Source organism: Coturnix japonica, chromosome 1 (genome assembly GCF_054131305.1).
Source record: "Coturnix japonica strain WE chromosome 1, WE-NBRP24, whole genome shotgun sequence".
In the NCBI taxonomy this organism is placed as follows: Eukaryota; Metazoa; Chordata; class Aves; order Galliformes; family Phasianidae; genus Coturnix; species Coturnix japonica.
In genome coordinates, this window is record NC_140663.1 from 128984327 (window position 1) to 129054068 (window position 69742).

The window sequence follows — 69742 nt, forward strand, 5'->3', positions numbered from 1 at the left end:
CCCGTGACAGATTTTTGGTGGAGGATGCGGGCAAATGAGCTTTTTAGCTTTTAGAACAACTCTCTCTTTACTCTTAAAGAGCTTCGTTAGGGGAGTGTTATCTTTTCGTAGCTGCTCACTGAGAACGTGACCTTGAAATACCAGACAAATTGTCAACATTAAGGGCTGCTGTACATTCTCAGCACTGCTATCTAACTTTTGTGTAGAAAACAAAGGGATTTCTTTCTCCCTTAGAGCAAAGCTAGCTAGCTCTGACTTTTACAGAGCCTGCCAGCTATGAATCCACTCTTCATCCCAGTTGCTCTGTTTAAGGGATTGAAAGCAATTATGATCTTCTTAAAGTATTGGTCAACTATTAACACCATAATTTGGTGTTGTGGAATTGTGCAGGTATATAGCCTAATAAGGTGGATACTGATGGAGACACCTGCCTGGTACTTTTATGAGATGTGGTATGGTCAGAATTTTGGCACCTACATCCCAGATGGAATTGTGAATCTTACAAACACTTGCATCCCAGATGGAATTGCGAATCTTACAAGTACTTGCATCCCAGATGGAACAGGCAATTTTACAAACACCACCATGTTTAATTCATTGTACAGGCTAAAAAAACCCTTTTTATTTAGGTTGTACTCTCAGATTTCCACACGCCTTTCAATAACTGAGATAGGGTTCATACTTGCATCCATGTTATCACTATTAATGAATGCATATATGTTCCTATGCATTCGTTCTATGCGGAAGTCTCCTCCAGAACCAGAGAATGATGACTGGCAGGGAATATGGAAAGGTTTAGGAAAAGTCTTAGAAGCATGGGGACCCGCAGTGTCATGGGATTTCACTCTTGAACACCTAAGGGACCCTAAGAAATTAAGTGAGTATTTGGGTCAGAGATCTAAGGAGGTAAACCTTATGTGGGGTTTGGCTTATGCATACCGTGCTTTGTATCATACTATTCTGGAGAGAGAGAGTTTCCGATCTGAGATTCAAGCCCAAGTTAATTCTGATCAGTCACAGGAGGCATCAGTAGCAATATCAGTTGCCCCTGTGGAAGGCAAGAAATGGAAACGGGTGTCCACGCGTCTAGAACGAAAAGAAGGAGAAGCACAGGGGGGGGCTGCAGAAGACCCAGGTGCCGGGCATGGAGCAGTACCGAAAAAAGCAAAGGCAAAAACCAAGAGGCATGAAGAAGAGACTGATGATGAGGAGGAAATCACCTATTGTCGACCTCTGAAGCTGACTGAAATCCAAGGCTCAAGAAAGGAGTTCACACGGCGTCAAGATGAAGGTATCCTTGCTTGGTTGCTTCGCTGCTGGGACAACGGGGCCAACAGCTTGTCTCTAGATGGTAATGAAGCTCGCCAACTAGGAAGCATTGCCCAAGATGCAGGTATCGACAGAGGGATTAGCAGATGTTCGGATGGAGCTGCCACTCTCTGGTTGCGGCTGTTAGAAGCCGTGAGAGAAAGGTACCCCTATAAGGATGCTTTGAAGCCTAAATTTGATAGTTGGAATACCGTCCAAAAAGGTATTCAGCGCCTGAGGGAATTGGCCATGGCGAAAATGTTGTACAGCCCTGATCCAAGCAAACTTGACCCTGAGAGAGTGAGGGCCGATCCTGACATGTGGCAGAAAATCACAAGTACAGCACCAGAGAGAATGGCACAGTCATTGGTAACAGGTTCTAAAGGGTTCGTGGACAGATGGCCCCGAGTTGTTGAGCTGATTATAATGCTTCAAACCACCGATCAGCAGCTCCCTCAACTGCATGCCGCAGTTTCTGCCATCTCACGGCTAGAAAACCGAGTAGATGAAATGTGCAAGAAATTGTTTCCATCAACTAATCGTAATGATGATCCCGTAATAGTATCAGAAACAACTGATGAAGGTCAATCCTCGTACGGGCCACCAGGTCTAATGAAGGATCTGATCAAAGTATTCCAGTCCTACTCCTCACCTGCATCATCAAAAGTCTCAGCTGTTAAACGCACACGCTTCCCAGCTCGAGCAAAGAACAACAGTACGATTGCACCGCGTGTTTCCATGTGGCGCTACCTACGTGACCGTGGAGAAGACATGAGGAAGTGGCATGATCAGCCCACTTCTGCACTACGAGCACGGGTGAAAGAACTACTAGACATACCAACCACCAGTGGAGTTGCTCCAGTCATCACAGGTAACCAATAGAGGGGCCCTGCCCTCAGTCAGGGGAGGGAAAGGGATAATAGAGTTTATTGGACTGTGTGGATTCGATGGCCTGGCACATCAGAACCACAGGAATATAAGGCGCTGGTGGATACCGGTGCACAGTGCACCCTAATGCCCTCCAGTCATGAAGGGACAGAATCAATCCATATTTCTGGAGTGACTGGGGGCTCTCAAGAATTGACTGTGCTGGAGGCTGAAATAAGCCTCACTGGCAAAGACTGGCAAAAACATCCTATTGTGACTGGCCCAGGGGCTCCATGTATACTGGGTATTGATTACCTCAGAAGGGGGCATTTCAAGGATCCTTAATGGGTATCGATGGGCCTTTGGGATAGCTGCTGTAGATATGGACAACATTAAGCAGCTGTCTGTTTTGCCTGGCCTGTCAGAGGACCCGTCTGTTGTGGGGCTGCTACGAGTAAAAGAGCAGCAGGTACCGATTGCTACAAAGACAGTGCACAGACGGCAGTATCGCACCAACAGGGATTCCTTGCTCCCCATTCATGATTTGATTCGCCAGTTGGAGAATCGGGGAGTGATCAGTAAAACTCACTCACCTTTTAACAGTCCCATATGGCCAGTGCGTAAAGCCAGTGGAGAATGGAGGCTGACAGTAGACTACCGTGGCCTGAATGAGGTCACACCCCCATTGAGCGCTGCTGTGCCGGACATGTTGGAACTCCAGTACGAGCTGGAGTCAAAAGCAGCCAAATGGTATGCCACCATTGACATTGCCAATGCCTTCTTCTCTATTCCTTTGGCTGCAGAATGTAAGCCACAGTTTGCCTTCACCTGGAGGGGCATTCAGTATACTTGGAACCGTTTGCCCCAGGGGTGGAAACACAGCCCAACCATTTGCCATGGGTTGGTCCAAACTGTACTGGAACAAGGTGGTGCTCCTGAACACCTGCAGTACATTGATGACATTGTTGTGTGGGGTGATACAGCAGAAGAGGTTTTCACAAAAGGAGAGCAGATCATCCAAATTCTTCTACAAGCCGGCTTTGCTATTAAGCGAAGCAAAGTAAAAGGACCTGCCCAGGAAATTCAGTTCTTAGGTATAAAGTGGCAGGATGGACGTCGTCACATCCCAACAGATGTGATCGACAAAATCACTGCCATGTCTCCACCAACTAGCAAGAAAGAGACACAATCTTTCCTGGGTGCAGTAGGCTTTTGGAGGATGCACATTCCAAACTACAGCCTCATTGTAAGCCCCCTTTATCAGGTGACGCGGAAGAAGAACGATTTTGCATGGGGCCCTGAGCAGCAGCAGGCTTTTGAACAGATTAAACAAGAGATAGCCCGAGCTGTAGCTCTGGGGCCAGTACGGACTGGACAGGATGTAAAGAACATCCTCTATACTGCTGCTGGAGAGAAAGGCCCCACTTGGAGTTTGTGGCAAAGAGCCTTAGGAGAGACCTGAGGCCGACCCCTGGGATTCTGGAGTCGATCATATAAGGGGTCTGAAGAGTGCTACACTCCAACTGAGAAGGAGATCTTAGCCGCGTATGAGGGGGTTCGGGCTGCTTCCGAAGTAGTCGGGACTGAAACACAGCTCCTTTTGGCACCTCGACTGCCAGTGCTGAACTGGATGTTCAAAGGACAGGTTCCCTCCACTCATCATGCTACCGATGTCACCTGGAGCAAGTGGATTACGCTGATTACACAGCGAGCGCGAATGGGAAACCTCAATCGTCCAGGAATCCTAGAGGTAATCATGGACTGGCCTGAAGATAAAAGGTTTGGAACATCACCAGCAGAAGAGGTATCACGTGCTAAAGAGGCCCCACCATACAACGAATTACCAGAAAATGAAAAGAAATATGCCTTATTCACAGACAGATCATGTCGCATTGTAGGGAAGCATCGCAAATGGAAAGCTGCTGTGTGGAGCCCCACACGACAGGTTGCAGAGGCCACCGAAGGTAAGGGAGAATCAAGTCAGTTTGCAGAGGTAAAAGCTGTCCAGCTGGCCTTAGATGTTGCTGAACGGGAGAGGTGGCCAATGCTGTATCTTTATACTGACTCATGGATGGTGGCAAATGCCTTATGGGGGTGGTTACAGAGGTGGGAACAAAACAACTGGCAATGGAAGGGTAAATCTGTTTGGGCCGCTGAATTATGGAAGGACATTGCTGCCCGAACAAAGAATATGGTTGTAAAGGTGCGTCATGTGGATGCACATGTGCCCAAAAGTCGGGCTACTGAAGAACAACAAAACAACCATCAGGTAGATAAAGCTGCCAAAATTGAGGTGGCTCAAATTGACTTGGACTGGCAGAATAAGGGTGAATTATTTCTAGCTCGATGGGCTCATGAGACCTCAGGTCATCAAGGAAGAGACGCGACATATAAGTGGGCCAGAGACTGAGGGGTGGACTTAACCATGGACGCTATTGCGCAGATTATTCATGATTGTGAAACATGTGCCATAATTAAACAAGCCAAAAGGATGAAACCTCTCTGGGAGGAAGGGCGGTGGCAAAAGTATAAATATGGGGAGGCGTGGCAGGTTGATTATATCACCTTGCCACGATCTCGCAGTGGTAAGTGTTATGTACTCACCATGGTAGAGGCAACCACTGGGTGGCTTGAAACATACGCAGTACCCCATGCTACTGCTCGAAACACCATATTAGGTCTTGAGAAACAAGTCCTGTGGCGACATGGCACCCCAGAAAGAATTGAATCTGATAATGGGACACATTTTAAAAATTCCCTTATAAATACTTGGGCCAAAGATCATGGCATTGAGTGGATTTATCATATTCCCTACCATGCACCAGCTTCTGGTAAAATTGAACGATATAATGGGTTGTTGAAAACTATGTTGAAAGCAATGGGTGGCGGAACATTTAAGCACTGGGAGAAGAATCTGGCAGAAGCCACTTGGTTGGTGAATACTAGAGGATCTGTCAATCGTGATGGTCCTAGTCAATCTAGCCCCCTACACACTGTAGAAGGAGATAAGGTCCCTGTTGTACATGTAAAGAACATGTTGGGAAAAGCTGTTTGGGTCCTTCCAGCTTCTGGAAAGGGCAAACCTATCCGTGGAACTGTCTTTGCCCAGGGACCTGGGTGCACTTGGTGGGTAATGCAGAAGGATGGGGATGTTCAATGTGTGCCACAAGGGAATTTGATGCTGGGGGAGTGCAGTCAATAATTTTATGTATTTACATGTATATATGTTTGTATGTGTAGTGTATTTTAGTTATTATAGTTGTACATTTAGTTATGTTACATGTAATTCTACTGTTTAGCTATCATAATTTTACATACGTGTATATATATGTATATATATATTTACCATGATGTAATAATGTAGAATAAGGGGTGGAATGTCATGGTTTTGTAATTTTGCTATCAGTATCAGTATTCCAAATCATAACATCATGTAAAGTATGGATACTTCTATTGAATGTGCAGTCCACAGAAGAAGACTACATATCCCAGAGAACAACAGGGTTAATGATAAGTCACGGGACCAGGACGCTGTATAATCTCGTTCCCAGGCTGGAGTGCCCTCCTTCTTCTCTCGAACTTCTTGGAGAGTGGGAAGTGTTCCAGCCGTGTCGCCTAGAGTTCACAGTAGGCCTCTCGGTTTTCGGGGACTCTCTCTCTCTCTGTTTCGTTCAATTTGTTAGCCTCAATTGTATTATATTGTGTTATCTTGTATTTCGGTATCATATTTAGTAAAATAAGTTTTTCCTCCTTAGATTGTCGCTGTTTTATCCCACTCCCTTTTTCTCCCTCCTTTCCGGGCCCCGGGAGGGGGGCCCTCGGGGTGGCTTCCCCTGTCACGGGCATAGGTAAATCTAAGTAACCCGTGACACAGGGTCTGTTTGATAAACTATGAAACCAAATTTGCACTGTTGGATTTCAAAATTGTTGCAGCAAATAGACCATTAGTTTTGTGCAGGGTCTCATTGTGAATTCTCACATCTTGCCATACTGGAGATTTCCTTTGTATTTTATACAACTCAACAGCAACAAATTACGACAAAGTCTGCCCTGGTATTTCTGTATCTGAGGTCATGCAGTGATAGAAAAATATTTTCTGTCTTTCAGCTGAATAAAAACGAACTATGAGGCCTAAAGAACCTAGAGCAAGTGTTCAAAACATCACGAGGATTAATTTCCTCAGTTAAGTAATACAAGACCAAAAAGTCAAATTGATAATCCTCTTGTTCTAGCTAAGGCTCTTTAACACAACAGTGCAGACACAAACAGAATGAGAAAGCTAAATTTCAGTGACTCGGTTCATTATTTTAAATGTTGATCTGCAAGCAGTCTTGACTGGAGGTTAGAGCAAAATGCTGAGGCAGAGACAAAGCAAACGCAGGGACAGTGACTAGCAACAAACTTCCCAGTCATGCTAGCTGATGGGCTACCTGGGCTTTGCAGCACGTGATACTGTGAACCAGCTGGCTGGTGTCATCTCCTGGAGTCAGGCGCAGGGGAGCAAGGCTCTGGTGCCAGCTACTGGAGTGTGTAGGGCATGACTGCCCAAGCTTTTGGTGTGCCTGGGCTGCACTGAGTGAAGAGGAATTGTCTTGGGACACGTATATGTAGGTTGATCCAAAATTAATGCCTCCTACTTATTTCCATGGAAACTACAACTGCTACAAAGAGCACAATAGTGCTGTGTAAGGATGCACATCCACCTCTGATGTTTTGGGCTAACATATACAGTAGGGGGCATTACTTCGGGAGTAGCCCTCATAAGATATACGATATAGGTAATGCATAAAAGTGACAAAGCTCATTTTATTTTTTAACATCATTTATTAAAGCATAACAAAGTGCCAGTCGTTGGTGGGTGAAGCCGAAGCCACCTTGTTAGTCAGCACTCTGGGATCTGCCAGTCATGAGGGCCCTGCTCAGTCCAGCCTCTTATGTACTGAACAAAAGGATGGAGTCCATCTAGTACATAAGAAGAATTTATGATTAGACGGCTTCGCTCACCCCTGCCTCGGTCAAATGCCAGCCCACCTGTGGGACTGATTTTGCTCAGGGACATGGTGGAAAATACAAAAACCAAACTGGGATGTTGAGTTTGTACCAGAAGGAGACTTGATGATGGGAGAGAACAGTCAGAAGTTTTAGGTATACGTGCACATAAGTACATATATCTGTATATGATGGTAATTATAGTTTATTGACTGTTTAGATATACATATATGTGTTGTACAACTTGGGCATGATGTCACTGCTCTTCCACAGCAGCATGTATTTTTCTCCTCTTCTCGTGACTTTCGTGCCTTTTTGCTTCCTTCAGCGATTCCTGACTGCTTTGAGGATCGCTGTGGGGACTGACTGAATACGTCAGTGATTTGTGAGATAGTAGAGTGGAGACCCTTCAGATTTGACATTGAATCCCCAGAAAGATCTTCAATTTCTACCATAAATCTCACGATGGTTTGCCCGTCATTTGATGGATCTGGGTCTTCATTTTTCATGACAGCTTCAAATGGCATTGCATCTCTGCAACAAAAAGAAAGGGGTTTTAGACAAGAGTCCAGATTTGTAGGACTTAAGAGGCAAAGTGATCGCTCAACAGAAATCCCAGCAGATGTCTGCCCACTGCTCACTGTGCTCTGGGAGGCTCTCATTGCAAGAGCTTCCCTGCACAAAGCAGCCACCTAGGAAACACTACTGGAGAAACAACTCACTCTTGTCTCTTCATCAGCAGACGTTTTGCCAGGTAAGCCAAAGCAGCCAGAATGACCAGACAGGACAGGATGGCAAGCACTGCAAATGCAGAGTTATATTCTCCCCGTTTCGGTTCCACACGCACCGTAGTTCTCACACCAGTGGCAACTGGAGAACATGAGACAGGGCAACACACTCATGAGTTCTGCAATACTGATGGCATCACAGTGTCTTGAAGAAGTGCAAGGCATTGTAGTATTCACAGCATTATCATCCCTGATACTTGTATCTTGGTAGCAGAGGGTGAGGACGATGTCTTACAGTCCTCCTGAGCACAAGCCTACTTGCAATGGTGCTACTAATCCTACTTGGCCAGCTATGCTACTACCGTCATAACAGCTCCAGTTGCATGTTTGAATGCACCTCTTCAGCTTTGAATGGCAGTAAACAAACCTCGTGCAGAAGCTCTGCACTACAATTGATAGTATCTTACTCTCAGGAAGGAACTTTTTATTCAATCGGGTAAATTGGCACTGACAACATACCTCTGGAATACTCTTCAGGCCCAGAACCATGATCCATCTTAGAACGTGGATAAGGAATCTGAGGTGCAACAGCCAGAAGGAAACACAGAGGAGAAACATTTTTATTTCAGATGGTGATAACTCTTTTCCTAATCAAAAACTGCAGGAGGGTCAGACTGGTATTCTGGATGCGCTTGGCATCTCTCAAAAGAAACCTACACACAGCTCTTAGCCGTGCGATTTCTCCAAGTTTCAAAATAAGGAAACCTTTGAGAAGCTGCAGAGCCAACACCCAAGGCCATTTCTGCAACCAGAGGCAGATAATAACAGCTCCTGACATACATTGCAATTAATCTGTTCAGCCTTGAATGGCAACAAACACTCCTACTGACAGACACTTCTTTCCCTCTTCCACTCACAAGTATGTGTCAGATGGGTACCAGGTGCCAAAAGAGGCACCATATTGGCACAAAATAAACCATGTACAGATTGTTTGTGGAACAGGATCCTCAGGAAGTTCTATACTCTGCCCCAAATGCTTCTGCCTTTGCTGGCATCACTTGTAGAGACAGTAGGCTGGGGCTGCTGGCAAACAGTGCTGTGCAGGGCAAAGAATCCCAGGCCATATGCCTGTGCTCTCCTGACTGCTACTCTGCTCCTCTTCACATCCCAGCAGCAGCAAAGACCATTGTAAGGTATGTTCCACAGGAAGACAAGGCTGAAAGTACCTGCTGACGCTGTGAAATGAACAAAGACAGACCACTCACCCTTTGGGTAGCCTTGAGGCCGATGAAAACGGTGCATCCCATATATATGGTGCGCAGGCAGATCTATAAAGAAACAGAAGAAAGGCTTCCTTTCCATATTGTGCCAGGCTTCTAGATAAGGAGCCTACAGAGCCTGTCAGGGATCACGTAGTGTTTTGAGAGCCACATGCAGGTCCAGATTCTGACAGGCCTAGAGTCCTGGGTGAGCCATGGCCAGGGATCATGTGCATCCCCAAGGAAAAACATACCCCTGGAATCCTTGAGACGTTCCAGATCACCTTCCATGGGATATGCTTCATGTGTCACCAACACGATCAGCATCTGGAATAGAGAAAACTGGAAAAGCTGTCAAGAGCTGTCGCAATATGCTGCTTCTTAAGGGATCCGCAGTGACCAGAGATGGATTGTGTGAGCCACAGGCAGAATCTACACACGTATGAAGATTCTTTCAGTGCGTACATGAACCTGCTTCAGCTGTGGGCTTTGACACGGCAGCTCCCCAGATGCTGACTCGTGGAAACCGCCTGCAGTTCTAAGCCTGGCTGTAGCACAGACAGTGAGCCCCTGTTCACTGGGGACTTGGGTGCACCCATGGCAACCAGCAGGCTCAATACAAATACAAAGAAAAGCCCTGAGGGGGTGCGAATGATCAGCTCTGCCCTGCTGCCGCCTCGGCTCTCACCCCGTTACTGGCTTTGTTAACAGGAGCCCCGGCACTTACCACTCAACACCTTGCTGTGGAGTTCCGTCACAGCGGTTCTCACCCTCTTACACCTCCTCTTCGTCTCTGCCCTCTTGTAGGCTTTTTACAGGCAGGGGGCCGCCCTGTTGCCGCGGGAATCCCTTGATGAGGGAAGCAATCGCACCCGCTTTTACCTCGCTCAAAGCCGCATCGGGTCTCTCTGACACAGCTCGGAGCCGCCATCCTCGGCAATCAAGGCAACTCCTTAATTAGCTGCCAATCCAAAGTCTCCTAAGTGGGCCGGCCCTGAGGATCCCGTACCACGGGGCGTACAAACAGCCCTTCCCCCTCTGATGGTTGAAAGATCTCCTTGAAGTGCGCAGTTCTTAACGGTCACATGCCAACAGTCCACCGGATCTTTAAGGGGCGTTGCTGACCTGCGCTGCCGCTGTTGTTGCGCAGCCTGAGTTTGAACTGCGTGAGCTAACGGTCTGGAGTTAACTGAAAGCTGCCGCAGTTCCTCCAACAGCCTCTGTGGTAAATCATCTCCACCACCCTACCTCTCCGCGAGCCTCTGTGAAGGCAACAGCCGCCAATGGCATAGTAATGTATAAGGAGACGCCTGAACTGCACGTTGGGTGGGTGTGGTGCAGAAGGAGCAGAAGGAGTTGGTGTCGGTGGTGGGTCGGCCACAGTGCCAAGGACAAACAACCTCTCCTTTGCAAACAAGGAATCCAAGGCTTTTCCCTCGGTGACTGGAAAAGCCAGTGCTGACTCTGGAGAAAATTACTGGCCCCGACCACTCTCTTCACTGGTGCACCAGACTCTACAAAAGAATAAATACAGCCACTCTCCATAATCACTACACAGACTCCACAATCGCAAATCACATTCACACTATCACATTCATCACGTCTATCACATTTATCAAGTCGGGGTCTCCACTTGACGTAGCTGTCAAATTATAGAATCATAGAATCACCAAGTGTTGGAAAAGACCTACGAGATCATCGAAGATCATCTTTCTCCGCAGGGCTGCCCTCAAGGAGTTCTTTCCCCAGTCTGTATAAATACCTGGGATTGCCCCAGCCCAAGTGCAACACACTGTACTTGGCCTTGCTGAACCTCACTAAATTCTCATGGGCCCACTTCTCCACCCTGTCCAAGTCCCTCTAGACGTCTTCCCTTCCAATCTAATGCATTGACTGCACTGTTCAGCTTGGTGTCATCTGTAAACTTGCTGAGGTGCACTCATGTCCATCTTCTTGTGCTGACAGAAGGGTATTGCTTAAGTCCAGCTTAACTAACTCTTCCAAGGGGGCTACAATGGGAGCTAGCACTGACAAAGTTGTGATATATAGGATCTGCTCCGGGGAGGCAGATGAAGGGAGACTGTTATTCACTTTGCCCACCAGGTCGAGAACAAGCATTTGTAAATCCTTATTGGTTTAGCCATTCATAGAATCAAAGAATCGCTCAAGTTGGAAAAGAACTTAAGGATCAAGTCCAACCTCAACCTAACCACACTACCTAACTCTAACCACCCACCGCTATGTCATGTCCCTGAGAAACTCATCCAAATGGATTTTGAACACATGCAGGGATGGTGACTCAACAACTTCCCCGGGAGCTTGTTCCAGTGCTTTACAACCCTTTCCATGAAGAAGTCGTTAAGTATGGACATCATGAAATGAACTACTGGAATTGGGAAAGCTGCTAAGAGCGAACTATCAAATGTTTCATTATGCCCTAGTGGACTCTCTTGCTTTTGGACTAAAGAAATCCATGGACTCTCCTCTGTCTCCTTTTGGGATAAAGATGATCGAGCAAGCTTCTTGGAGCAGAAATTTTCCTAACAACAGCAAACCAAAGCAGTTAACCATGCTTTGATCCAGCACTGCCTGGGTGTCAGGGGGTGCTGATCTTCAGAAGTGGTGCCCCAGCCAGTCTTTGGCCAGGAAACATTCCTGGGCCTTCCTGTTTGAAAGCAAAGAGCTCCAAAGAAATGCTTTCAAATGTGAAAATGTCCACAGGGTGTGCTGAATGTCTCGTGCTCTGGTAGATCTACGCTGCAATGTAATAAAAAGCCATTTCTAGCTCACTGGCCTCATGACACCAGAAGCCATCAAGGAAGGTATGCAACATATGGATGGGCACAGGGCTGAGGGGCGGGCTTGACCATGGACACTCTTGTCTTGCACAGGTAATCTGTGAATGTGAATCTGGTGCTGCAAATAAGTAAGCCAAGCCCATGAAGACTCTTTGGTGCAGGGGACAGTGGATTAAGTAGAAACATGTGGAGGGCTGGAGGTAAATTCTATCTCACTCCCATAAATCCACCATGGTAAGCACAATGTGCTTGCAATGGTGGAAGCAAACATCTGAGGCCTGGAAACACCCGTGTCCCATAGCTCTACCCAAAATTCCAGAAAGCAAATCTTAGGATAATAGAACTCATTTTAATAATGCCCTCATAAACACCTAGGCCAAAGAGGATGTCACTGAGTGGACATTTCATACCCTCTGCAATGCACCAGCTTCTGGAAAAGGCAATACTTTGGAGTGTTAAAAACTACGCTGAAAGCAATAGTTGGCAGAACATTCATGCACTGGGATAAATATTTAGCACAAGCCACCTGGTTAGTCAACACTCTGGGATCTTTCAGTCGTGATGACCCTGCTCAGTCCAGCCTCTTATGTACTGAACAACGGGATGGAGTCCCTGTGGTACATAAGAAGAATTTATGAGGGAATACGGCTTGGGTCACCCCTGCCTCGGACAAATGCCAGCCCACCTGTGGGGCTGATTTTGCTCAGGGAAATGGTGGGAAATACAAAAAACCAAACTGGGATGTTGAGTTTGTACCGGAAGGAGACTTGATGATGGGAGGGAACAGTCAGAAGTTTTAGGTATACGTGCACACAAGTACATGTATCTGTCTTTAATGATAATTATAGTTTATTGACTGTTTAGATATACATATATGTGTTGTACAACTTCGGCATGATGTCATGATATGGAATAAGCGGTGAATGCTATAATGGTCATCCTTAAGTATGGACATCATGAAATGGACTGCTGGAACTGGGAAAGTCCACCAGGAGTTCTATAATTCATCAAATTTCACTGCTCTTCCACAGCAGCATGTATTTTTCTCCTCTTCTCGTGACTTTCGTGCCTTTTTGATTCCTTCAGCGATTCCTGACTGCTTTGAGGATCGCTGTGGGGACTGACTGAATATGTCAGTGATTTGTGAGATAGTAGAGTGGAGACCCTTCAGATTTGACATTGAATCCCCAGAAAGATCTTCAATTTCTACCATAAATCTCACGATGGTTTGCCCGTCATTTGATGGATCTGGGTCTTCATTTTTCATGACAGCTTCAAATGGCATTGCATCTCTGCAACAAAAAGAAAGGGGTTTTAGACAAGACTCCAAATTTGTAGGAGTTATGAGGCTGAGTGATCCCTGAACAGAAATCCCAGCAGATGGCTGCCCACTGCTCACTGTGCTCTGGGAGGCTCTCATTGCAAGAGCTTCCCTGCACAAAGCAGCCACCTAGGAAACACTACTGGAGAAACAACTCACTCTTGTCTCTTCATCAGCAGACGTTTTGCCAGGTAAGCCAAAGCAGCCAGAATGACCAGACAGGACAGGATGGCAAGCACTGCAAATGCAGAGTTATATTCTCCCCGTTTCTGTTCCACATGCACCGTAGTTCTCACACCACCGGCAACTGGAGAACATGAGACAGGGCAACACACTCATGAGTTCTGCAATACTGATGGCATCACAGTGTCTTGAAGAAGTGCAAGGCATTGTAGTATTCACAGCATTATCATCCCTGATACTTGTATCTTGGTAGCAGAGGATGAGGACGATGTCTTACAGTTCTCCTGAGCACAAGCCTACTTGCAATGGTGCTACTAATCCTACTTGGCCAGCTATGCTACTACCGTCAGAACAGCTCCAGTTGCATGTTTGAATGCACCTCTTCAGCTTTGAATGGCAGTAAACAAACCTCGTGCAGAAGCTCTGCACTACAATTGATAGTATCTTACTCTCAGGAAGGAACTTTTTATTCAATCAGGTAAATTGGCACTGACAACATACCTCTGGAATACTCTTCAGGCCCAGAACCATGATCCATCTTAGAACGTGGATAAGGAATCTGAGGTGCAACAGCTAGAAGGAAACACAGAGGAGAAACATTTTTATTTCAGATGGTGATAACTCTTTTCCTAATCAAAAACTGCAGGAGGGTCAGACTGGTATTCTGGATGCGCTTGGCATCTCTCAAAAGAAACCTACACACAGCTCTTAGCCATGCGATTTCTCCAAGTTTCAAAATAAGGAAACCTTTGAGAAGCTGCAGAGCCAACACCCAAGGCCATTTCTGCAACCAGAGGCAGATAATAACAGCTCCTGACATACATTGCAATTAATCTGTTGAGCCTTGAATGGCAACAAACACTCCTACTGACAGACACTTCTTTCCCTCTTCCACTCACAAGTATGTGCCAAATGGGAACCAGGTGCCAAAAGAGGCACCATATTGGCACAAAATAAACCATGTACAGATTGTTTGTGGAACAGGATCCTCAGGAAGTTCTATACCCTGCCCCAAATGCTTCTGCCTTTGCTGGCATCACTTGTAGAGACAGTAGGCTGGGGCTGCTGGCAAACAGTGCTGTGCAGGGCAAAGAATCCCAGGCCATATGCCTGTGCTCTCCTGACTGCTACTCTGCTCCTCTTCAAATCCCAGCAGCAGCAAAGACCATTGTAAGGTATGTTCCACAGGAAGGCAAGGCTGAAAGTACCTGCTGACGCTGTGAAATGAACAAAGACAGACCACTCACCCTTTGGGTAGCCTTGAGGCCGATGAAAACGGTGCATCCCATATATATGGTGTGCAGGCAGATCTATAAAGAAACAGAAGAAAGGCTTCCTTTCCATATTGTGCCAGGCTTCTAGATAAGGAGCCTACAGAGCCTGTCAGGGATCACGTAGTGTTTTGAGAGCCACATGTAGGTCCAGATTCTGACAAGCCTAGAGTCCTGGGTGAGCCATGGCCAGGGATCATGTGCATCCCCAAGGAAAAACATACCCCTGGAATCCTTGAGACGTTCCAGATCACCTTCCGTGGGATATGCTTCATATGTGTCACCAACACGATCAGCATCTGGAATAGAGAAAACTGGAAAAGCTGTCAAGAGCTGTCGCAATATGCTGCTTCTTAAGGGATCCGCAGTGACCAGAGATGGATTGCGTGAGCCACAGGCAGAATCTACACACGTATGAAGATTCTTTCAGTGCGTACATGAACCTGCTTCAGCTGTGGGCTTTGACACGGCAGCTCCCCAGATGCTGACTCGTGGAAACGGCCTGCAGTTGTAAGCCTGGCAGTAGGACAGTGAGCCCCTGCTCACTGCAGAAGGAGCAGAAGGAGTTGGTGTCGGTGGTGGGTCGACCACAGTGCCAAGGACAAACATCCTCTCCTCTGCAAACAAGGAATCCAAGGCTTTTCCCTCGGTGACTGGAAAAGCCAGTGCTGACTCTGGAGAAATTTATTGGCCCCGACCACTCTCTTCACTGGTGCACCAGACTCTACAAAAGAATAAATACAACCTCTCACCACAATCACAACACAGACTCCACAATCGCAAATCACATTCACACTATCACATTCATCACGTCTATCACATTTATCAAGTCGGGGTTTCCACTTGAAGTAGCTGTCAAATTATAGAATCATAGAATCACCAAGTGGTGGAAAAGACCTACGAGATTATCCAAGATCATCTTTCTCCACAGGGCTGCCCTCAAGGAGTTCTTTCCCCAGTCTGTATAAATACCTGGGATTGCCCCAGCCCAAGTGCAACACACTGTACTTGGCCTTGCTGAACCTCACTAAATTCTCATGGGCCCACTTCTCCACCCTGTCCAAGTCCCTCTAGACGTCTTCCCTTCCAATCTAATGCATTGACTGCACTGTTCAGCTTGGTGTCATCTGTAAACTTGCTGAGGTGCACTCATGTCCATCTTCTTGTGCTGACAGAAGGGTTTTGCACTCCAGGCCCTAAGTCCAGCTTAACTAACTCTTCCAAGGGGGCTACAATGGGAGCTAGCACTGACAAAGTTGTGATATATAGGATCTGCTCCGGGGAGGCAGATGAAGGGAGACTGTTATTCACTTTGCCCACCAGGTCGAGAACAAGCATTTGTAAACCCTTATTGGTTTAGCCATTCATAGAATCAAAGAATCGCTCAAGTTGGAAAAGAACTTAAGGATCAAGTCCAACCTCAACCTAACCACACTACCTAACTCTAACCACCCACCGCTATGTCATGTCCCTGAGAACCTCATCCAAATGGATTTTGAACACATGCAGGGATGGTGACTCAACAACTTCCCCGGGAGCTTGTTCCAGTGCTTTACAGCCCTTTCCATGAAGAAGTCGTTAAGTATGGACATCATGAAATGAACTAATGGAATTGGGAAAGCTTCTAAGGGAAAACTATCAAATGTTTCATTATGCCCTAGTGGACTCTCTTGCTATTGGACTAAAGAAATCCAAGGACTCTCCTCTGTCTCCTTTTGGGATAAAGATGATCGAGCAAGCTTCTTGGAGCAGAAATTTTCCTAACAACAGCAAACCAAAGCAGTTAACCATGCTTTGATCCAGCACTGCCTGGGTGTCAGGGGGTGCTGATCTTCAGAAGTGGTGCCCCAGCCAGTCTTTGGCCAGGAAACATTCCTGGGCCTTCCTGTTTGAAAGCAAACAGCTCCAAAGAAATGCTTTCAAATGTGAAAATGTCCACAGGGTGTGCTGAATGTCTCGTGCTCTGGTAGATCTACGCTGCAATGTAATAAAAAGCCATTTCTAGCTCACTGGCCTCATGACACGAGAAGCCATCAAGGAAGGTATGCAACATATGGATGGGCACAGGACTGAGGGGTGGGCTTGACCATGGACACTCTTGTCTTGCACAGGTAATCTGTGAATGTGAATCTGGTGCTGCAAATAAGTAAGCCAAGCCCATGAAGACTCTTTGGTGCAGGGGACAGTGGATTAAGTAGAAATATGTGGAGGGCTGGAGGTGAATTCTATCTCACTCCCATAAATCCACCATGGTAAGCACAATGTGCTTGCAATGGTGGAAGCAAACATCTGAGGCCTGGAAACACCCGTGTCCCATAGCTCTAACCAAAATTCCAGAAAGCAAATCTTAGGATAATAGAACTCATTTTAATAATGCCCTCATAAACACCTGGGCCAAAGAGGATGTCACTGAGTGGACATTTCATACCCTCTGCAATGCACCAGCTTCTGGAAAAGGCAATACTTTGGAGTGTTAAAAACTACACTGAAAGCAGTAGTTGGCAGAACATTCATGCACTGGGATAAACGTTTAGCCCAAGCCACCTTGTTAGTCAGCACCGTGGGATCTGTCAGTCGTGATGGCCCTGCTCAGTCCAGCCTCCTATGTACTGAGCAACGGGATGGAGTCCCTGTAGTACCTAAGAGCAATGTACGAGGCAATACGGTTTGGGTCACCGCTGCCTCGGTCAAATGCCAGCCCACCTGTGGGACTGATTTTGCTCAGGGACATGGTGGAAAATACAAAAAACCAAACTGGGATGTTGAGTTTGTACCAGAAGGAGACTTGATGATGGGAGAGAACAGTCAGAAGTTTTAGGTATACGTGCACATAAGTACATATATCTGTCTATAATGGTAATTATAGTTTATTGACTGTATAGATGACATCTATCTGTTGTACAACTTGGGCGTGATGTCATGATATGGAATAAGCAGTGAATGCTATAATGGTCATCCTTAAGTATGGACATCATGAAATGGACTTCTGTAACTGGGAAAGTCCACCAGGAGTTCTATGATTCATCAAATTTCACTGCTCTTCCACAGCAGCATGTATTTTTCTCCTCTTCTCGTGACTTTCGTGCCTTTTTGCTTCCTTCAGCGATTCCTGACTGCTTTGAGGATCGCTGTGGGGACTGACTGAATATGTCAGTGATTTGTGAGATAGTAGAGTGGAGACCCTTCAGATTTGACATTGAAGCCCCAGAAAGATCTTCAATTTCTACCATAAATCTCACGATGGTTTGCCCGTCATTTGATGGATCTGGGTCTTCATTTTTCATGACAGCTTCAAATGGCATTGCATCTCTGCAACAAAAAGAAAGGGGTTTTAGACAAGACTCCAAATTTGTAGGAGTTATGAGGCTGAGTGATCCCTGAACAGAAATCCCAGCAGATGGCTGCCCACTGCTCACTGTGCTCTGGGAGGCTCTCATTGCAAGAGCTTCCCTGCACAAAGCAGCCACCTAGGAAACACTACTGGAGAAACAACTCACTCTTGTCTCTTCATCAGCAGACGTTTTGCCAGGTAAGCCAAAGCAGCCAGAATGACCAGACAGGACAGGATGGCAAGCACCGCAAATGCAGAGTTATATTCTCCCCGTTTCTGTTCCACACGCACCGTAGTTCTCACACCAGTGGCAACTGGAGAACATGAGACAGGGCAACACACTCATGAGTTCTGCAATACTGATGGCATCACAGTGTCTTGAAGAAGTGCAAGGCATTGTAGTATTCACAGCATTATCATCCCTGATACTTGTATCTTGGTAGCAGAGGGTGAGGATGATGTCTTACAGTCCTCCTGAGCACAAGCCTACTTGCAATGGTGCTACTAATCCTACTTGGCCAGCTATGCTACTACCGTCAGAACAGCTCCAGTTGCATGTTTGAATGCACCTCTTCAGCTTTGAATGGCAGTAAACAAACCTCGTGCAGAAGCTCTGCACAACAATTGATAGTATCTTACTCTCAGGAAGGAACTTTTTATTCAATCGGGTAAACTGGCACTGACAACATACCTCTGGAATACTCTTCAGGCCCAGAACCATGATCCATCTTAGAACGTGGATAAGGAATCTGAGGTGCAACAGCTAGAAGGAAACACAGAGGAGAAACATTTTTATTTCAGATGGTGATAACTCTTTTCCTAATCAAAAACTGCAGGAGGGTCAGACTGGTATTCTGGATGCGCTTGGCATCTCTCAAAAGAAACCTACACACAGCTCTTAGCCATGCGATTTCTCCAAGTTTCAAAATAAGGAAACCTTTGAGAAGCTGCAGAGCCAACACCCAAGGCCATTTCTGCAACCAGAGGCAGATAATAACAGCTCCTGACATACATTGCAATTAATCTGTTGAGCCTTGAATGGCAACAAACACTCCTACTGACAGACACTTCTTTCCCTCTTCCACTCACAAGTATGTGCCAAATGGGTACCAGGTGCCAAAAGAGGCACCATATTGGCACAAAATAAACCATGTACAGATTGTTTGTGGAACAGGATCCTCAGGAAGTTCTATACTCTGCCCCAAATGCTTCTGCCTTTGCTGGCAGCACTGGTGGGGACAGTAGGCTGGGGCTGCTGGCAAACAGTGCTGTGCAGGGCAAAGAATCCCAGGCCATATGCCTGTGCTCTCCTGACTGCTACTCTGCTTCTCTTCACATCCCAGACTTTTACCCTTCACCTTTTTGGCTCCCCAAATTTTCAATTTGCAGAATCTTCATTCTGAACCTATAGAGTTACACAGCCTCTAGTTCTAATATTCCAGTGGATTCAGTGACAAGATATTTTTAAATTAATCCCATCAGTGATTCAAAATCAGAAATTAAATTCCTACTGTTTCTAGTAGTCATTTTTTCTTAGACTGTAAACTCTCTGTGGGATGGACTATCCAGTATTATTCTGATAGTACCTTACACACCTCTTACCAAAGACCTGTTTACGTGCTAAAAAACCTTATTAGACAAAGTGTCTTTTGAGAGGAAGGGGGGAGAAGAGGGAGGAAAAGAGGGATGTGGGGAAGAAATGAAGGGGGGAAAGAAGGAGGGAAGGAAGTGGAAAGCTTGGCAGATTCATGAATAAAGTTAAAATGATCTGGTGGCCTGCAAAACATAATTGGACCTGATTCTATTCCACTTTTGCCATCTGTACAGGAATGAAACCATTGATCAAAAGAGAACACTCAGGTAGTTTTTTCGTTTTTTTTTTCCCTCTTTTTTATAAAAATGACAGATACGGCCTATTGATTTTGCATTTTTGTTTTCTTGTACAGAACTATGGATCTGTACAGAGCTGGTGTTAGAACTGAAAAGCAGATAATGTAAATGAAGAATTAAAAAAAACCACCCACCCAACCAACCAACCAACCAACCCAAAACCAAAATCTTTTCCTGGGCTCCATGGTACTTATCTTGGGGATGTGACAGTGGGAAGAGTCAAGAAAAAGATCAGCTGTGTCTGAACTGAACTGTTTATTTTATTAAAATAGGAAGTCTCTGGGCATATTAACAGCTTCTATTCTACAGAACACTTTCCTTACAAATTACCTTGAAAGAAACACAATGTAATGATGTTAAAAAAGGAAAAAACACATAATTTATTTTTTCATCCATACATAGGATGACTCCCAGCATGGTGGACAGCAAGGGAATGAAATGAGGTAAGAACAAAAATGTACATAGTCACTCCTCACTTAGTGAGTGTTTGAGGACAGCTTCAAACAGCTGGAATCTTTTGTATGGGTAGGGTCAGCTGTACATTAGAAGATTGCTTTGCACATCGTGATGCTGAGGTACAGACAACAAGCCCCTTCATGAGCCCTGCTCTCTGCAGCTCCTAAAAGCAGCGTCACAGCCCTAGTGACACAATAGTTGCATGAGTGTTCATGTCCTTTCCATTCACTTACTGGTTTATTTGTTTTTTTTCCCCTAGGTGTTGTATTGCTGTCTCCTGTGTACCCCACCTTAGTGCATAGCAGCAGTGTGGCTGGCTGGGATGTAATTCTGGTGTCCTACCTGCAGAGGTGGGCAGGATCTTGCCATCCTGACTTCTCCCCCAGTCCCAGCTGGGATGCCCTCAGAGCAGCACAGGAGCACCCACAGCTGCAGCACTGTCCATTCTGTTGCCGTCCTCCTCTGCATCCCTGGAGTCAGCCGTGCTGTGCTGCTCTGTACATCCTGCTTGCAGCTAAATAGAAACATGTACAGCATGTGTTCACTGACTGCCTTGCAGAGTGCTTCTTCTGTGATTATGGAAGAGGCATGGAGGGAAAATAGTACATCTAACAAAGTGCTGGTGTGATGCAGCTGTATCCGTTCTTAATCTTTCATTAATGCCTCATCAAAAGAGTACTGTACTTTCTGTTTGTTTCATTTACCAAAGGTCAGTGTACTTGGAAGCTATTGTCATAGAGCATTACAGACTTTCTACATATTTCTCTGGTATTTTTCCAAGCATTCGTATACGCAAATGAGTCAATTGGTATGCAGATTGTCCATCATTAAAACCATTTCAAAATCAGCTTTGTCATTGGTTTAGTGCTGGAACTTGCATATCCTTCCTGGATGCAATGTGTTGCTCTGCAAGGGTACGGTGAGGCCAAACTCATGCTGGACCAGTCCCGTTTTTCATTCAGGCAGAACTTCCACTGACTTCAAGGGAAATTTTGCCTGAGTCAGGCCTGCAAGCTGAACACCGCTGCTTTTACCGCGTTCTCTTTGTGAGCTGCCAGGTCTGCATAGGCTACACATGGACACAAAGGAGACTATGCTTTTTGCTCCTCTCCTCTGCTCACAGGTTTGTGTTTTGCCTGCTTCGGTGTCAGAACACACGATTTTAAAAAGCTTTCAAAAAGTTTTTCTGACCGCCTGTAAGAGCTGCCAGCCCCTGAGCTGCTGCTGTTTTTCCACCAGGTGGCACAACTTCCACAGCTATCGGTATTTGATGCCCTGCCTTTCTGCAGGTGTCGCTGAAGCCATATAATCATCCATAAGCACCAAAAGCTCACAGTTACCCATGGCAGAATGCATTATTTAATGCATATAACGTAATGCAATTGAGAGATAAAAATTGGCTGACATCATTGCAACACCTCTTGCTATCATCTGAAAGATTGCGCAGGTCAGAGAGTAACAGACAAGTAGGAGGGGATTAATAATATGTTCATCTAAAAAAGAGCAAAAAGAAAGACTTGAGAAACTACACATCAGTCAGGCTTTATTGTCTCTCTAGGAAAGTGACACAGCTGTCAAATAGCCCAATCATCCCGGAACATCAACAGTCCAGGGGAGAGAGACATAGTCATGGATGTCATGAGGCCTTCTCTCAGTTTATTGCTGCGTCATATGGCTTATATACTAGTATGGCTTCCACACACACGTGCCCTGTACACCTGCTACGCAAACCCACGCACGACCCTTCCTACTCCCAGAGTCCTCCCTTGTATAAACCATAACATCATTGGGCACCCGGTGAGGTGCTTCTTCGTATCGCTGTTGTTATCTTAGCAGTTCATGGTTATCCACAAGTATGGACATCATGAAATGGACTGCTGGAACTGGCAAAGTTGCTAAGGGAGAAGTAGAGTTTCCCAAATGCTCCAGTCCTTCCCACATTGTCTCCAGGAGGTAGAGACAAAGTGACATACTGATATAAGGACATTCCTTATGTATGTTCCTTATTGCTCTGCATTGGCGAGCCTGCATCACGGTAAGGAAACACTCCCATTTGTCTAATATTTCTCTCATGGACACTGTGTGCTCTCTTCAGTGGCACACAGCTCCCCAGAGGTGCAGATCTTTACATTCTTGGTCCACCAGGAGTTCTATGATTCATCCAATTTCACTGCTTTTCCACAGCAGCACATATTTTTCTCCTCTTTTCCTGACATTAGTGCCTTTTTGCTCGCATCACCGATTTCTGACTGCTTGCGAACATCAAGCTTAGAGAATCGCTGTGGGGACTGTCTGAATAAGGCAGTGATTGGTGAGAATATATATATCGGAGAAGACCCTTCAGATATGACTGTGAATTCCCAGAAACATCTTGAATTTCTATGGTAATTCGAGCTATACTCTGTCCTTTTTCTGCTAGAGCTGGGTCTTCATTTTCCATGTTAGCTTCACTTGGCATTGTATCTCTGCAACAAAAAGAAAGGGGTTTTAAGACAAGAGTCCTAAATTGAAGGACGTATGAGGCAAAGTGATCCCTGAACACAAATCCCAGCAGATGGCAGTCCATTGTTCACTGTGCTCTGGGAGGCTTACATTGCAAAAGCTCCCCTGAACATAGCAGCCACCTAGGAAACACTACTGGAGAAAAAACTCACTCTTGTCACTTCATCAGAAGCTGTTTTGCCAGGTAAGCCAAAGCAGAAAGAATGACCAGAGAGAACAGGATGGCAAGCACTGCAAATGCAGAGCTATATTTTTTTCCCTCTTCCACTCACAAGTACAGGTCAAATGGGTACCAGGTGCCAAAAACAGTCTCTTTTTGGGATAAATGTGATCGCGGAAGCTTCTTGGAGCAGAAATTTTCCTAACAACAGCAAACCAAAGCAGTTAACCATGCTTTGATCCAGCACTGCCTGGGTGTCAGGGGGTGCTGATCTTCAGAAGTGGTGCCCCAGCCAGTCTTTGGCCAGGAAACATTCCTGGGCTTCCTGTTTGAAAGGAAACAGCTCCAAAGAAAAGCTTTCAAATGTGAAAATGTCCACAGGGTGTGCTGAATGACTCGTGCTCTGGTAGATCTACGCTGGCAATGTAACAGAAAGCCATTTCTAGCTCACTGGCCTCATGACACCAGAAGCCATCAAGGAAGGTATGCAACATATGGATGGGCACAGGACTGAGGGGTGGGCTTGACCATGGACACTCTTGTCTTGCACAGGTAATCTGTGAATGTGAATCTGGTGCTGCAAATAAATAATCCATGCCCATGAAGACTCTTCGGTGTGGGGGACAGTGGATTAAGTAGAAATATGGGGAGGCCTGGAGGTGAATTCTATCTCACTCCCATAAACCTGCCATGGAAAGCACAATGTGCTTGCAATGGTGGAAGCAAACATCTGAGGTCTGGAAACACCCGTGTCCCATAGCTCTACCCAAAATTCCAGAAAGCAAATCTTAGGATAATAGAACTCATTTTAATAATGCCCTCATAAACACCTGGGCCAAAGAGGATGTCACTGAGTGGACATTTCATACCCTCTGCAATGCACCAGCTTCTGGAAAAGGCAGTACTTTGGAGTGTTAAAAACTACACTGAAAGCAGTAGTTGGCAGAACATTCATGCACTGGGATAAACGTTTAGCCCAAGCCACCTTGTTAGTCAGCACCGTGGGATCTGTCAGTCGTGATGGCCCTGCTCAGTCCAGCCTCCTATGTACTGAGCAACGGGATGGAGTCCCTGTAGTACATAAGAGCAATGTACGAGGCAATACGGTTTGGGTCACCGCTGCCTCGGTCAAATGCCAGCCCACCTGTGGGACTGATTTTGCTCAGGGACATGGTGGGAAATGCAAAAAACCAAACTGGGATGTTGAGTTTGTACCAGAAGGAGACTTGATGATGGGAGAGAACAGTCAGAAGTTTTAGGTATACGTGCACATAAGTACATATATCTGTCTATAATGGTAATTATAGTTTATTGACTGTATAGATGACATATATCTGTTGTACAACTTGGGCATGATGTCATGATATGGAATAAGCGGTGAATGCTATAATGGTCATCCTTAAGTATGGACATCATGAAATGGACTGCTGGAACTGGGAAAGTCCACCAGGAGTTCTATGATTCACCCAATTTCACTGCTTTTCCACAGCAGCATGTATTTTTCTCATCTTTTCCTGATGTTAGTGCCTTTTTGCTTGTACCAGAGATTTCTGACTGGTTGCGAAGGTCAAGCTTAGAGGATCGCTCTGGGGACTATCTGAATAAGGCAGTGATTGGTGAGAATATACATTGGACAAGACCCTTCCGATGTGACTGTGAATTCCCAGAAACATCTTGAATTTCTATGGTAATTCGGTCTACACTCTTTCCTTTTTTTGCTGGAGCTGGGTCTTCATTTTTCACGATAGCTACAAATGTCATTGTTTTTCTGCAACAAAAAGAAAGGGATTTTAGACAAGACTCCAAATTTGTAGGAGTTATGAGGCAAAGTGATCCCTGAACAGAAATCCGAGCAGATGGCTGTCCATTGCTCATTGTGCTCTGTGAGGCTCTCATTGCAAGAGCTTCCCTGTACAACGCAGCCAATTAGGAAAGAGTACAGGAGAAACAACTCACTTTTGTCTCTTCATCAGCAGACGTTTTGCCAGGTAAGCCAAAGCAGCCAGAATGACCAGACTGAACAGAACAGCAAGCACTGCAAAGGCAGATTTATATCCTCCCCGTTTCTGTTCCTCATGCTCTGCAGTTCTCACACTTCCGGCAGCTGGAGAACACAAGACAGTGCAACACACTCATGAGTTCTGCACTACTGACGACATCACAGTGTAGTGAAGAAGTGCAAAGGATTGTTGTATTCACACCATTATCATCCCTGATTCTTGTGCCTTAGTATCAGAGGGTGAGGATGATGTCTTACAGTCTGCCTGAGCAAGGGCCTACATGCAATGGTACTACTAATCCTACTTGGCCAGCTCCACCAATATCAGCAGAACAGCTCCAGTTGAATATTTGAATGCAGTTCTTCTGCTTTGAATGGCAGCAAATGACATCTTCTACAGAAGCTCTCCACAGCAGTTGATAGTATCCTCCTCTCAGAAAGAAACTGTTTATTCCTTCAGACAAATCGGCACTGACAACATACCTCTGGAATACTCTTCAGGCCCAAAATGAAGATCCATCTGAGAACGTGGATAAGGAATCTGAGGTGCAACAGCTAGAAGGAAACACAGAGGAGAAACAGTTTTATTACAGATGGTTATAACTCTTTTCATAATCAACAACTTCAGGAGGGTCAGACTGGTATTCTGGATGCACTTGGCATCTCTCAAAAGAAACCTACACACAGCTCTTAGCCATGCGATTCCTCCAAGACTCTAGATAAGGAACCCTTTGAGAAGCTGCAGAGCCAACACCCAAGGCCACATCCACAAGCAGAGGCAGCTCCTGACATATATTGCAATTAATCTGTTCAGCCTTGAATGGCAACAAACACTCCTACTGACAGAAACTTCTCTCCCTCTTCCACTCACAAGTATGGGTCAAATGGGTTCCAGGTATCAAAATAGGTACCATATTGGCACAAAACAAACCATGTACAGATTGTTTGTGGAACAGGATCCTCAGGAAGTTCTATACTCTGCCCCAAATGCTTCTGCCTTTGCTGGCATCACTTGTAGAGACAGTAGGCTGGGGCTGCTGGCAAACAGTGCTGTGCAGGGCAAAGAATCCCAGGCCATATGCCTGTGCTCTCCTGACTGCTACTCTGCTCCTCTTCACATCCCAGCAGCAGCAAAGACCATTGTAAGGTATGTTCCACAGGAAGAGAAGGCTGAAAGTACCTGCTGACGCTGTGAAATGAACAAAGACAGACCACTCACCCTTTGGGTAGCCTTGAGGCTGATGAAAACGGCGCATCCCAGATATACGGCGTACAGGCAGTTCTATAAAGAAACAGAAGAAAGGCTTTATTTCTATCTTGTGCCAGGCTTCTAGATAAGGAGCCTGGAGAGCCTGGCAGGGGATCACATAGTGTTTTGAGAGCCACACGTAGGCCCAGATTCTGGCAGGGCTAGAGTAGAGTCCTGGGTGAGCCATGGCCAGGGATCAGGTGCTTCCCCAAGGAAAAACATACCTCTGGAATCCTGGAGACGTTCCAGATCACCTTCCATGGGATCTGTTTCATATGTGTCACCAACACGATCAGCATCTAGAATAGATGAAAGAAGAAATCTGTCAAGAGCTGTTACAATATGCTTCTTCTTAAGGGATCCGCAGTGACCAGAGATGGATTGCGTGAGCCACAGGCAGAATCCACACACGTATGAAGATTCTTTCAGTGCTTGCATGAGCCTGTTTCTGCTGTGGGCTTTGATGCGGCAGCTCCCCAGATGCTGTCTTAAGGTAACAGCCTGTAGTTCTAAGCCTGTCTGCAGGACAGACTGCCCTTGCTCACTGGGGACCATGTGACATCCATGAAGCATACGTAAACCGCATGGGGAGGACTTAAGGACAAAAGCGTGCATTTCCATTAGTCATGGGTGCAGAACCTGCTGGCCAGCAAAAGGCTCTGCTGACACCATCCCAGCCCCTATTTGGGGCACAGGTGAGCAGACTTTGTGTCAGAGCCTGGTTGTTTCTCCAGTGGACCCACCATCCAAGTTTGTTTTGCAGCTCCAGAGCTTCATAGCTGTTATGTAAGAGTATGTGGGAAGGTGGGATAAGTTGAGAGGTGATCTGCTCGCTGCCCTGAACAGGGACTTGTTTTCCATCCTTTGCTGTTTCTGAGGTTCACCCCCTCTCATCTGACTGTGAGTGGGTAGATTATCTCCTATTGCCTGAAGAGCATCTCCTGTGCACCCTTCTTGTAGGTATGGCAGAGTGATTCCATCAGTCAGTCACCCTCTCACTATCCTGGATGCTCCTTAACCTTTCTACTTCGCCCTTCAGTTCTACCACCAGGCTGAGCAGATCATCCATTTGCTCACACCGCACACGGGTGGTACCCCTGCTGCCCTCCTTTAACAGAGACAGGACCAGGCATTCTCTGCAGGCTGAGACCTGAACTGCAGCATAGACATACATGCTTTCTGAATCTCCACATGTTTTTAGAAGGAAGCTCTAAACTCTGCCCCAAGTGCTTCTGCCTTTGCTGATAACACTTCAGGAGACACAGGGATGAAGCTGCTGGCAAACACTGCTGTGCAGGGCAAAGAATCCCAGGCCATATGCCTGTGCTCTCCTGATTGGCACTCTGCTCTTCTCCACATCCCAGCAGCAGCAAAGACCAATGTAAGGTATGTTCCACGGGAAGACAAGGCTGAAAGTACCTGCTGACGCTGTGAAATGAACAAAGACAGACCACTCACCCCTGGGGTAGCCTTGAGGCCGATGAAAATGGCGCAGCCCAGATATACGGCGTACAGGCAGATCTATAAAGAAACAGAAGAAAGGCTTCCTTTCCATATTGTGCCAGGCTTCTAGTTAAGGAGCCTGCAGAGCCTGGCAGGGGATCACGTAGTGTTTTGAGAGCCACACGTAGGTCCAGATACTGCCAGGCCTAGAGTAGAGTCCCTGGGTTAGCCATGGCCAGGGATCAGGTGCATTTGCAAGGAAAAACATACCCCTGGAATCCTGGAGACGTTCCAGATCACCTTCCATGGGTTCTGCTTCATACGTGTCACCGACACGGTAATCTGGAATAGAGAAAAGCAGAAATGCCATGCAATATTCCTTGCTGCACCATTTACCCATCAAGTTTGCTGTGCTCCAGGCCCTCTGTGCTTAGTGGGCACAGCTCTCCCCTCTAGGATGTCCCTCTCTGCTCCATGGTGGGATGCCATGATATAAGGGCTTGTGTTTTTTCCCTGGCAGACCCACCATCCAAGGCTACTTTCCAGGCAGCTTTAAGAGTTTGTTTCCCCTCTGCTTTGCTCAGTGACCAACCTACCTGGACTGAGTGCTTCCCACGCGACATTGCGGGGTCGCCCATGACACGGAGTCACAAGGAAAAGGAGAAGGAAGAGCAAAAAGCAACATCTGGGAGTAGTTGTCTCCCGTAGTTGCCCCATGCTACCTCTCGTCCACAACCAGCAAGCACCCTCCTTGCAGGCTTGAGGCAAGACTGGTCAACTGGTATCTCCTGGCGTGACACAGTATGGGGTTCCTGAACGTCACCATAGTGCCCATTATGACCTCACAAAGCACCTCCTGAGGCACACCTTGAGGCAAGAAAACTCTGCTCGGCCTTTCTGAGTTAGAAATTCTTGAGCACCTTATTAAGATGTAAGTTTCCAAACAAGGCCCGTTGTTTTAGTATTCCTGCAGACTTGGTTTGGATGTGCAATACTGTCTTCATACTCATCTGTACACATTGAAGGAATCTGAAGCTTCACCGCAGACTGAAGTGTATCAGGATGCAAAACAACAGCAATCGCACTGATCCCATCCCCTGACAAATATAGCTATGTTTCCTGTGCAGAATAATACAGCCTAAGTGTGACTTCTGTATTTAAAACGCAGACCAAGTAAGACGAAAGTATTAATGTGTGCTCTTTATGCATGTCACGGGTTAAGCGAAAATCTACCTGCACCCGTGACGGGGGGACAGCTGGCCTGCAGGGTCGCTGGCCGAAAAGGAAAGGGAAAAAAGGGAAATTAGAAAAGAAAACTGCAGCAACGATCTAAGGAGGCACACTTATTTACTAAATACTATATCGAAACACAGGATAACACAATATAACACAATATAATTGAAATTAAGGCTAACGTATCAAGCAAAATAGGAGAGAGAGTGAGTCACAAAACCGAGAGGCCTACTGTAGCTCTAGGCTGAACGGCTGGAAGGCTCCCATACGCTCCCCCCTGGCGTCGCGGATTCAGTAGGTTGAGTGCAGCCCCGAAGTGAGATTTTATATTGTTCTTGTCCAGTGACTTATCCCCGACCGTGATGTTCTCTGGGATATGTAGTCTTCTTCTGTCAGCTGCACATTCGGTACAATTATCCATGCTTCACATGATATTATGATGTGGTATACTAATAGCAAAATTACAAAACCCTGTCAATGCATTGTAGTTTTCCAAGTCAGGGTTGTATTTTTAATTTTATTGTAGTATTTTCTACTGTTACAAATTCCAGTAGGTGGCATTCCACATGTCTTTCACTTAATGGACCTGCCAATGCAGCCTTATGGAAGCTTTTGCAGGCAACAATTCAGACAGGAGAAAATCTGATCCATGTGGCAAGTGATGCAGAAATTGCAGAAATCTGAAGTATTCTGAGGAATCTGATTTAGAGGTCTGCCAAGTCATGTTGCCTCTAGAATTCTGAGTGCAGCTACCAGACTTCTTCCAAACCTCCTCAATGGCTGATTGTTCACTCGCTATTCATTTTAAGCATTTTCAGTGTATTGTTATTGCCACATCAGCTCTGTCAGTTCTTTAAATCTCGGTGCTCAGCTGTAGGCACCTGTAAAAAAATGTATAGTCCTTGTAGTTGTTGCTGTTTCTATTGCACAAATATTGCAGGAGGGAGATTGAAGCCCTAAATATCCTCGTATGTGCAATGCAGCAATCTTTGTGTTGGCAGATTGGTACAAAGATATGCATCCAGTCCCAACATCAGCAACTACCCAAGCCTAGTGGGAAACATATTTTTATTAGCATAATTACAGAATAGAACCTTGCTTTTAGAACTTGCAGAACCAAGCCGCAATCGCGCAAGCTAAAATGGCAAATACAAAGGTCTCATGATGCAAAATGTCTAGTACAAAAATAATCAAATAAGACTGCAAATTTGGTTCTACTGCAAAACACTTGCGAGGCAGGCACTGTAGGTTCTTGTTTTTGTTTCTGAACAACAGCAGTGGATAACAGGTACTTGTGGAAGCTGCTCGTGGGTTTGGGATTTAATAGTGTTTCAAAAGCTCTGGTCTTCATTCCTTTCTGATGCTGAGTTTGTATGGGATGTCCCATAGCTTATCACTTGCAAGCCTGGTTTCATCCCTTTCTCCCTGTGAATGTACTTTAAAGTTCCAACAGTCAGCCCTGCTATCTCCTGCACAATAATCCTTTTTCTGCTGTGAGAAAGGTGCATCCCATCTGTCTCCAGCAGTCCTGGTGTTGTGTGAGAGACAGCAGATTTCTTTATGGGTGACTTCCCTCACTCCCCAGTCAATACAAACCAGAGACTGCTCGTAGACTGCTTTTTTCATAGGACTTTATGATTTGTGGCCCTTTTGCTTCTTTTATAATCTCCAAATGGAAGGAAGGAATCATGCAGTTCTGTTTATTAGGAGATTCTGCATTACTGATAATTCACCGTGTTTGACATTCCTGTGTTATTTGTCTCAACAGTGACAGGAAACTTTTGCTTTGCCAGTGACTCTGAGTGTCTGAAAATCCTTGAAGTGCAAGATTTTTGTGATTTCTGAAACCACGAAGGGAGCTTCCAAGTTACTGCAAACTCATGCTCGGCAGAGCTTCTCTTTAGATTGTCCCTAGAACTGCTTTTATGGCTGTGGCAGTTATGAGTCCTTTAATGACCTGATTCCGTGAGATGCAGCCAAATTCCCTCTTATCCTTAAAGCCTGTGCAAGTAGTTACAGAGAAGGTCAAAGAAAAGGAAGGTCACTGCTTTCTTCATAAGTACCTTGCTCCTATGTCAGGTGCTAAAAGCTTTCCTAATAAACAGCGAGCAACAGCACCTTTAATTACTGATTCAGAGTGCTGCAATTCCAGCATTCAAGGGAGAATTGCCAAGCTTTGCTAACGACTTAAATTTGTTGTTGTATTTCATGTTTTAATCTCTACACGTGCATTTCTGGCACTGGAGCCTAGGTCTGGGCTCAAAGCCACTTCCCAAAGGAGACCTCTTATTATCTAGATTGGAAGCTTACAGGAACAAAGACCTTGAGAGAGCTGACTGGTGCATCTACTCTATTGGCAGTGCCATATCAAAGAACTTTCTTCCAACAGTGTCCTGAGCTTGACCCTTAGAGCACTGAATGCCATTTCTCCTCACCACTCTCACAGAAAAGATTATCTGTGACTGAGTTACTCTAATGGCTAATTACACCAGAGCTGCCAAAATAAATGTTTCCATATCCAGCCTAAATGTATATGTTCCTATGCCAGTATCAACCTAAAGGACAAGTTTCTCTTCTTCCATCCTTGAATTCATGTAGGACCACAGAAAGCCACTCAGGATAGGTGTGATAGTCTATCCAAGCACAGCTTCATCCCTACCGATGACAACAGCAAATGCTGTGCCAAGAAAGTCTGCAAAACTCTTCTTTTCCCTGCAGGCTCTTCCCCTTGGGCTCCCACCACTCCCCTAGAGGATGATCATGTATTTAGTTTGCATTAATTCTCCTAAGCACTTTTTTCAATCTGCTGAAATTACCAGCTATCTGCTGAGAAATGAAGCACCCTCCCCTCTCTGCATTTAATCAGTCTTTTATTCCTTTTCCCAAGTGACTCCCATCTTCCTGTACCATAAGACTTCAGGAGTGACAACTCTGCATTCAGCTCAGCCAATTCTTCATCTGTTTTGGATACATCAGCCACTGCCCTGAGCCTCAAGAGGCTCAGACTGTTTCATCTCTTCTTCTCAGCCTTTACTTCTGATTACTCTTGGCATGTATTTGACCATTAGGTCTATTTTTGACTTAGTTGACAATAACAAAATGATGATAACAAAATATGTTATCATCAAGAGTTGTTGTTGGGCTCAGCTGTGGCCAGTGAAATGGAGATGGCTGTATCCATCACAGGGCAACCGCTGGTCTCTTCTCACAGAGGCCACCTCTGCAGCTGGTATCGTGCCGTTTATACCCAGTACACCATATTCCTTTGGAATTAAAAACTCAGCTTCAGAATGAATCTCTACAAAAAACAAACAAACAAACTAAAGAGTATAGACAAAGATGTTCCAAAGCAGTAGAGAGAGACCTCCAGGATAAGCAGCATTTCTACTGGAATCCTATCCTCTCAGTTCAGTAAGTGCACGCCATTCCTGCACATCTTTCCATCATCTACTAACTACAAATTGAAAATTCCAGGTTTTCCACTGAAGATGCATTATGATTATTACAAGGAATATTACTGCACCTTCTTTGTGCTGTGTAATGTATTTCATCTGAAAAAGACTGCTTGTCTAGAACCATTTACAAGTTTAAATTTTTAGTGTTTTGTCAGGGTCTGTTTGATAAACTATGAAACCAAATTTGCACTGTTGGATTTCAAAACTGTTGCAGCAAATAGACCATTAGTTTTGTGCAGGGTCTCATTGTGAATTCTCACATCTTGCCATACTGGAGATTTCCTTTGTATTTTATACAACTCAACAGCAACAAATTACGACAAAGTCTGCCCTGGTATTTCTGTATCTGAGGTCATGCAGTGATAGAAAAATATTTTCTGTCTTTCAGCTGAATAAAAACGAACTATGAGGCCTAAAGAACCTAGAGCAAGTGTTCAAAACATCACGAGGATTAATTTCCTCAGTTAAGTAATACAAGACCAAAAAGTCAAATTGATAATCCTCTTGTTCTAGCTAAGGCTCTTTAACACAACAGTGCAGACACAAACAGAATGAGAAAGCTAAATTTCAGTGACTCGGTTCATTATTTTAAATGTTGATCTGCAAGCAGTCTTGACTGGAGGTTAGAGCAAAATGCTGAGGCAGAGACAAAGCAAACGCAGGGACAGTGACTAGCAACAAACTTCCCAGTCATGCTAGCTGATGGGCTACCTGGGCTTTGCAGCACGTGATACTGTGAACCAGCTGGCTGGTGTCATCTCCTGGAGTCAGGCGCAGGGGAGCAAGGCTCTGGTGCCAGCTACTGGAGTGTGTAGGGCATGACTGCCCAAGCTTTTGGTGTGCCTGGGCTGCACTGAGTGAAGAGGAATTGTCTTGGGACACGTATATGTAGGTTGATCCAAAATTAATGCCTCCTACTTATTTCCATGGAAACTACAACTGCTACAAAGAGCACAATAGTGCTGTGTAAGGATGCACATCCACCTCTGATGTTTTGGGCTAACATATACAGTAGGGGGCATTAGTTTGGGAGTAGCCCTCATAAGATATACGATATAGGTAATGCATAAAAGTGACAAAGCTCATTTTATTTTTTAACATCATTTATTAAAGCATAACAAAGTGCCAGTCGTTGGTGGGGGCTGTGTGTGTGTGAGAGTGAAGCAGCTAGTGGAGTCAGGCCTGTGGTGTAGGCCTGCAGACTGGTGCCACAGGCTGAATGGATTGTGGTTTTCCCATCCCAGCCACTGGGGCAGGAATGGTGTGTGTTCCCACATCAGCTATGGGCAGTGCTGTGGTGAGTGAGGCCAGCTTAGAGCTCCACATCAATGGCTGCAGCGAGGCTGCAGGTCACAGCCCTCATGCCTTGTACTGTGTCTTAGCTACGTGAGTCCCGTTGAAGGCAGCCCTTGGCTGAGTCAGCTTGTTAGCATCTTGTCAGTGTCCTTTCTATGTGTGCATGTCTCTGAGATACCTACTCTGCACTGCTACAAGCTGTGCCTGCAAAAGGGAAAGCAGCAGCCATGTCCCCTGGCCTGGGCTGCGAGCCCGGGTCTCTGGGCATCAGGCTGAGCATAAGCAGGCAGGCAGAAGGAGTTCTGGGCCAGAGCAGCTGGAAGAGGTGGCCATGCCTTTACCTCAGGTAAAATTATCATCAAACTCCTGCCTACAAACTTCAGGATCTCCACTGTGAACAGGTCAGCCTAAAACAGACCATGCCCTTGCCCAGATGGGACTGTCTTTCTGAAGGCTCCTGGGCCACAAGGAAACTGGCCCTGACCCACTGCCCCGGCCCTCCTGGGGCTGCCTCATCATATCGGGGAGACAGCTCAGGTCCAACACAGGCAAACAGGCAACATCAACATTTATTCTGGTATCATACATATGATGCAGGCCAGACCAGCACTGAACCACACTGTACATTACTGGACATAGATTATATCAATAGCAGCAAACAGCGTCCTGAAACAGCCAAGTATCTGCTGTGTAGGGCAGCTGGTGCTGACAGGCCCACTCCAGACTCAACTAATTTCGATCAAAACCAGGCTGTAACCTAGATACAACTCTTAACGCACTTGGCCCAAATTTTCCACTGGAGGGAGAATTGCAGTATTTGAACCTAGAAAGTAAATTTCTCATGGACTTAATGACTCCATGTGAAAGGCCAGGATCACTATGGACTGTGACAGCAGCACCAATATCTTCTTGTCAGGGCACTCTGTTCTCTTTTCCATTAGATCTGGGTATGAAACACTCAAACCCTTTTGACAGCATGGCAGTTTGAGCAGTATGAATTGCAGCTTAGCAAGCAAAAGACAACAGAGACATGGATATTACAGTGGAAACTGAGAAATACTGATAAGTAACATGAAATATAAATAAAAATAGAGCCTTGACTTAGAAAGCCATAACACATATACCAGCACATATTAACACAGTAGTCACATCTAGTCTGCATTTTAAATACAGAACAAACACACGGGCTGCCTTTTAAATCAGGACTCATAACCCATATTAAAAAAAAAAAACAAAAACAAAACAACAACTAAAAACAAACACAGCCCTCTCTCCTGCTTCCCCCCCCCCTCCCCAATCATGCCCTAAGGATCTCAGACCCAGGCCAGAAATGAAAACGTTTCATTTGCAATTCTTTGCTGTCCTCTAAAGGCTGTTTCAGAAATTTCAGCCTTGGATTTTGAGCTGCAAATCCTTGCTTTTGCTCTGTGTTCAGGACAGCCTAAAGCACAGCCCAGTATATCAAAAGAAAGTTGCTTTATTCTGGGCTTCAGCTGGAACACTGCAGTCAGCTGAAAGACTTCAGTCTAACCAGAGACATTGCGACAGTGGTGAGGTCTGTTATGCTGTGCAGGAATCACAGAATCACCAAGGTTAGAAAAGACCTACAAGATCATTCAGTCCAATCATCCACCCATCACCAATAGTTCTCACTAAACCACGTCCCTCAACACAACATCCAAATGTTTCTTAAACACCTCCAGGGTCGGTGACTCCAGCACTTCCCTGGGCAGCCCATTCGTCTGCCTGACCACTCCTTCAAAGAATAGCATTTCCTCATGTCCAGCCTAAATCTCCCCTGGCACAGCTTGAAGCCTCTAGTCCTATCACCAGTTACACCAGAGAAGAGGCCAACCCTCAGCTTGCAACAACCCCCCTTCAAGTAGTTAAAGAGAGCAATGAAGTCTCCCCTGAGCCTCTTCCAGGCTGAACAGCCCCTCATTCAACCACTCCTTACATGGCCTGTGCTCCAGAGCCTACCCCAGCTTTGTTGCCGTTCTTTGAAGATGCTCCAGGGCTTCGAGGTCTTTCTTGTGAGGGGCCCAGAACTAAACACAGTATTTGAGGTGTGGCCTCACCAGAGCTGAAAACAGGGGGGCAGTCACTGCCCTGTTCCTGCTGGCAACACAGTTTCTGATGCAGGCCAGGATGCCATTGCCTTTCTTGGCCGCCTGGGAACACTGCTGGCTTATGTTCAGCTGATCAACAATCATTACTAAGTCCATTTTCTCTATACAGTCTTCCATCCACTCTGCCCCAAACCTGTAGCACTATGCCTGGAGTTGTTGTGGGCAAAGTGCTGTGCTTGGCATTTAGTCTTGAACCTCATCGCACTGGTTTCAGCCCAGCTATCCAGCCTGTCCAGATCCTATACGGCCTCACTACCCCCAGGTAGATCAACACTCCCAGCCAACTTGGTGTCATCTGCAAACTTACAGAGGGTGCACTCAGTGCCCTCATCCAGGGCATCAGTAAAGATATTGAAGAGGACAGACCCAAGCACCGACACCTGGGGAACACCACCTGTGACCAGTTGCCCTCTGGATTTAGCTCCATTCACCACCACTATCTGGGCCCGGCCCATCATCCACCTCCTTACCCAGCCAAGAGTGTTACCAGTTCAAGCCACAGGCTGCAGCTTCTGCAGGAGAATACTGCGGGAGACAGTGTCAAAGGCATTGCTGAAGTCTAGGTAGACCACATCAACAGCATTTTCATAGAATCATAGAATTGTTTAGGTTGGAAAAGACCTTAAATATTGAGTCCCACCTCAACCTAACCATACTAACCTAACCCTAATAACCCTCCACTAAATTATGACCCTGAGCACCACACCCAGATGGATTTTAAACACATCCAGGGATGGTGACTCAACCACGACCCTGGGGAGCCTATTCCAGTGCTTCACAACCCTTTCCATAAAGAAGTTTTTCCTGATATCCAACCTCTCTCTGGGTCAACCAGTATTGTCACTGGAAATTTCTGGATTGACACTAAGGCTCTTTCATGCATTAAAGTGAGCAGACTGCTTTCTGAATACTCCAAGTCATTTGGTCAAGCCCCTGCAGAACTGTAACCCAGTCATGTTTTTCTGTGGGGTAGAGACTTCCTGCCTAGTGAGCTGCCTTCTGAGTCAGAGACCATGGGGCTTGGTAGTTCCCAGTAGTTAAGGAAACACCAGGCCCCAATAACCTTCTGCCTCCTCCTCAATTAAAAGTATGCAGTCCCCTCCCAATAGGGAACCTCTCCACACAAGTTCTGTCTGTCTCCTTAGCATTCCTGCTGTACTTCCACTGCAGTTCAGCCAGCTCCTGGGCTGAGTCTTTGGTTGTAACTGTTGACTGATCTCCCCCTTCTCCTCATCATAGTTCTATTTCTCTTTACTTAGAGGTCCCATCTGTCTTGGGGGCTCAGTTCTATACTGAGTCTCTCCCAAGCCTGTGCTAGTTTGGTGCTGGGACAGATGGGGGAAAGGCTCCTCCTCTTCTATGCTACCCAATTTTATATTGCCTGTGGGTTAATTTGGTGCCTGTGCTTTAATTTATTAAAATACAGGAGAGCAAAAAAGGAAAAAGAAAGGAAAAAGAGAAGAAAAGGAGAGAGAGGGGAAAAAAAAAGAAAAGAAAGTCACCACTGTGGACCCTGTGATGCCCTAAGCGTCTGTCCTACTCTACCTTCTTCTTTAGGGGTGATTGAGGACGTGGTGGGGTGAGCACTGCCAACTGAAGTTTGCAATGCCTTTCATATGATGGTCCCCTTCAGCTTGGCCAGGAGGTGTTGCCAGGCAGAGTGTGCAGAAAGAGACTGAGAATTCACAATGTTACAGTTCTGTATAGTACTGTCACAGAGTGTGAGCCAGAAATACGCCTCTTCAGTCTCTTAGACCTTCACTAGCAGGGTCCTGTACAGTTATGTGCCCACCCTCTGGAAGTCCAGTGAAGCAGTTATGCTGCCACCCCCAAACCTCCCCCACCCTTCCCACCTCCTGACTTCACCAGGAATTGAGAACTCTACAGTTTTGTGGTCACTTCTGTTCAATACAGATGCCAAACAACACATCTCCCACTAACCCTTCACAGTTTATGAACAGCAGGACTGGTGGCAAGGCTCCTCCCCTAGTAGGCTATTTGGCCACGGTAGTCTTGCATCTGTGTTGAGCTCATGGCCCCATGGTGTTTCCTTGATGCAAACCTAATCTCACTCCTTAGGAGCCTCTAAAGCACAGTGGCAGCCTCTGGAACTTCCTCAGATACACCCTACTAATCATCTTTAGCTTAATCCCTGCCTAAAAACAACAGGCATCCTCATGTTTCTCAGAGGGTTGCTGGGCATTCCTCAGGGCAACTGGACCTCGTCTCCAGAAGAGCCTGAGGTTCTCATGTGTCTGTAGGCTAAATTCAGGGACCAGGAAAGTTCCTGTGTGGAAAATCAAGGACTGAGCAGGAACATACTCCAAGCAGGCCAAAGCAAGATCAGTAACTTCTGTCATCTCCTGCACAGCCTTCTCTTTAGGCAGTGGATCTGGAAAACACGTCAAATGTGGACCTCCTCTGCACGTTTGATGGTGATGGAAGGGGACAGTGTCTTCTGCCATTTGCCATGCTGCCGTGGGGTTTGTTCTGCTAGTGAGTGTCTGGCGCACCCCACTTCTCTTTAGTTCCACTGCAGCCCACATTACTCCTCTCTTTTCCCACACGTGGTGTCTCTTTGCTTGCAGCTCAGCAGAGGAGCTTACCAATCTTTTTCGGCCTGTGAAAGCAGACTGAGAGATGACTGCTGTGAGTATGAAAAAAACAGGGCAGAAAGTGCTGAGAATGTGGCATTGAAAAGAGCCTTCAGATGTGGGTTTGATGTGCATGAAAGATCTTTGGTGTCTGGGGTAATTCTTCATTTTGGCTATTCCTCAAGCAGAGCAGGGTCTTTGCTTCTGATGTCAATGGCAGCTTCACCTGATGTTCCACCAAGAAGCCATATGAAATGTTTCATTATGCTCCAGTGGACTCACTCGCTATTGGAATAAAGAAATCCAAGGACTCTCCTCTGTCTCTTTATGAGATAAAGATGATCGAGCAAGCTTCTTGGAGCAGCAATTTTCCTAACAACAGCAAACCAAAGCAGTTAACCATGCTTTGATCCAGCACTTTTTGGGTGTCAGGGGGTGCTGATCTTCGGTAGTCGTGCACCAGCCAGTCTTTGGCCAGGAAACATTCCTGGGCCTTCCTGTTTGGAAGCAAGCAGCTCCAAAGAAATGCTTTCAAATGTGAAAATGTCCACAGGGTGTGCTGAATGTCTCGTGCTCTGGTAGATCTACGCTGCAATGTAATAAAAAGCCATTTCTAGCTCACAGGCCTCATGACACCAGAAGCCATCAAGGAAGGTATGCAACATATGGATGGGCACAGGACTGAGGGGTGGGCTTGACCATGGACACTCTTGCACAGGTAATCTGTGAATGTGAAGCTGGTGCTGCAAATAAGTAAGCCAAGCCCATGAAGACTCTTTGGTGCAGGGGACAGTGGATTAAGTAGAAATATGTGGAGGGCTGGAGGTGAATTCTATCTCACTCCCATAAATCCACCATGGTAAGCACAATGTGCTTGCAATGGTGGAAGCAAACATCTGAGGTCTGGAAACACCCGTGTCCCATAGCTCTACCCAAAATTCCAGAAAGCAAATCTTAGGATAATAGAACTCATTTTAATAATGCCCTCATAAACACCTGGGCCAAAGAGGATGTCACTGAGTGGACATTTCATACCCTCTGCAATGCATCAGCTTCTAGAAAAGGCAATACTTTGGAGTGTTAAAACCTACACTGAAAGCAGTAGTTGGCAGAACATTCATGCACTGGGATAAACGTTTAGCCCAAGCCACCTGTTTAGTCAGCACTCTGGGATCTGTCAGTCATGATGGCCCTGCTCAGTCCAGCCTCTTATGTACTGAACAACGAGATGGAGTCCATGTAGTACATAAGAAGAATTTATGATTAGACGGCTTGGGTCACCCCTGCCTCGGGCAAATGCCAGCCCACCTGTGGGACTGATTTTGCTCAGGGACATGGTGGGAAATGCAAAAATCAAACAGGGATGTTGAGTTTGTACCAGAAGGAGACTTGATGACAGGAGAGAACAGTCAGAAGTTTTAGGTATACGTGCACATAAGTACATATATCTGTATATGATGGTAATTATAGTTTATTGACTGTTTAGATATACATATATGTGTTGTACAACTTCGGCATGATGTCATGATATGGAATAAGCGGTGAATGCTATAATGGTCATCCTTAAGTATGGACATCATGAAATGGACTGCTGGAACTGGGAAAGTCCACCAGGAGTTCTATAATTCATCAAATTTCACTGCTCTTCCACAGCAGCATGTATTTTTCTCCTCTTTTCGTGACTTTCGTGCCTTTTTGATTCCTTCAACGATTCCTGACTGCTTTGAGGATCGCTGTGGGGACAGACTGAATACGTCAGTGATTTGTGAGATAGTAGAGTGGAGACCCTTCAGATTTGACATTGAAGCCCCAGAAAGATCTTCAATTTCTACCATAAATCTCACGATGGTTTGCCCGTCATTTGATGGATCTGGGTCTTCATTTTTCATGACAGCTTCAAATGGCATTGCATCTCTGCAACAAAAAGAAAGGGGTTTTAGACAAGACTCCAAATTTGTAGGAGTTATGAGGCTGAGTGATCCCTGAACAGAAATCCCAGCAGATGGCTGCCCACTGCTCACTGTGCTCTGGGAGGCTCTCATTGCAAGAGCTTCCCTGCACAAAGCAGCCACCTAGGAAACACTACTGGAGAAACAACTCACTCTTGTCTCTTCATCAGCAGACGTTTTGCCAGGTAAGCCAAAGCAGCCAGAATGACCAGACAGGACAGGATGGCAAGCACTGCAAATGCAGAGTTATATTCTCCCCGTTTCTGTTCCACACGCACCGTAGTTCTCACACCACCGGCAACTGGAGAACATGAGACAGTGCAACACACTCATGAGTTCTGCAATACTGATGGCATCACAGTGTCTTGAAGAAGTGCAAGGCATTGTAGTATTCACAGCATTATCATCCCTGATACTTGTATCTTGGTAGCAGAGGATGAGGACGATGTTTTACAGTCCTCCTGAGGACAAGCCTACTTGCAATGGTGCTACTAATCCTACTTGGCCAGCTATGCTACTACCGTCAGAACAGCTCCAGTTGCATGTTTGAATGCACCTCTTCAGCTTTGAATGGCAGTAAACAAACCTCGTGCAGAAGCTCTGCACTACAATTGATAGTGTCTTACTCTCAGGAAGGAACTTTTTATTCAATCGGGTAAATTGGCACTGACAACATACCTCTGGAATACTCTTCAGGCCCAGAACCATGATCCATCTTAGAACGTGGATAAGGAATCTGAGGTGCAACAGCTAGAAGGAAACACAGAGGAGAAACATTTTTATTTCAGATGGTGATAACTCTTTTCCTAATCAAAAACTGCAGGAGGGTCAGACTGGTATTCTGGATGCGCTTGGCATCTCTCAAAAGAAACCTACACACGGCTCTTAGCCATGCGATTTCTCCAAGTTTCAAAATAAGGAAACCTTTGAGAAGCTGCAGAGCCAACACCCAAGGCCATTTCTGCAACCAGAGGCAGATAATAACAGCTCCTGACATACATTGCAATTAATCTGTTCAGCCTTGAATGGCAACAAACACTCCTACTGACAGACACTTCTTTCCCTCTTCCACTCACAAGTATGTGCCAAATGGGTACCAGGTGCCAAAAGAGGCACCATATTGGCACAAAATAAACCATGTACAGATTGTTTGTGGAACAGGATCCTTAGGAAGTTCTATACCCTGCCCCAAATGCTTCTGCCTTTGCTGGCATCACTTGTAGAGACAGTAGGCTGGGGCTGCTGGCAAACTCAGCTGTGCAGGGCAAAGAATCCCAGGCCGTATGCCTGTGCTCTCCTGACTGCTACTCTGCTCCTCTTCACATCCCAGCAGCAGCAAAGACCATTGTAAGGTATGTTCCACAGGAAGAGAAGGCTGAAAGTACCTGCTGACGCTGTGAAATGAACAAAGTCAGACCACTCACCCTTTGGGTAGCCTTGAGGCCGATGAAAACGGTGCATCCCATATATATGGTGTGCAGGCAGATCTATAAAGAAACAGAAGAAAGGCTTCCTTTCCATATTGTGCCAGGCTTCTACATAAGGAGCCTACAGAGCCTGTTAGGGATCACGTAGTGTTTTGAGAGCCACATGTAGGTCCAGATTCTGACAGGCCTAGAGTCCTGGTTGAGCCATGGCCAGGGATCATGTGCATCCCCAAGGAAAAACATACCCCTGGAATCCTTGAGACGTTCCAGATCACCTTCCATGGGATATGCTTCATATGTGTCACCAACACGATCAGCATCTGGAATAGAGAAAACTGGAAAAGCTGTCAAGAGCTGTCGCAATATGCTGCTTCTTAAGGGATCCGCAGTGACCAGAGATGGATTGCGTGAGCCACAGGCAGAATCTACACACGTATGAAGATTCTTTCAGTGCATACATGAACCTGCTTCAGCTGTGGGCTTTGACACGGCAGCTCCCCAGATGCTGACTCGTGGAAACAGCCTGCAGTTGTTAGCCTGGCAGCAGGACAGTGAGCCCCTGCTCACTGCAGAAGGAGCAGAAGGAGTTGGTGTCGGTGGGGGGTCGACCACAGTGCCAAGGACAAACATCCTCTCCTCTGCAAAGAAGGAATCCAAGGCTTTTCCCTCGGTGACTGGAAAAGCCAGTGCTGACTCTGGAGAAATTTATTGGCCCCGACCACTCTCTTCACTGGTGCACCAGACTCTACAAAAGAATAAATACAGCCACTCTCCACAATCACAACACAGACTCCACAATCGCAAATCACATTCACACTATCACATTCATCACGTCTATCACATTTATCAAGTCGGGGTCTCCACTTGACGTAGCTATCAAATTATAGAGTCATAGAATCACCAAGTGTTGGAAAAGACCTACGAGATCATCCAAGATCATCTTTCTCCGCAGGGCTGCCCTCAAGGAGTTCTTTCCCCAGTCTGTATAAATACCTGGGATTGCCCCAGCCCAAGTGCAACACACTGTACTTGGCCTTGCTGAACCTTACTAAATTCTCATGGGCCCACTTCTCCACCCTGTCCAAGTCCCTCTAGACGTCTTCCCTTCCAATCTAATGCATTGACTGCACTGTTCAGCTTGGTGTCATCTGTAAACTTGCTGAGGTGCACTCATGTCCATCTTCTTGTGCTGACAGAAGGGTTTTGCACTCCAGGCCCTAAGTCCAGCTTAACTAACTCTTCCAAGGGGGCTACAATGCGAGCTAGCACTGACAACGTTGTGATATATAGGATCTGCTCCGGGGAGGCAGATGAAGGAAGACTGTTATTCACTTTGCCCACCAGATCGAGAATAAGCATTTGTAAATCCTTATTGGTTTAGCCATCCATAGAATCAAAGAATTGCTCAAGTTGGAAAAGAACTTAAAGATCAAGTCCAAACTCAACCTAACCACCCTACCTAACTGTAACAACCCACCGCTATGTCATGTCCCTGAGAACCTCATCCAAATGGATTTTGAACACATGCAGGGATGGTGACTCAACAACTTCCCTGGGAGCCTGCTCCAGTGCTTCACAAGCCTTTGAATGAAGAAGTCGTTAAGTATGGACATCATGAAATGAACTAATGGAATTGGGAAGGCTGCTAAGGGAGAACTATCGAATGTTTCATTATGCCCCAGTGGACTCTCTTGCTATTGGACTAAAGAATCCAAGGACTCTCCTCTGTCTCTTTATGAGATAAAGATGATCGAGCAAGCTTCTTGGAGCAGAAATTTTCCTAACAACAGCAAACCAAAGCAGTTAACCATGCTTTGATCCAGCACTGCCTGGGTGTCAGGGGGTGCTGATCTTCAGAAGTGGTGCCCCAGCCAGTCTTTGGCCAGGAAACATTCCTGGGCCTTCCTGTTTGAAAGCAAACAGCTCCAAAGAAATGCTTTCAAATGTGAAAATGTCCACAGGGTGTGCTGAATGTCTCGTGCTCTGGTAGATCTACGCTGCAATGTAATAAAAAGCCATTTCTAGCTCACTGGCCTCATGACACCAGAAGCCATCAAGGAAGGTATGCAACATATGGATGGGCACAGGACTGAGGGGTGGGCTTGACCATGGACACTCTTGCACAGGTAATCTGTGAATGTGAAGCTGGTGCTGCAAATAAGTAAGCCAAGCCCATGAAGACTCTGTGGTGCGGGGGACAGTGGATTAAGTAGAAATATGGGGAGGCCTGGAGGTGAATTCTATCTCACTCCCATAAACCTGACATGGAAAGCACAATGTGCTTGCAATGGTGGAAGCAAACATCTGAGGTCTGGAAACACACTCTGTGACCCATACCTCCACCCAAAATTCCAGAATAGCAAATCTTAGGATAATAGAACTCATTTTAATAATGCCCTCATAAACTCCTGGGCCAAAGAGGATGTCACTGAGTGGACATTTCATACCCTCTGCAATGCACCATCTTCGGGAAAAGGCAATACTTTGGAGTGTTAAAAACTACACTGAAAGCAGTAGTTGGCAGAACATTCATGCACTGGGATAAACGTTTAGCCCAAGCCACCTGTTTAGTCAGCACTCTGGGATCTGTCAGTCATGATGGCCCTGCTCAGTCCAGCCTCTTATGTACTGAACAACGGGATGGAGTCCATGTAGTACATAAGAAGAATTTATGATTAGACGGCTTGGGTCACCGCTGCCTCGGGCAAATGCCAGCCCACCTGTGGGACTGATTTTGCTCAGGGACATGGTGAGAAATGCAAAAAGCATTTTTTTGCTCAAACTCAACAGGGATGTTGAGTTTGTACCAGAAGGAGACTTGATGATGGGAGAGAACAGTCAGAAGTTTTAGGTATACTTTCACATAAGTAAATAAATCTGTATATGATGGTAATTATAGTTTATTGACTGTTTAGATATACATATATGTGTTGTACAACTTGGGCATGATGTCATGATATGGAATAAGCGGTGAATGCTATAATGGTCATCCTTATGTGCGGACATCATGAAATGGACTGCTGGAACTGGGAAAGTCCACCAGGAGTTCTATAATTCACCCAATTTCACTGCTTTTCCACAGCGGGATGTATTTTTCTCCTCTTTTCCTGATGTTAGTGCCTTTTTGCTTGTACCAGAGATTCCTGACTGCGTGCGAAGGTCAAGCTTAGAGGATTGCTGTGGGGACTGTCTTAATAAGGCAGTGATTGGTGAGAATATACATCGGAGAAGACCTTTCAGATGTGACTGTGAATTCACAGAAACATCTTGAATTTCTATGGTAATTCGAGCTACAGTCTGTCGTTTTTCTGCTGGAGCTGGGTCTTCATTTTTCATGACAGCTTCAAATGGCATTTCATCTCTGCAACAAAAAGAATGGAGTTTTAGACAAGAGTCCAGATTTGTAGGGCTTAAGACGCAAAGTTATCCCTGAACAGAAATCTCAACAGATTGCTGTCCGTTGCTCACTGTGCTCTGGTAGGCTCTCATTGCAAGAGCTTCCCTGCACAAAGCAGCCACCTAGGAAACACTACTGGAGAAACAACTCACTCTTGTCTCTTCATCAGCAGACGTTTTGCCAGGTAAGCCAAAGCAGCCAGGACCATCAGAAAGAACAGAACAGCAAGCACTGCAAAGGCAGATTTATATCCTCCTTGTTTCTGTTCCACATGCTCTGCAGTTCTCACACCTCCGGCAGCTGGAGAACACAAGACAGTGCAACGCACTCATGAGTTCTGCAATACTGACGGCATCACAGTGTCTTGAAGAAGTGCAGGTGATTGTAGTATTCACACCATTATCATCCCTGTTTCTTGTGCGTTAGTAGCAGAGGATGAGGATGATGTCTTACAGTCTGCCTGAGCAAGGGCCTACATGCAATGGTACTACTAATCCTACTTGGCCAGCTCCACCACTACCATCAAAAAAGCTCCAGTTGCATGTTTGAATGCACCTCTTCTGCTTTGAATGGCAGTAAACACATCCTCTACAGAAGCTCTCCACAGCAATTACTAGTTCCTTCCTCTCAAGAAGGAACTGTTTATTCCTTCAGGTAAATCGGCAATGACAACATACCTTTGGGATACTCTTCAGGCCCAAAATCAAGATCCATCTGAGAACGTGGATAAGGAATCTGAGGTGCAACAGCTAGAAGGAAACACAGAGGAGAAACATTTTTATTTCAGATGGTGGTAACTCTTTCATAATCAACAACTTCAGGAGAGTCAGGCTGGTCTTCTGGATGCACTTGGCATCTCTCAAAAGAAACCTACACACAGCTCTTAGCCATGCGATTCTTCCAAGACTCAAAATAAGGAACCCTTTGAGAAGCTGCAGAGCCAGCACCCAAGGCCACATCTGCAACCAAAGGCAGATAATAACAGCTCCTGACATACATTGCAATTAATCTGTTCAGCCTTGAATGGCAAAAATCACTGCTACTGACAGACACTTCTTTCCCTCTTCCACTCACAAGTATGGGTCAATATGGTACCAGGTGCCAAAAGAGGCACCATATTGGCACAAAACAAACCATTTATAGAGCAGCTATGGAAAAGGATCCCTGGGAAGCTCTGAGCTCTTCTCTGAATGCTTCTGCCTACACAACACTGGGGCTGCTGGAAAACTCTGCTGTGCAGGGCAAAGAATCCCAGGCCATATCCCTGTTTTCTCCTGACTGCTACCCTGCTCCTCTACACATCCCAGCAGCAGCAAAAACCATTGTAAGGTATATTCCACAGGAAGACAGGGCTGAAAGTACTTGCTGATGCTGTGAAATGAACAAAGACAGACCACTCACCCCTGGGGTAGCCTTGAGGTTGATGAAAACGGCGCATCCCAGATATACGGCGTACAGGCAGATCTATAAAGAAACAGAAGAAAGGCTTCCTTTCCATATTGTGCCAGGCTTCTAGTTAAGGAGCCTGCAGAGCCTGGCAGGGGATCACGTAGTGTTTTGAGAGCCACACGTCGGTCCAGATTCTGAGAGGGCTAGACTAGAGTCCAGGGTGAGCCCTAGCCAGGGGTCAGGTGCATCCCCAAGGAAAAACATACCCCTGGAATCCTGGAGACGTTCCAGATCACCTTCCATGGGATATGCTTCATATGTGTCACCAACACGATCAGCATCTGGAATAGAGAAAAGCAGAAATTCTGTCAAGAGCTGTCGCAATATGCTGCTTCTTAAGGGATCCGTAGTGACCTGAAATGTATTGTGTGACCAACAGGCAGAATCTAAACACGTGTGAACATTCTTTCAATGCGTGCATGAGCCCTTTTGAGCTGTGGGCTTCGACGTGACAGCTCCCCAGATGCTGTCTCGAGGAAACAGCCTGCAGTTCTAAGCCTGGCTGCAGGACAGACTGCCCTTGCTCACTGGGGACCCTGTGACATCCTTGAAGCATACGTAAACCACATGGGGAGGACTTAAGGACAAAAGTGTGCATTTCCATTAGTCATGGGTGCAGAACCTGCTGGCCAGCGAATGGCTCTGCTGACACCATCCCAGCCCCTACTTGGGGCACAGGTGAGCAGACTTTGTGTCAGAGCCTGGTTGTTTCTCCAGTGGACCCACCATCCAAGTCTGTTTTGCAGCTCCAGAGCTTCATAGCTGTTATGTAAGAGCATGTGGGAAGGTGGGATTAGCTGAGAGGCGATCTGCTTGCTGCCCTGAACAGGGACTTGTTTTCCATCCTTTGCTGTTTCTGAGGTTCCCCCCTTCTCATCTGACTGTGAGTGGGTAGATTATCCCCTGTTGCCTGAAGAGCATCTCCTGTGCACCCTTCTTGTAGGTATGGCACAGTGATTCCATCAGTCAGTCACCCTCTCACAATCCTGGATGCTCCTTAACCTTTCTGCTTCACCCTTCAGTTCTACCACCAGGCTGAGCAGATCATCCATTTGCTCACACCGCACACAGGTGGTACCCCTGCTGCCCTCCTGTAGCAGAGGCAGGACCAGGCATTCTCTTCAGCCTGAGACCTGAACTGCAGCATGGACATACATGCTTTCTGAATCTCCACATCCCTTTTAGAAGGAAGCTCTAAACTCTGCCCCAGATGCTTCTGCCTTTGCTGATAACACTTCAGGAGACACAGGGATGAAGCTGCTGGCAAACACTGCTGTGCATGGCAAAGAATCCCAGGCCATATCCCTGTGCTCTCCTGACTGCTACTCTGCTCTTCTCCACATCCCAGCAGCAGCAAAGACCATTGTAAGGTATGTTCCACAGGAAGACAAGGCTGAGAGTACCTGCTGACGCTGTGAAATGAACAAAGACAGACCACTCACCCCTGGGGTAGCCTTGAGGCCGATGGAAACGGTGCCGCCCAGATATACGGCGTACAGGCAGATCTATAAAGAAACAGAAGAAAGGCTTCCTTTCCACATTGTGCCAGGCTTCTAGATAAGGAGCCTGCAGAGCCTGGCAGGGGATTATGTAGCGTTTTGAAAGGTACACGTAGGTTCAGATTCTGCCAGGCCTAGAGTAGAGTCCTGGATGAGCCATGGCTGGAGACCAGGTGCATTTGCAAGGAAAAACATACCCCTGGAATCCTGGAGACGTTCCAGATCACCTTCCATGGGATCTGCTTCATACGTGTCACCGACACGATAATCTGGAATAGAGAAAATCAGAAATTCTATGCAATATTCCTTGCTGCACCATTTACCCATCAAGTTTGCTGTGCTCCAGGCCCTCTGTGCTCAGAGGGCACAGCTCTCCCCTTTAGGATGTCCCTCTCTGCTCCATGGTGGGATGCCTGGTGAAGCTGGAAATCCATAATTTCAAAGGGAACAGAGTCGATTTAAGAGCCTGCTTTTTCCCTGGCAGACCCATTATCCAAGGCTGCTTTCCAGGCAGCTTTAAGAGTCTGTTTCCCTTCTACTTCACTCAGTGAACAACCTACCTCGACTCTGTGCTTCCCACGCGACATTGCGGGGTCGCCCATGACACGGAGTCACAAGGAAAAGGAGAAGGAAGAGCAAAAAGCAACATCTGGGAGCAATTCTCTCCCGTAGTTGCCCCATGCTACCTCTCGTCCACAACCAGCAAGCACCCTCCTTGGAGGCTTGAGGCAAGACTGCTCAACTGGTTCCTCCTGGCGTGACATAGTATGGGGTTCCTGAACGTCACCATGATGTCCATTATGACCTCACAAAGCACCTCTTGAGGCACACCTTGAGGCAAGAAAACTCTGCTCGGCCTTTCTGAGTTAGAACTTCTTGAGCACCTTATTAAGAAGTAAGTTTCCAAACAAGGCCCGTTGTTTTAGTATTCCTGCAGAGTTGGTTTGGATGTGCAATACTGTCTTCATGCTCATCTGTACACATTGAAGGAATCTCAAACTTCACCGCAGACTGAAGTGTATCAGGATGCAAAACAACAGAAATCCCACTGATCCCATCCCCTGACAAATATAGCTATGTTTCCTGTGCAGAATAATACAGCCTAAGTGTGACTTCTGTATTTAAAATGCAGACCAAGTAGGACTACAGTATTCATGTGTGCTGCTTTATGCATGTCACGGGTTAAGCAAAAATCTGCCTGCGCCTGTGATGGGGGGAAAGCTGGCCTGCAGTATCGGTGGCCCAAAAGGAAAGGGAAAAAAGGGAATTTAGAAAAGTGCGGCAACGATCTACGGAGGCTCACTTGTTTACTAAATTCTATATCGAAATACAGGATAACACAATATAATACAATATAATTGAAATTAAGGCTAACGAATCAAGCAAAATAGGAGAGAGAGTGAGTCCCAAAACCGAGAGGCCTACTGTAGCTCTAGGCTAAACGGCTGGAAGGCTCCCACACTCTCGCCCCTGGCTCCGAGGATTCAAGAGGGTGAGTCCAGCCCCGAAGTAAGATTATATAGTGTCCTTGTCCAGTGACTTATCCCCGACTGTGATGTTCTCTGGAATATGTAGTCTTCTTCTGTGAGCTGCACATTCGGTAAAATTATCCATGCTTCACATGATGTTATGATGTGGAATACTGATAGCGACATTACAAAACCATGACAATGCACTGTAGTTTTCTAAGTCAGGGTTGTATTTTTAATTTTATTGTAGTATTTTCTACTGTTACAAATTCCAGTAGGTAGCATTCCACATGTCTTTCACTTAATGGACCTGCCAATGCAGCCTTATGGGAGCTTTTGCAGGCAACAATTCTGACAGGAGAAAATCTGGTCTGTGAGGCAAGTGATGCAGAAATTGCAGAAATTTGAAGTATTCTGAGGAATTTGATTTGGAGGTCTGCCAAGTCATGTTGCCTCTAGAAATCTGAGTGCAGCTACCAGATTTCTTCCAAACCTCCTCAATGAATGATGGCTCACTAGCTATTTATTGTAGGCATCTTCAATATATTGTTATTGCCACATCAGCTCTGTCAGTTCATTAAAACTCAGTGTTCAGCTGTAGGCACGTGTAAAAAAATGTATAGTCCTTGTGCTTGTTGCTGTTTCTATTGCACAAATATTGCAGGAGGTAGATTGAAGCCCTAAATATCCTCGTATGTTCAATACAGCAATCTATGTGTTGGCAGATTGTTAAATAGATGGGAATCGGTGTAATTATCAAGAATGTGTTTCATTCTAGTCACGTTTGAATATTTTGGAGAGGGAAGGAGGGATTTTGTTAGATCCATTTCTCACTGCTCTGAGATGCTGTTAATATGCATCCAGTCCCAACATCAGCAACTACCCAAGCCTAGTGGGAAACATATTTTTATTAGCATAATTACAGAATAGAACCGTGCTTTTAGCACTTGCAGAACCAAGCCGCAATCACACAAGCTAAAATGGCAAATGCAAAGTTCTCATGATCCAAAATGTCTAGTACAAAAATAATCAAATAAGACTGCAAATTTGGCTCTACTGCAAAACAGTTGCGAGGCAGGCACTGTAGGTTCTTGTTTTTGTTTCTGACCAACAGCAGTGGATAACAGGTACTTGTGGAAGCTGCTCGTGGGTTTGGGATTTAATAGTGTTTCAAAAGCTCTGGTCTTCATTCCTTTCTGATGCTGAGTTTGTATGGGATGTCCCATAGCTTATCACTTGCAAGCCTGGTTTCATCCCTTTCCTCCTGTGAATGTACTTTAAATTCCAACAGTCAGCCCTGCTATCTCCTGCACAATAATCCTTTTTCTGCTGTGAGAAAGGTGCATCTCGTCTGTCTCAAGCAGGTCTGGTGTTGTGCAGACCATTCCATGATCAAGGAACCCAAAATTCATCCTCTGACTCCAGCCTCAGACTTGATCACTTTGGCCTACCTGATCCTTTCAGTATTGTTCCCTGCATCTGGGAGGACAGTGGAAAACGCTACCTGTGCCCGTGTTTCTTAACCAATTGGCCCAAGGCTCTGAAGTCCATTTTGGTTTCTCCTGGACTTTTTTTGCTGCTTCGTGGCTACTGACATGAAGGTAACAATGAATAATAACCAAAGGCCCATGCCAGCCAAATGGGTTTTCTGGTTATGTCTCTTATCTGTCCTCCAGAGAGACAGCAGATTTCTTATGGGTCATGTCTAGTCAGCATACTGAGTCATCCGTTTCCCTCAGAAGAGAGTCAACAATGACCACAGCCTTCTTTTCTTGATGCAGTTAGTCGTGTGTCATGATTTTATGATCATCAGTATTCCACATCATCACATCATTTAGTGTGCTGGGAATGTTTGTTTCTCATCCGATCATTGCCACTGTTTTTCTGCATTTGGAGAGCTTTGCAAGGGGACTTTATCAGAAGTTAATGTTTCTGTGCTGGAAAACTTGACCTTGTAAGTCTAGGAGAACTGTCAATACTCCGGAATATTTGTAAACTTTGAGCTCTGCTATCTCACTACTGAAGAAAAAGGAAAAAAAAATAAAAATAAAAAATTGTGAAACTGCTTTTCAAGGGACTGCATGCCATTGATTTTTCTTTTTTTTGATGCTCAAAACCTACTGGGCCTTAATTAAGTTTTCCGCTTTGCTCTATGGAGCTATAGGCATATATAGTCAATTAAAAACACCGTTAGAAATGCCTAGCTGGCACCTGCACACAAAGTGGCATACAACTCCAGTGGGAGCAGCTAATTTTACACAACTTGTGTTCTTTAAGCATGCTCCCCATCTCTCCTTTGAATCCTATATGCAATTTCTGAATGCCCATTTGATCACACTGCTGATCTCCCTGAATATCTTGTTCATTGTTTTACTAATCTCACTCAGTATCTTGACCTACAATATTCTGAGGAAGTGCCCTCCAGAACCTGAGAATACTGAGTGGCAGGGAGAGTGGAGAGGCTTGGGAGAGACTTTAAAGAGATGGACATCTTTGGTGTCATGGAGCTTTACTCCTGAACACCTAAAAGACCCTGAGAGCTTAAACAAATATCTGAGACAAGAATGTTGCATCTCAGGAGGCACAAATGATTTGGGGCCTGGCTGAGGCTTATCAGGCTTTATTCAATACTATCCCAGAGAGGGAGAAAGCTTTTGAAATTGAAAGAGAGTGTCTCAGAGGTGAAAGGGAGAGTCTCAGGGGGACACTATATGATGAGCGAGTCTCCAAGCCAAGAAGGAGAATCTCTGGGCCAAGCAAGAGTCTCCTAGTTGAGAGAAAAGACCTCCAATCTGAGTGAGATGCACTCTAGTCTGAGAGAGACACCCTCCAAAATGAGTGACAAACCCTGCAATCCAAACTTGACAACCTCCAATTTCAACAAGACACCCTCCAGTCCAAGTGAGACACCCTCTGGTCTGAGAGGGACATCCTCAAGTCTCATAGTCTCATAGTCTCATGCAGGTTGGAAGAGACCTTAGAGATCATCGAGTCCAACCCCCGGGATTCGAGCCTCCTGTGTAGCAGAGCGGCACTTCTACCACTTGCGCCACAGGGGGGATTTGAACCAGAGCCTCCAGTGTTGCAATGTGGCATTCCTACCACTGTACCACCGGGGCACACAGTCTGAAAGGGATGTACTCCAATGTGAGCGAGATGCCTTCCAGCACACAAAATTCAGTCTCCAAACTGAAATAAACAGAATTCAGTCTCATCAAGCTCGAATCTGAACTAAATACCCTCATAATTGAGACCGACTCCCAGCCAAGTTGGAGAATAGGAATCAACCAACCTGATCAACCAGAGGAGGCACCAGATTCAATAAAAGTTGCCCCTGTAAGAGGATGGAAAATGAAACGAATTTTGACTCAGAACAGAAGAAAGAGGAGGGTGAAGTAGAAGAAGCAGTCAGGAGGAAAGAGGTCCAGAGGAGTGGCTTCGAGATCCACTCCAAGCCCCCTGAATCGAGATGTGGGGCCCTCAATAAGACCACAGTCACCAATGCCAAGGAGGGCAAGAAGTCCTGAAAGAGTAGGAGGTGAGCAAGACATCGCAAATATTGTTGATAAATCTCTGAAAATGAAAGAAATCTGAGGCCTAATAACAGGCTTTTCACAACACCTGAATGAGCCTGTTGTCACCTGGTTACTTCAGTGTTGGGACAATGGGGCCAACAGTGTGTGGCTAGATAGCAGAGAAGCTCGCCAACTGGGTGGCATTGCTAGGGACTCAGCCATCAACAGGGGTATTGGTACGTGCCTGAATGGGTCTTTCACCATCTGGAAGTGGATATTCTTAGCTGTAAGAGAAAGACACCCCTTCAAAGATGATCTAATGCCTGAGAAAAAGAAATGGACCAATATGGAAGAACATATCTGTCATTTCAGAGAATACGCTGTGGTGGAAATGTTACAAAGCCCTAGCTTCATTCATGGCGAGCCAGACCAAGAGCATGATCCTGAGAGAGTCAAGTGTACACCAAATATGTGGTGTACCTTCACAAAGACAGCACCAGAAAGGTATGCCAGTATGTTTGCAGCAATATATGGCAGAGGGGAAAGAAGACCCCTTATAAATGACCTGGTTAATAGGCTTCACGACTCCGATTTACATTTAAACCGTCTATGAGCTTCTGTTTAAGCCATCACAAAGGTAGCCACAAAGCTAGACAGAATGGAAGCAAAGAAGATATAATAGATGAACTGTCTACCATGCTTAATGCTGATAGATCCATGGTGGTACCAGATACATCTGATGAAGATTAGAATTCCCAAAACTGCCTACTGGAAGAGGTGATCAACTTGGTTTCCTCCCAACCTGCATCATCCAACATCTCAGCCATCAAAAGGAGACATCCTCTTGCTTGGGCAAATAACAACAGCAAGACTACATCGTGTCTTGCCTTGTGGCACTGCCTGCAAGACCATAGGGAGGATATGGAGAAGTGGCATAATCAACCCACTCCTGCACTTCAAGCACTCGTAAAGGAATTATGAGACCGATCAACCACCAAGGTGAACTTTTCAAAAAGGGTGATCGCTCCAGTTGCTGCAGACAACCGAGGTAACAAATAGAGGGGCCCTGCCCCCAGCCAGGAGGGGGAAAGGGACAACAGAGTGTATTGGACTGTGTAGATCAGGTGGCCTGGCACATCACGGCCACAGAAATATAAGGCTCTAGTGGACACTGGTGCACAGTGCACCCTAATGGCCTCGAGTCACCACTGGACAAAATCATATTCATGGAGTGACTGGGGGTTCCCAAGAGCTGACTATGTTGGAGGTGGAAATGAGCCTCCCTGGTAAAGACTAGAAACATCCTATTGTTACTGGCCCAGGGGCTCCCTGTGTACTTGGTATTGATTACCTCAGAATGGGGTATTTTAAAGATCCCAAGGGGTATTGATGGGCATCTGGAGTGGCTGCTGTAGACACAGAAGGTGTTAAGCAGTTGTCTGTTTTGCCACAAAGACGGTGCACAGGCAGCAGTACTGCACCAACAGGGATTACTGGATTACTTGCTCCCCATTCATGAGTTGATTCGTCAACTGAAGAGTCAGGGAGTGATTAGTAAAACTCTCTTGTCTTTTAACTGCCCCATATGGCCAATGCCTAAAGCCAGCGGAGAATGGTGGCTAACAGTAGACTATTGTGGCCTGAATGAAGTCACATCCCCACTGAGTGCTTCTGTGCCACACATGCTAGAACTCCAGTACAAACTGGAATCAAAAGCAGCCAAATGGTATGCCACTACTGACATTGCCAACACATTGTTCTCCACTCCTTTGGCCATAGAATGCAGGCCACAGTTTGCCTTCACCTGGAGAGGCACTCAATATACCTGGAATTGTTCACCCGAGGGGTGGAAACACAGCCCAACCATTTGCCATGGGTTGATCCAGACTGCACTGGAACAGGGCAGTGCTCCTGAGCACTTAGAGTAAATCGATGACATTATTGTGTGGGGCAATACAGCAAGGGAAGTTTTTGAGAAAGGAGAACAAATAATCCAGATCCTTCTACATGCAGGCTTTGCAATTAAGCAAAACAAAGTGAAAGGACCTGCTTGGGAAATTCAATTCCTCGTTATAAAGTGGCAGGATGGATGTTGCCATATCCCAACAGATGTGATCAACAAAATCACTGCTATGTCTCCACCCACTAAAAAGAAAGAGACACAATCTTTTCTTGGCATAGGGGACTTTTGGAGGATACCTATTCCAAACTATAGCCTCATTGTAATCCCCCTTTATCAGGTGATGCAGAAAAAGAATGATTTTACATAGAGTTCTGAGCAGCAGCAGCCTTTTGAACAAATTAAACAGGAGATAGCTTATGCCGTGGCCATGGGGTCAGTATGGACAGGACAGGATGTAAACACGACAGGTTGCAGAGGCCACAAAAGGTAAAGGAGAATCAAGTCAGTTTGCAGAGGTAAAAGCTGTCCAACTGGCCTTGGATGTTGCTGAACGGGAGAGGTGACCAATGCTTCATCATTACACCGACTCATGGATGATGGCAAATGCCTTTTGGGGGTAGTTATAGCAGTGGGAACAAAACAACTGGCAATGAAGGGGTAAACCTAATTGGGCTGCTGAACTATGGAAAGACATTGCTGCCCGAATAAGGAACATTGTTGTAAAGGTGCACCATGTAGATGCTCATGTGCCTACTGTAAGAACATAAAAGTAACCATCAGGTTGATCGAGCTGCCAAAACGGAGGTGGCTCAAATAGACTTGGACTGGCAGAACAAGGGTAAATTATTTCTAGCTTGGTGGGCCCGTGAGACTTCAGGTCATCAAGGAAAGGATGCAACATATAAGTGGGCCAGAGACCGAGGGGTGGACTTAATTATGGACGCATTTGCTCAGGTTTTTCATGCCTTTGAAACATGTGCCATAATTAAAAAAGCCAAGAGGAGGAAACCTTTCTGGGGGCAAGGGCGATGGCAAAAGTATAAATATGGAGAGGCATGGCAGGTTGATTATATCACCTTGCCACGATCTTGCAATGGTAATGGTTATGTACTCACCATGGTGGAGGCAACCACTGGGCGGCTTGAAACATACACAGTACCCCATGTTACCGCCTGAAACGCAATATTACTGTTGGAGAAGCAAATCCTGTGGTGGCATGGCACTCCGGAAAGAATTGAATCAGATAATGGGACTCATTTCAAGAATTCCCTTGTAACTACATGGGCCAAAAATCATGGCACTGAATGGATTTATCATATTCCCTATCATTCACCACCTTCAGTGGGGGGGGCGACCACAATGCCAGGGGCAAACAACATCTCTGCAAACAAGGGATCCAAGGCTTTTCCCTCGGTGACTGGAAAAGCCAGTGCTGACTCTGGTGAAACTTACTGGCCCCGTCCGCTCTCTTCACTGGTGCACCAGACTCTACAAAAGAATAAATACAACCTCTCACCACAGTCACAACACAGACTCCACAGTCGCAAATCACATTCACACTATCACATTCGTCACGTCTGTCACGTTTATAATGTCGAGGTCTCCACTTGATGTGGCTGTCAAATTACAGAATCACAGAATCACCAAGTCTTGGAAAAGACCTACGAGATCATCCAAGATCATCTTTCTCCGCAGGGCTGCCCTCAAGGAGTTCTTTCCCCAGTCTGTATAAATACCTGGGATTGCCCCAGCCCAAGTGCAACACACTGTACTTGGCCTTGCTGAACCTCACTAAATTCTCATGGGCCCACTTCTCCACCCTGTCCAAGTCCCTCTAGACGTCTTCCCTTCCAATCTAAAGCACTGACTGCACTGCTCAGCTTGGTGTCATCTGCAGACTTGCTGAGGTGCACTAATGTCCATCGTCTTGTGCTGACAGAAGGGTTTTGCACTCCAGGCCCTAAGTCCATGTCTCACTCCAATTTGTAGGAGGGAGGCAAGGTTCTTTGATATGTGTATACCCGGCATGAGATTAAGAAGCAACGGTTCAAATGTTGGTCCAACCAGTTTATTATTGTCCTAGCTATTTTTAGGGAGATGGGGAAGGGAAGGTAGGTGATAGAAAAAGTAGGAAATGTAAGCAAGGAGTCTTTGCAGAGAGAGAAAGAGATAGTCACCACCGTGGGTCCAGCGAGGTGATCCTCCCCCTCTACTCTGCCCTGGTGAGGCCTCATCTGGAATATTGTGTCCAGTTCTGGGCTCCCCAGTACAAAAAAGACAGGGATCTCTTGGAAAGAGTCCAGCGGAGGGCCACTAAGATGGTGAAGGGCCTGGAGCATCTCCCCTATGAGGAGAGACTTAGGGAACTGGGTCTGTTTAACCTTGAGAAAAGAAGGCTGAGAGGGGACTTGATCCAGGTTTATAAATACCTGAGGTGTGGGAGCCATAGTGGTGAGTCTGGTCTCTTTTCAGTAGTGCGTGGGGTTAGGACTAGGGGTAATGGGATGAAAGTACAGCATAGGAAGTTCTGCACAAATGTGCGGAAGAACTTCTTTACAGTGAGGGTGATGGAGCACTGGAACAGGCTGCCCAGGGAGGTGGTGGAGTCTCCTTCTCTGGAGATATTTAAGACCCGCCTGGACGCCTTCCTGTGTGACATGGTGTAGGGAGCCTGCTTTGGCAGGGGGGTTGGACTCGATGATCTCTAGAGGTCCCTTCCAACCCCTACAATTCTGTGATTCTGTGATTCTGTGAGGTACACAGTAGGTCCGATGATCTCAGGAACTCGTCTGATCGCCGCAGGGGATGGGAGACAGCCAGGGAGCTCCGCAGCAAGCCGGTCCCGGGGTTCTTCCGACAAAGTTTTCCCCTCAGGGAATTCTCCGTCAAAGGTGTCTTTGGGAGTTTGTTTCCAAAGTCCCCAGTTTAGTGAGGGCCTTTTATCCCCCATTTTGGTGGGGTTTTTCTTCTTCTTAACAAAAACTTCTTTGTAAAATGATTTAAAACTAACTTTTCTGACATTCCCGTCCCACAGATATGCCAGCAAGGGTTGGAGGTCTCTGTTGCCAGACACAAGATTTACCACCTTCTGCAGGGGTCTGCTCCTCCCAGCAGCACCCCTGGAAAAGACTGCTTGTCTTGTTCCTGCTTATCTTTTCAGTCCTAAGCAGGGATGGCACGATAACACCCACCATTTACCCTCCTGGATAGTTAGCAGTTGCCTGTCAGAGTCTTATCATCAGAAAGACCTCACAAAAGCAAACTTTGAGACAATAAAAGAAAAACAGTTCTGTCTTTCACAGTCCAGCTTAGCTAACTCTTCCAAGGGGGCTACAATGGGAGCTAGCACTGACAAAGTTGTGATATATCAGATCTGCTCCGCGGAGGCAGATGAAGGGAGACTGTTATTCACTTTGCCCACCAGGTCGTGAACAAGCATTTGTAAATCCTTATTGGTTTAGCCATCCATAGAATCAAAGAATCGCTCAAGTTGGAAAAGAACTTAAAGATCAAGTCCGTCCAACATCAACCTAACCACACTACCTAACTGTAACAAACCTCTGCTAAGTCATGTCCCTGAGAACCTCATCCAAATGGATTTTGAACACATGCAGGGATGGTGACTCAACAACTTCCCTGGGAGCCTGTTCCAGTGCTTCACAACCCTTTCCATGAAGAAGTCGTTAAGTATGGACATCATGAAATGAACTGCTGAAACTGGGAAAGCTGCTAAGGGAGAACTATCGAATGTTTCATTATGCCATAGTGGACTCTCTCGCTATTGGAATAAAGAAATCCAAGGACTCTCTTCTGTCACTTTTTGGGATAACTATGATCGAGCAAGCTTCTTGGAGCAGAAATTTTCCTAACAACAGCAAACCAAAGCAGTTAACCATGCTTTGATCCAGCACTGCCTGGGTGTCAGGGGGTGCTGATCTTCAGAAGTGGTGCACCAGCCAGTCTTCGGTCAGGAAACATTCCTGGGCCTTCCTGTTTGAAAGCAAACAGCTCCAAAGAAATGCTTTCAAATGTGAAAATGTCCACAGGGTGTGCTGAATGTCTCGTGCTCCGGTAGATCTACGCTGGCAATGTAATAAAAAGCCATTTTTTGCTCAATGGCCTCATGACACCAGAAGCCATCAAGGAAGGTATGCAACATATGGATGGGCACAGGACTGAGGGGTGGGCTTGACCATGGACACTCTTGCACAGGTAATCTGTGAATGTGAAGCTGGTGCTGCAAATAAGTAAGCCAAGCCCATGAAGACTCTTTGGTGCAGGGGACAGTGGATTAAGTAGAAATATGGGGAGGCCTGGAGGTGAATTCTATCTTACTCTCATAAACCTGCCATGGAAAGCACAATGTGCTTGCAATGGTGGAAGCAAACATCTGAGGTCTGGAAACACCCGTGTCCCATACCTCCACCCAAAATTCCAGAATAGCAAATCTTAGGATAACAGAACTCATTTTAATAATGCCCTCATAAACTCCTGGGCCAAAGAGGATGTCACTGAGTGGATATTTCACATACTCTGCAATGCACCAGCTTTTGGAAAAGGCAAACAATACTTTGGAGAGTTAAAAACTACACTGAAAGCAATAGTTGGCAGAACATTCATGCACTGGGATAAACGTTTAGCCCAAGCCGCCTGGTTAGTCAACACTCTGGGATCTGCTGGTCTTGATAGCCCTGCTCAGTCCAGCCTCCTATGTACTGTACAATGGGATGGAGTCCCTGTGGTACATAAGAAGAATTTATGAGGGAGAACAGTTTGGGTCACCGCTGCCTCGGGCAAATGCCAGCCCACCTGTGGGACTGATTTTGCTCAGGGACATGGTGGGAAATGCAAAAATCAAACAGGGATGTTGAGTTTGTACCGGAAGGAGACTTGATGATGGGAGAGAACAGTCAGAACTTTTGGGTATATGTGCACATAAATACATATATCTGTATATGATGGTAATTATTGTTTATTGACTGTTTAGATATACATATATGTGTTGTACAACTTGGGCATGATGTCATGATATGGAATAAGCGGTGAATTCTATCATGGTCATCCTTACGTGTGGACATCATGAAATGGACTGCTGGAACTGGGAAAGTCCACCAGGAGTTCTATGATTCACTCAGTTTCACTGCTTTTCCACATCAGGATGTATTTTTCTCCTCTTTTCCTGATGTTAGTGCCTTTTTGCTTGTATCAGCGATTCCTGGCTGCTTGTGATCGTCAAGCTTAGAGGATCGCTGTGGGGACTGTCTTAATAAAGCAGTGATTGGTGAGAATATACATCGGAGAAGACCCTTCCGACGTGACTGTGAATTCCCAGAAACCTCTTGAATTTCTATGGTAATTCGAGCTACAGTCTGTCGTTTTTCTGCTGGAGCTGGGTCTTCATTTTTCATGACAGCATCAAATGGCATTGCATCTCTGCAACAAAAAGAAAGGGGTTTTAGACAAGAGTCCAGATTTGTAGGGCTTAAGACGCAAAGTTATCCCTGAACAGAAATCTCAACAGATTGCTGTCCATTGCTCACTGTGCTCTGGTAGGCTCTCATTGCAAGAGCTTCCCTGCACAAAGCAGCCACCTAGGAAACACTACTGGAGAAACAACTCACTCTTGTCTCTTCATCAGCAGACGTTTTGCCAGGTAAGCCAAAGCAGCCAGGACCATCAGAAAGAACAGAATAGCAAGCACTGCAAAGGCAGATTTATATCCTCCTTGTTTCTGTTCCACATGCTCTGCAGTTCTCACACCTCCGGCAGCTGGAGAACACAAGACAGTGCAACACACGCATGAGTTCTGCAATACTGATGGCATCACAGTGTCTTGAAGAAGTGCAGGTGATTGTAGAATTCACACCATTATCATCCCTGTTTTTTGTGCGTTAGTAGCAGAGGATGAGGATGATGTCTTACAGTCTGCCTGAGCAAGGGCCTACATGCAATGGTACTACTAATCCTACTTGGCCAGCTCCACCACTACCATCAAAACAGCTCCAGTTGCATGTTTGAATGCACCTCTTCTGCTTTGAATGGCAGTAAACACATCCTCTACAGAAGCTCTCCACAGCAATTACTAGTTCCTTCCTCTCAAGGAGGAACTGTTTATTCCTTCAGGTAAATCGGCAATGACAACATACCTTTGGGATACTCTTCAGGCCCAAAATCAAGATCCATCTGAGAACGTGGATAAGGAATCTGAGGTGCAACAGCTAGAAGGAAACACAGAGGAGAAACATTTTTATTTCAGATGGTGGTAACTCTTTCATAATCAACAACTTCAGGAGAGTCAGGCGGGTCTTCTGGATGCACTTGGCATCTCTCAAAAGAAACCTACACACAGCTCTTAGCCATGCGATTCTTCCAAGACTCAAAATAAGGAACCCTTTGAGAAGCTGCAGAGCCAGCACCCAAGGCCACATCTGCAACCAAAGGCAGATAATAACAGCTCCTGACATACATTGCAATTAATCTGTTCAGCCTTGAATGGCAAAAGTCACTGCTACTGACAGACACTTCTTTCCCTCTTCCACTCACAAGTATGGGTCAATATGGTACCAGGTGCCAAAAGAGGCACCATATTGGCACAAAACAAACCATTTATAGAGCAGCTATGGAAAAGGATCCCTGGGAAGCTCTAAGCTCTTCTCTGAATGCTTCTGCCTACACAACACTGGGGCTGGTGGAAAACTCTGCTGTGCAGGGCAAAGAATCCCAGGCCATATCCCTGTTTTCTCCTGACTGCTACCCTGCTCCTCTACACATCCCAGCAGCAGCAAAAACCATTGTAAGGTATGTTCCACAGGAAGGCAAGGCTGAAAGTACCTGCTGACGCTGTGAAATGAACAAAGACAGACCACTCACCCCTGGGGTAGCCTTGAGGTTGATGAAAACGGCGCATCCCAGATATACGGCGTACAGGCAGATCTATAAAGAAACAGAAGAAAGGCTTCCTTTCCATATTGTGCCATGCTTCTAGATAAGGAGCCTGCAGAGCCTGGCAGGGGATCACGTAGTGTTTTGAGAGCCACACGTCGGTCCAGATTCTGAGAGGGCTAGACTAGAGTCCAGGGTGAGCCCTAGCCAGGGGTCAGGTGCATCCCCAAGGAAAAACATACCCCTGGAATCCTGGAGACGTTCCAGATCACCTTCCATGGGATATGCTTCATATGTGTCACCAACACGATCAGCATCTGGAATAGAGAAAAGCAGAAATTCTCTCAAGAGCTGTCGCAATATGCTGCTTCTTAAGGGATCCGTAGTGACCAGAGATGGATTGTGTGACCAACAGGCAGAATCTAAACACGTGTGAACATTCTTTCAATGCGTGCATGAGCCCTTTTGAGCTGTGGGCTTCGACGTGACAGCTCCCCAGATGCTGTCTCGAGGAAACAGCCTGCAGTTCTAAGCCTGTCTGCAGGACAGACTGCCCTTGCTCACTGGGGACCCTGTGACATCCTTGAAGCATACGTAAACCACATGGGGAGGACTTAAGGACAAAAGTGTGCATTTCCATTAGTCATGGGTGCAGAACCTGCTGGCCAGCGAATGGCTCTGCTGACACCATCCCAGCCCCTACTTGGGGCACAGGTGAGCAGACTTTGTGTCAGAGCCTGGTTGTTTCTCCAGTGGACCCACCATCCAAGTCTGTTTTGCAGCTCCAGAGCTTCATAGCTGTTATGTAAGAGCATGTGGGAAGGTGGGATTAGCTGAGAGGCGATCTGCTTGCTGCCCTGAACAGGGACTTGTTTTCCATCCTTTGCTGTTTCTGAGGTTCCCCCCTTCTCATCTGACTGTGAGTGGGTAGATTATCCCCTGTTGCCTGAAGAGCATCTCCTGTGCACCCTTCTTGTAGGTATGGCACAGTGATTCCATCAGTCAGTCACCCTCTCACAATCCTGGATGCTCCTTAACCTTTCTGCTTCATGCTTCAGTTCTACCACCAGGCTGAGCAGATCATCCATTTGCTCACACCGCACACAGGTGGTACCCCTGCTGCCCTCCTGTAGCAGAGGCAGGACCAGGCATTCTCTTCAGCCTGAGACCTGAACTGCAGCATGGACATACATGCTTTCTGAATCTCCACATCCCTTTTAGAAGGAAGCTCTAAACTCTGCCCCAGATGCTTCTGCCTTTGCTGATAACACTTCAGGAGACACAGGGATGAAGCTGCTGGCAAACACTGCTGTGCATGGCAAAGAATCCCAGGCCATATCCCTGTGCTCTCCTGATTGGCACTCTGCTCTTCTCCACATCCCAGCAGCAGCAAAGACCATTGTAAGGTATGTTCCACAGGAAGACAATGCTGAGAGTACCTGCTGACGCTGTGAAATGAACAAAGACAGACCACTCACCCCTGGGGTAGCCTTGAGGCCGATGGAAACGGTGCCGCCCAGATATACGGCGTACAGGCAGATCTATAAAGAAACAGAAGAAAGGCTTCCTTTCCACATTGTGCCAGGCTTCTAGATAAGGAGCCTGCAGAGCCTGGCAGGGGATTATGTAGCGTTTTGAAAGCTACACGTAGGTTCAGATTCTGCCAGGTCTAGAGTAGAGTCCTGGATGAGCCATGGCTGGAGACCAGGTGCATTTGCAAGGAAAAACATACCCCTGGAATCCTGGAGACGTTCCAGATCACCTTCCATGGGATCTGCTTCATACGTGTCACCGACACGATAATCTGGAATAGAGAAAAGCAGAAATTCTATGCAATATTCCTTGCTGCACCATTTACCCATCAAGTTTGCTGTGCTCCAGGCCCTCTGTGCTCAGAGGGCACTGCTCTCCCCTTTAGGATGTCCCTGTCTGCTCCATGGTGGGATGCCTGGTGAAGCTGGAAATCCATAATTTCAAAGGGAACAGAGTCGATTTAAGAGCCTGCTTTTTCCCTGGCAGACCCACCATCCAAGGCTGCTTTCCAGGCAGCTTTAAGAGTCTGTTTCCCTTCTACTTCGCTCAGTGCCCAACCTACCTGGATTCGGTGCTTCCCACGCGACATTGCGGGGTCGCCCATGACATGGAGTCACAAGGAAAAGGAGAAGGAAGAGCAAAAAGCAGCATCTGGGAGCAGTTCTCTCCTGTAGTTGCCCCATGCTACCTCTCGTCCACAACCAGCAAGCACCCTCCTTGCAGGCTTGAGGCAAGACTGGTCAACTGGTTCCTCCTGGCGTGACATAGTATGGGGTTCCTGAACGTCACCATGGTGCCCATTATGACCTCACAAAGCACCTCTTGAGGCACACCTTGAGGCAAGAAAACTCTGCTCGGCCTTTCTGAGTTAGAACTTCTTGAGCACCTTATTAAGGAGTAAGTTTCCAAACAAGGCCCGTTGTTTTAGTATTCCTGCAGAGATGGTTTGGATGTGCAATACTGTCTTCATGCTCATCTGTACGCATTGAAGGAATCTCAAGCTTCACCGCAGACTGAAGTGTATCAGGATGCAAAACAACAGAAATCCCACAGATCCCATCCCCTGACAAATATAGCTATGTTTCCTGTACATAATAATACAGCCTAAGTGTGACTTCTGTATTTAAAATGCAGACCAAGTAGGACTACAGTATTCATGTGTGCTGCTTTATGCATGTCACGGGTTAAGCAAAAATCTACCTGCGCCTGTGATGGGGGGAAAGCTGGCCTGCAGTATCGGTGGCCCAAAAGGAAAGGGAAAAAAGGGAATTTAGAAAAGTATGGGAACGATCTACGGAGGCTCACTTGTTTACTAAATTCTATATCGAAATACAGGATAACACAATATAATACAATATTATTGAAATTAAGGCTAACGAATCAAGCAAAATAGGAGAGTGAGTGAGTCCCAAAACCGAGAGGCCTACTGTAGCTCTAGGCTAAACGGCTGGAAGGCTCCCACACTCTCCCCCCTGGCTCCGAGGATTCAAGAGGGTGAGTCCAGCCCCGAAGTAAGATTATATAGTGTCCTTGTCCCATGACTTATCCCCGGCTGTGATGTTCTCTGGGATATATCGTCTTCTTCTGTGAGCTGCACATTCGGTAAAATTATCCATGCTTTACATGATGTTATGATGTGGAATACTGATAGGAACATTACATAACCTTGTCAATGCATTGTAGTTTTCCAAGTCAGGGTTTTATTTTTAATTTTATTGTAGTATTTTCTACTGTTACAAATTCCAGTAGGTAGCATTCCACATGTCTTTCACTTAATGGACCTGACAATGCAGCCTTATGGGAGCTTTTGCAACAATTCTGACAGGAGAAAATCTGATCCATGTGGCAAGTGATGCAGAAATTGCAGAAATTTGAAGTATTCTGAGGAATTTGATTTGGAGGTCTGCCAAGTCATGTTGCCTCTAGAAATCTGAGTGCAGCTACCAGACTTCTTCCAAACCACCTCAATGAATGATGGCTCACTTGCTATTTATTGTAGGCATCTTCAATATATTGTTATTGCCACATCAGCTCTGTCAGTTCATTAAAACTCAGTGTTCAGCTGTAGGCACGTGTAAAAAAATGTATAGTCCTTGTGCTTGTTGCTGTTTCTATTGCACAAATATTGCAGGAGGTAGATTGAAGCCCTAAATATCCTCGTATGTTCAATACAGCAATCTATGTGTTGGCAGATTGTTAAATAGATGGGAATCGGTGTAATTATCAAGAATGTGTTTCATTCTAGTCACGTTTGAATATTTTGGAGAGGGAAGGAGGGATTTTGTTAGAACCATTTCTCACTGCTCTGAGATGCTGTTAATATGCATCCAGTCCCAACATCAGCAACTACCCAAGCCTAATGGGAATCATATTTTTATTAGCATAATTACAGAATAGAACCGTGCTTTTAGCACTTGCAGAACCAAGCCGCAATCACGCAAGCTAAAATGGCAAATGCAAAGTTCTCATGATCCAAAATGTCTAGTACAAAAATAATCAAATAAGACTGCAAATTTGGCTCTACTGCAAAACAGTTGCAAGGCAGGCACTGTAGGTTCTTGTTTTTGTTTCTGACCAACAGCAGTGGATAACAGGTACTTGTGGAAGCTGATCGTGGGTTTGGGATTTAATAGTGTTTCAAAAGCTCTGGTCTTCATTCCTTTCTGATGCTGAGTTTGTATGGGATGTCCCATAGCTTATCACTTGCAAGCCTGGTTTCATCCCTTTCCTCTTGTGTATTTACTTTAAATTCCAACAGTCAGCCCTGTTATCTCCTGCACAATAATCCTTTTTCTGCTGTGAGAAAGGTGCATTTCGTCTGTCTCAAGCAGGTCTGGTGTTGTGCAGACCATTCCATGATCAAGGAACCCAAAATTCATCCTCTGACACCAGCCTCAGACTTGATCACTTGGGCCTACCTGATCCTTTCAGTATTGTTCCCTGCATCTGGGAGGACAGAGGAAAACGCTACCTGTGCCCGTGTTTCTTAACCAATTGACCCAAGGCCCTGAAGTCCATTTTGGTTTCTCCTGGACTTTTTTTGCTGCTTCGTGGCTACTGACATGAAGGTAACAATGAATAATAACCAAAGGCCCATGCCAGCCAAATGGGTTTTCTGGTTATGTCTCTTATCTGTCCTCCAGAGAGACAGCAGATTTCTTATGGGTCATGTCTGGTCAGCATACTGAGTCATCCGTTTCCCTCAGAAGAGAGTCAACAATGACCACAGCCTTCTTTTCTTGATGCAGTTAGTCGTGTGTCATGATTTTATGATCATCAGTATTCCACATCATCACATCATTTAGTGTGCTGGGAATGTTTGTTTCTCATCCGATCATTGCCACTGTTTTTCTGCATTTGGAGAGCTTTGCAAGGGGACTTTATCAGAAGTTAATGTTTCTGTGCTGGAAAACTTGACCTTGTAAGTCTAGGAGAACTGTCAATACTCCGGAATATTTGTAAACTTTGAGCTCTGCTATCTCACTACTGAAGAAAAAGGAAAAAAAATAAAAATAAAAAATTGTGAAACTGCTTTTCAAAAGACTGCATGCCATTGATTTTTCTTTTTTTTGATGCTCAAAACCTACTGGGCCTTAATTAAGTTTTCTGCTTTGCTCTATGGAGCTATAGGCATATATAGTCAATTAAAAACACCGTTAGAAATGCCTACCTGGTACCTGCACACAAAGTGGCATACAACTCCAGTGGGAGCAGCTAATTTTACACAACTTGTGTTCTTTAAGCATGCTCCCCATCTCTCCTTTGAATCCTATATGCAATTTCTGAATGCCCATTTGATCACACTGCTGATCTCCCTGAATGTCTTGTTCATTGTTTTACTAATCTCACTCAGTATCTGGACCTACAATATTCTGAGGAAGTGTCCTCCAGAACCTGAGAATACTGAGTGGCAGGGAGAGTGGAGAGGCTTGGGAGAGACTTTAAAGAGATGGACAACTTTGGTGTCATGGAGCTTTACTCCTGAACACCTAAAAGACCCTGAGAGCTTAAACAAATATCTGTGACAAGAATGTTGCAGCTCAGGAGGCACAAATGATTTGGGGCCTTGCTAAGGCTGCTGGGAGAAGCATTTGGCAGAAGCCGCCTGGTTGGTCAACACCAGAGGATCTATCAATCGTGATGGCCCTGCCAGCTCCCCACACCCTGTCAAGGGAGATAATGTCCCTGTAGTAAATGTAAAGAACATGTTGGGAAAAGCAGTTTGGGTCCTTCCAGCTTCTGGGAAAATTAAGCCTCTTCATGGAACTGTTTTTGCCCAGGGACCTGGGCACCTGGTGGGTGATGCAGAAAAATGGGGATATTCAGTGTGTGTCACAAGGGAACTTGATGTTGGGGGAGTGCAGTCAGTAATTCCATGTACATACATATAGTGTGTGTGCGTGTGTTTAATCCTAGTTAATTATGGTTTATTTATATATATTAAGCATGATGTAGTGATGTAGAATAAGGGGTGGAATGTCATGGTTTGATGATTGTTGGTTATTGGTATTCTACATCATAACATCATGTAGTGTACTGGGAGTTAAAGTGTTAACGCTCCAGTTCCAGGTACCTGCCCGGAGGAGAAGAACTACATTCTCCAGGGACTTTGCGGTCAGAGAGAAGATATGATTCCTGGCAAGGTCACCTGATCAAGTTTTTCATCTTGGTGTTCTGCTCCTTCACCTCTCCTTGCTGCTGCCTGTCCCGACTGTGCACATAGCTTCAGTATCAGTGTAAGACCTTCAGCTTTTTGGACAGTCTCACTTTCAATATATTTGATACAATAGTTTAAATTCTAATTATATTGTATTATAGTGTGTTATCTTGCATTCCGATACCAGATTCAGTAAATTAGTTTATTTCTCTTCAGATTGTTGCTGCTGTTTTTAATTATTTTGGGGTCCCCCGTTTCCCTTTTCTGGAGGCGTGGATTCTGCAAAATTCCTCCACCTCACTGGTCACAGAACCCAGCCAGACCAGCCCATATACCATTGATAATGTTTCATTTGCAATTCTTCACTGTCCTCTAAAGGCTGTTTCAGGAATTTCAGCCTTGGATTTTGAGCTGCAAATCCTTGCTTTTGCTCTGTATTCAGGACAGCCTAAAGCACAGCCCAGCATATCAAAAGAAAGTTGGTTTATGCCAGGCTTCATCTGGAACTCTGCAGTCAACTGAAAGACTTCAGTCTAACCAGAGACAATGAGACAATGGTGAAGTCTGTTATGCTGTTCAGGAAGCATACCTGTCTCTGTCAGGGGATGGGATCAGTGGGATTTCTGTTGTTTTGCACCCTGATACACTTCAGTCTATGGTGAAGCTTGAGATTCCTTCAATGTGTTCAGCTGAGTATGGAGACAGTATTGCACATTCAAAACAACTCTGCAGGAATACTAAAACAGACCTTGTTTGGAAACATACTCCTTAATAAGGTGCTCAAAAAGTTCTTTCTAACTCAGAAAGGTCAAGCAGATTTTTCTTGCCTTATCAGAGGTGCTTTGTGGGGTGACAATGGGCACCATGGTCCAACCTAGATGGACCTTTATCCACATCATCATTTGCCTATCGATCAAGTTCCAGAGCCTCATAGCTGTTGTGTAAGGGCACCTGGGAGGGGAAGGCTGGCAGTGGAGGGATTTGCTGTAAGCGTGCTCTTTTCATTCTTCTCATTGGCTCAGCTGTTAGCCAGTGAAAGCTGCACCAGCACAAGCATGTGGAGTTTGAGAAGTCTCTGAGTGTCCTTGAAAAAAAAAAAATCTCTCTGATTTTTATTTCAGTTGAATGAATGAATTGTAGCAAATGTTTTAATTCTAATATTGAAAGATAAAGCAAATTACACTGAAAGTCTTCCAACACCTCACCGCCCACTCCTGAAGAATGCATTGCCATAACAGCACTAGGTAGAGGTAGGCAGTGAGGTTTACAACTGTCAGCACTTATCATTAAGGTTGCTTGTAGGTATTGTCATAACACTGGGAAATATCAACCCAGAGTAAGGCACTTTGTTGATTTTAGTACTCAGATAAGATGGAATTTCACCATCACAGTCTCTGTCTTCACATCCAGCCTTCAGCTGTGAGAGTTGGCCTTGCTCCTTTCCTTCAGTGCAGGCAGTATTCAAGAGGAGAACTGAGGGATGTTTGCTTTCCCTCCCAGACTAATGTGAACACTGAACTTTCTTTGCCTTACTCCTTCAGCAAATAATAAGGTCAGGCCACCACTTCCTCTTGTGGCCATGTTTCGGAATGAAAATGTGC

The 69742-nt window shown here is 45.8% G+C and overlaps 5 protein-coding genes across 7 annotated transcripts; all 5 read right to left on the reverse strand.

The window, feature by feature from the left end:
* Positions 1 to 6979: 6979 nt before the first annotated feature.
* On the reverse strand, positions 6980 to 10220 carry LOC146762723 (uncharacterized). Of its 2 annotated transcripts, none has more exons than XM_085535517.1 (6): positions 9879 to 10220; positions 9406 to 9478; positions 9158 to 9220; positions 8412 to 8469; positions 7887 to 8034; positions 6980 to 7698 (listed from the first exon to the last, which is right to left on the reverse strand). In XM_085535517.1, exons 2-6 carry the CDS (start codon positions 9454 to 9456, stop codon positions 7317 to 7319), a joined length of 702 nt encoding a protein of 233 aa, XP_085391643.1. In that variant the 5' UTR covers positions 9457 to 9478; positions 9879 to 10220; the 3' UTR covers positions 6980 to 7316. The 2 variants fall into 2 exon arrangements, with proteins under 2 accessions (XP_085391643.1, XP_085391633.1); XM_085535507.1 differs by having other exon boundaries at positions 9406 to 9493.
* Positions 10221 to 12813: 2593 nt separating this feature from the next.
* On the reverse strand, positions 12814 to 15237 carry LOC146762724 (uncharacterized). 2 transcript variants are annotated; one of them, XM_085535580.1, is made up of 5 exons: positions 14949 to 15237; positions 14701 to 14763; positions 13955 to 14026; positions 13430 to 13577; positions 12814 to 13241 (listed from the first exon to the last, which is right to left on the reverse strand). In XM_085535580.1, exons 2-5 carry the CDS (start codon positions 14735 to 14737, stop codon positions 12947 to 12949), a joined length of 552 nt encoding a protein of 183 aa, XP_085391706.1. In that variant the 5' UTR covers positions 14738 to 14763; positions 14949 to 15237; the 3' UTR covers positions 12814 to 12946. The 2 variants fall into 2 exon arrangements, with proteins under 2 accessions (XP_085391706.1, XP_085391702.1); XM_085535576.1 differs by lacking the exon at positions 14949 to 15237 and having other exon boundaries at positions 14701 to 14882.
* Positions 15238 to 17575: 2338 nt separating this feature from the next.
* On the reverse strand, positions 17576 to 27485 carry LOC146762725 (uncharacterized). The gene is made up of 6 exons (XM_085537404.1): positions 27311 to 27485; positions 26536 to 26610; positions 26282 to 26344; positions 18747 to 18818; positions 18222 to 18369; positions 17576 to 18033 (listed from the first exon to the last, which is right to left on the reverse strand). Exons 1-6 carry the CDS (start codon positions 27483 to 27485, stop codon positions 17739 to 17741), a joined length of 828 nt encoding a protein of 275 aa, XP_085393530.1. The 3' UTR covers positions 17576 to 17738.
* Positions 27486 to 39735: 12250 nt separating this feature from the next.
* On the reverse strand, positions 39736 to 46992 carry LOC146762726 (uncharacterized). Its single transcript, XM_085552554.1, has 5 exons — positions 46890 to 46992; positions 46636 to 46698; positions 45912 to 45983; positions 45387 to 45534; positions 39736 to 40375 (listed from the first exon to the last, which is right to left on the reverse strand). Exons 1-5 carry the CDS (start codon positions 46924 to 46926, stop codon positions 40081 to 40083), a joined length of 615 nt encoding a protein of 204 aa, XP_085408680.1. The 5' UTR covers positions 46927 to 46992; the 3' UTR covers positions 39736 to 40080.
* A 13090-nt stretch (positions 46993 to 60082) lies between these two features.
* Positions 60083 to 62263, reverse strand: LOC146762727 (uncharacterized). Its single transcript, XM_085552559.1, has 5 exons — positions 62194 to 62263; positions 61940 to 62002; positions 61216 to 61287; positions 60691 to 60838; positions 60083 to 60502 (listed from the first exon to the last, which is right to left on the reverse strand). Exons 1-5 carry the CDS (start codon positions 62228 to 62230, stop codon positions 60223 to 60225), a joined length of 600 nt encoding a protein of 199 aa, XP_085408685.1. The 5' UTR covers positions 62231 to 62263; the 3' UTR covers positions 60083 to 60222.
* Positions 62264 to 69742: the final 7479 nt, after the last annotated feature.

What these genes read in the sequence shown, in the direction of transcription:
- LOC146762723 (XM_085535517.1), bottom strand. Translation starts at nt 9,456, where the DNA reads ATGAAGCATATCCCATGGAAGGTGATCTGGAACGTCTCAAGGATTCCA. An exon ending in GCCTGAAGAGTATTCCAGAG is followed by an intron (nt 8,035 to 8,411) that starts GTATGTTGTCAG and finishes CATGTTCTCCAG; the next exon opens with TTGCCACTGGTGTGAGAACT. An exon ending in CTGCTGATGAAGAGACAAGA is followed by an intron (nt 7,699 to 7,886) that starts GTGAGTTGTTTC and finishes TTTTTGTTGCAG; the next exon opens with AGATGCAATGCCATTTGAAG.
- LOC146762724 (XM_085535576.1), bottom strand. Translation starts at nt 14,797, where the DNA reads ATGGAAAGGAAGCCTTTCTTCTGTTTCTTTATAGATCTGCCTGCACAC. An exon ending in GCCTCAAGGCTACCCAAAGG is followed by an intron (nt 14,027 to 14,700) that starts GTGAGTGGTCTG and finishes GTTTCCTTCTAG; the next exon opens with CTGTTGCACCTCAGATTCCT. An exon ending in GCCTGAAGAGTATTCCAGAG is followed by an intron (nt 13,578 to 13,954) that starts GTATGTTGTCAG and finishes CATGTTCTCCAG; the next exon opens with TTGCCGGTGGTGTGAGAACT.
- LOC146762725 (XM_085537404.1), bottom strand. Translation starts at nt 27,485, where the DNA reads ATGTATGTCTATGCTGCAGTTCAGGTCTCAGCCTGCAGAGAATGCCTG. An exon ending in ACGTCTCCAGGATTCCAGAG is followed by an intron (nt 26,345 to 26,535) that starts GTATGTTTTTCC and finishes GTTTCTTTATAG; the next exon opens with AACTGCCTGTACGCCGTATA. An exon ending in GCCTCAAGGCTACCCAAAGG is followed by an intron (nt 18,819 to 26,281) that starts GTGAGTGGTCTG and finishes GTTTCCTTCTAG; the next exon opens with CTGTTGCACCTCAGATTCCT.
- LOC146762726 (XM_085552554.1), bottom strand. Translation starts at nt 46,926, where the DNA reads ATGGAAGGTGATCTGGAACGTCTCCAGGATTCCAGGG. An exon ending in ACGTCTCCAGGATTCCAGGG is followed by an intron (nt 46,699 to 46,889) that starts GTATGTTTTTCC and finishes GTTTCTTTATAG; the next exon opens with ATCTGCCTGTACGCCGTATA. An exon ending in ACCTCAAGGCTACCCCAGGG is followed by an intron (nt 45,984 to 46,635) that starts GTGAGTGGTCTG and finishes GTTTCCTTCTAG; the next exon opens with CTGTTGCACCTCAGATTCCT.
- LOC146762727 (XM_085552559.1), bottom strand. Translation starts at nt 62,230, where the DNA reads ATGGAAGGTGATCTGGAACGTCTCCAGGATTCCAGGG. An exon ending in GCCTGAAGAGTATCCCAAAG is followed by an intron (nt 60,839 to 61,215) that starts GTATGTTGTCAT and finishes TGTGTTCTCCAG; the next exon opens with CTGCCGGAGGTGTGAGAACT. An exon ending in CTGCTGATGAAGAGACAAGA is followed by an intron (nt 60,503 to 60,690) that starts GTGAGTTGTTTC and finishes TTTTTGTTGCAG; the next exon opens with AGATGCAATGCCATTTGATG.